Source organism: Coregonus clupeaformis, chromosome 8 (genome assembly GCF_020615455.1).
Source record: "Coregonus clupeaformis isolate EN_2021a chromosome 8, ASM2061545v1, whole genome shotgun sequence".
Taxonomy (NCBI): Eukaryota; Metazoa; Chordata; class Actinopteri; order Salmoniformes; family Salmonidae; genus Coregonus; species Coregonus clupeaformis.
The window spans coordinates 22636929-22709017 of record NC_059199.1 but is presented as its reverse complement, the minus strand read 5'-3'; the positions used below and the strand labels follow the sequence as shown (position 1 = coordinate 22709017).

The window sequence follows — 72089 nt, the reverse complement described above, 5'->3', positions numbered from 1 at the left end:
CACACCAGGGTCCAGACAGGGCTTGGTACCTCGTGGGAGGAAGGAGAGGGGAAGCAGCGCGCCGAGGTCCAGACCAGACCAGGGGCGCAACAGGGAGGCGGAGAGTAAGTGGTCGTCACGCCCTGAGCCGGATCCGCCTCCGAGGCGGAATGCCCACCCGGCCCCTACCCTGTTATGTTTATGTTGTGTGGTCGGAGTCCACACCTTTGGGGGGGGGGGTGGTACTGTCACGCCCTGACTCTGGGGACTCGTATTTGTTGAGTCAGGGTGTGTATTTTCTGTGGGGTATGTTCTATGTTGCATTTTCTATGTTTAGATCTAGATCATGTAGATCTATGTTGGCCGGTGTGGTTCCCAATCAGAGGCAGCCGTAGCTTGTTGTCTCTGATTGGGGACCATACTTAGGTAGCCTATTGGCACTAGTGGGTTGTGGGATCTTGTTCCGTGTTAGGTATGTTTGTTTTGTGTACCTTGGACTTCACGTTTCGTTTGTTGTTTTGTCATTGTGTTTATTCGGAAAAATAAACATGTACGCATATCACGCTGTGCCTTGGTCCGTCCCGTCTGTAAACGATCGTGACAGGAACTAGGAACCTCAGAGTTAAAATGAACGTAAATGATTTGTGTAGAGCTTCCTATTGGTTGATTTTGCTACTTCTCAAGTTGGAAACTCGGGATCATCTTTCAACAGTGAGTTAGTCGAAAATGTCAGCGTTTCCTAGTTCCGACTAGCACGTGAACACAGCTTTATGTCGTAAATACCAGTTACATGCATTCACATGCTTTGAACTCGTTGAGAAATGCAGATTGGCTAATGGCAAACAAGCTGCGTCAACCATAAACTAAAAGTACAGCTATCATGCTTGTAAAAAATATTATAGTCTTCAAAAATCATATTAATAGATTGCTTTTTATTAGGAATGTTTTGTTGTTGTATTTAACTGCTGATGCTGTTATCAAGGTAATTTCCTTAGTAGGTGACGTCAGAGGTCGGCATGTGGGAGAAGTCAGAGCTCAGTGATGATAGATGAGTTTCCTACTAGTAATTACCAGTTGGAGGGGCATTCAAGTGGATTTTTCCCTGTCGTATGTGGTAAATACCAACTTCCCACTTGGTTAAGAATGCAGGGTAAGGGCTCGTTTCTCTGCTCAGATGTTGCCTGCCAGATCTTACAACACCTGGATAGGTATTTTACTTATCAGCTAACCACATCATATGTTATAGCAATATGGTGACCGACTGAACAGTCGATGACGTGGGATTGGTTGATGCAACGTCTGAGCAGGGGAACGCAACCCTATTGTGGCAGGAATCAACTCTGAGACATCTAACATTTCCGAGTTCATGGATCATCACATCAAACCGATGGTTGAGAATCTCCCATTTCATGTCAAAGACACTAGTCACATGATATCATTGGTGGAGGGCCTGGGAAAGTGCCAGAGGGCACCCTATTGGTCACTTTTGATGTGGATAGCTTGTACACCATCATCGCATACACAGGTCTACAAGCGCTACAACACTTCCTCCAGCAGAGAGACCCTACCCTTGCGCCATCCAATTAATGAATCCTGCGATTCACTGAACTGATATTTCGTACTTCGTTTTTGAGTCCGACTTTGTTCTCCAAATTAGGGGTGTGGCCATGGGCTCCTCCTTCACCGCCAACTATGCTAATCTATATGTGGGACAATTTGAGGAAGAGCTCATTTACAAAACAGAGACACCCCTTCCTGTCAAAAATCCTCCTATGGAAGATGTACATCGATGATGGGCATTTCTGACGCCTTCCAGATCTTACAACGCCTGGATAGGTATTTGACGTATCAGCTAACCACATCATATGTTATAGCAATCTGTCAGTTGATGACATAGTCGATGACGTGGCACGCAACCATTGCTTGATGCACACAACGTCTTAGCAGGGGAACGCAACCAATATCTTTGTCCTCTGGGGAGGAAGTCAACAGGAGTTAAATTAGTTCCACACTCTGCTAAATGAGATCTCTGAATATCTCAAATTCACCATGCAGACTGATGAGAGACAAATACGCTTTCTGGACTTATGAATCACTAAAGAGAATGACGCATTGCACACCAACTTGTACACAAAGCCCACAAACCCCAACACCCTGCTTGTGCAGACAGTATGCACCCCCTCCCACTCAAGAATGGTTTACCATATAGCCAGTTGTGTAGGGTTAAACTAATCTGTGGCCAACAGTCTGATTTTGATACCAAGGCTAGACAGACACATTCAAAATGAGAGGCTACAAGGACACAACTCTTGCTGATGCAATAGTGAAAATATCCCAAAGACTAAGAGAGGAACTTCTCAAAACTAAGCCAAAAAAGAAAAACTGAGAAAATTAAAGCTATCCTGAAAAAGCACTGGTACAGTGAGGGAAAAAAGTATTTGATCCCCTGCTGATTTTGTACGTTTCCTACTGACAAAGAAATGATCAGTCTATAATTTTAATGGTAGGTTTAATTGAACAGTGAGAGACAGAATAACAACAAAAAAATCCAGAAAAATGCATGTCAAAAATTGTACACATTGATTTGCATTTTAATTAGGGAAATAAGTATTTGACCCCCTCTCAATCAGAAAGATTTCTGGCTCCCAGGTGTCTTTTATACAGGTAACGAGCTGAGATTAGGAGCACACTCTTAAAGGGAGTGCTCCTAATCTCAGCTTGTTACCTGTATAAAAGACACCTGTCCACAGAAGCAATCAATCAATCAGATTCCAAACTCTCCACCATGGCCAAGACCAAAGAGTTCTCCAAGGATGTCAGGGACAAGATTGTAGACCTACACAAGGCTGGAATGGGCTACAAGACCATCACCAAGCAGCTTGGTGAGAAGGTGTCAACAGTTGGTGCGATTATTCGCAAATGGAAGAAACACAAAAGAACTGTCAATCTCCCTCGGCCTGGGGCTCCATGCAAGATCTCACCTCGTGGAGTTGCAATGATCATGAGAACGGTGAGGAATCAGCCCAGAACTACACGGGAGGATCTTGTCAATGATCTCAAGGCAGCTGGGACCATAGTCACCAAGAAAAAAATTGGTAACACACTACGCCGCGAAGGACTGAAATCCTGCAGCACCCGCAAGGTCCCCCTGCTCAAGAAAGCACATATACAGGGCCGTCTGAAGTTTGCTAATGAACATCTGAATGATTCAGAGGAGAACTGGGTGAAAGTGTTGTGGTCAGATGAGACCAAAATCGAGCTCTTTGGCATCAACTCAACTCGCCGTGTTTGGAGGAGGAGGAATGCTGCCCATGACCCCAAGAACACCATTCCCACCGTCAAACATGGAGGTGGAAACATTATGCTTTGGGGGTGTTTTTCTGCTAAGGGGCAGGACAACTTTACCGCATCAAAGGGACGATGGACGGGGCCATGTACCATCAAATCTTGGGTGAGAACCTCCTTCCCTCAGCCAGGGCATTGAAAATGGGTCGTGGATGGGTATTCTAGCATGACAATGACCCAAAACACACGGCCAAGGCAACAAAGGAGTGGCTCAAGAAGAAGCACATTAAGGTCCTGGAGTGGCCTAGCCAGTCTCCAGACCTAATTCCATAGAAAATCTGTGGAGGGAGCTGAAGGTTCGAGTTGCCAAACGTCAGCCTCAAAACCTTAATGACTTGGAGAAGATCTGCAAAGAGGAGTAGAACAAAATCCCTCCTGAGATGTGTGCAAACTTGGTGGCCAATACAAGAAACGTCTGACCTCTGTGATTGCCAACAAGGGTTTTGCCACCAAGTACTAAGTCATGTTTTGCAGAGGGGTTAAATACTTATTTCCCTCATTAAAATGCAAATCAATTTATAACATTTTTGACATGCGTTTTTCTGGTTTTTGTTGTTGTTATTCTGTCTCTCACTGTTCAAATAAACCTACCATTAAAATTATAGACTGATCATGTCTTTGTCAGTGGGCAAACGTACAAAATCAGCAGGGGATCAAATACTTTTTTCCCTCACTGTATATTCTGCAATCAGACCAAAAAATTGCGCACTTTTTCCAGGAACCCCCCTTGGTGGTGTACAAACGTGGTGACATCATTGGGGCCAGCCTAGTGAGATCAGACCTTCCCCCTGAGCCCACTCAGACACTCTTGGCACCCATTCCAAATTGAAATGACAAATGTGGTTCATGCGCACAATGCAATTGCGCCACAAAAACATCCTTCTTCAGACACCCACATACAGGCTGTAAAATCCCTGTTAGGTGTGACATCTCATGGAAGACAAAGGGTGTTATCTATCTTATGACCTGTTCGTGCCGGAAAGCTTACATTAGGCAAACGAAAAGACAACTAAAACAACCAATAGCTGAACACCACAGCTCAATCAGGTGTAAGAACACTGACTACCCAGTAGCAGCCCACTTTGTTGAAGCTAACCATCCCATCTCCTCCCTCAAATACATAGGTATTGAGCATGTTACTATACCAAAAAGAGGATGTAACATCAAGACCCTTCTACTACAGAGGAAGGCTTACTGGATCTCCTACAACAACAAAAAAGATTTTTATTCATAATGACTTCAACTCAATGAACATATTTGCCCACAGCTAATTAACTTACACTGCATATCATGTTTCCCATGTTGATGATGCATTTAGTTTGAACCACAAGAATATATGAAATGATATAATGAAACAAAGATTAAATTAAACTAAATGTAACAATAATGATTGATGATAATAACGTAATATATTATACTATATCTAATAAGATTATGTAAATAATTGCCCCATGTATTCAACGTCTTGACATGCTGTAAAGTATCGTTTTTTAACAGTTCCACTTCATCCTTTATTACCTTAACTACTATGACACACCCCTCACTGTGTTCATTGGCTGCACTAATTGCACAGTTTGTCTACATATGCCGGGTTCACGTGCCAGTCGGACTAGGAACTAGGGAATTCTGAAATTTCCGACTTGCTAACTCAGAGGTGTCAAACTCATTCCATGGAGGGCCTAGTGTCTGCTGGGTTTTCCTTTCAATTAAGACCTAGACAAGGTGAGTGGAGTTCCTTACTAATTAGTGACCTTAATTCATCAATCAAGTATAAGGGAGGAGTGAAAACCTGCAGACACTCGGCCCTCCGTGGAAAGAGTTTGACACGTGTGTTAAGTGGTTGAACGCGTCACTTGTATGACTAGTTAGCAAGTTGGACATTTCAAAGTTTTCTAGTTCCGGCTAGCACGTGAACCCGGTAATAACCTGGTTCAAACATTTACCATGTAACCCTGAGGAAGGCGCTGAGTGCCGAAACGTAGGTTGTGAATTCAATCGTTTGGAGCATATTTAGAGTGTGTGATTTTCTTAATTTTTATATGCTTAAAAATACCCCCCAAAAGAAAAAAGTAGACCCAACCCATAGAGCTAGATAGAGGACTCTAGTGTCCAAAAGCTTGTGTTAACATGGCAGCGCCATTGAGAACTTGTATCATTTTGAAGTAGTCAACTGGGTGGGACTACTGAGGTATATATGAACTGTAGACAGCGTCCAATATGGACGCCGGTTGTTTTCAATGTAATCTACTCACGGTTGCATAGGCCTACGCCATTTCGTAGGGTTTGCCATCTTTCTAGATCCGGTTTTACTGGGATTACTACGTCTGCGCACTAGCACTCAGTGCACACGGAGCAGCAAAGATATCATTGCGTCATCCAAAATCATGACAGACATTGGATGAATATAAAATGTTAATATCTTTGGCTGTGAGTGATGGAAAAAATCGGCCTCTGCTACAAATATTTTAATAATTAAATGGATGTTTTGTGCACAAAGGTGATGACTAAAGTGTCTTATTAAGAATTTTCAAATCTGACTTCTCTATGGGGCCGTCTATGGGAATTGTAGTACCGAAGCAAGACTGTAGGGACAGTCAAAAGTGTGCTTCCCATAGAGATAGATAAAGGACTCATTTTTATATCTGTGCTATGATAGCATCTGTGACAGCATAGGCAGAGCTATTGAGGCTACAACCCATAGGAATCCCCACCTATTTGACTACTTTGACTACTTTAAAATGGCGGAAGCATGGTGGAAGCCCTCAACGGCACTGTCCATGCTAAAATGGCCTTTTAGCCACTAGAGGCCTCTGTCATTCTCTATGGTGCTTCCAGACTGGAACCCTGGCCCCTTGGGTGGGACTTCCTAATGGTTAAGGAAGGATCACATAATTCCATCTGGGTCATCATGAGGGATCAACCAGTTAATTATACTCGTGAGCAAACATTCCATAACTGCAGGTGGCAGTAAATCGACAACCTTGGCTTTATACCAGTTAAAACAACACCCTGCAGGTGGCAGTATGCACCCTTTCAGTTTGTTTACCAACTCATACAGTGCCTTCAGAAAGGACAGTATTTATACCCCTTGGCTTATTCCACATTTTGTTGTGTTACAGCCTGAATTCAAAATAGATTAAATATATGTTTTATACAGTGGGGAAAAAAAGTATTTAGTCAGCCACCAATTGTGCAAGTTCTCCCACTTAAACAGATGAGAGAGGCCTGTAATTTTCATCATAGGTACACGTCAACTATGACAGAGAAATTGAGAGAAAAAAAATCCAGAAAATCACATTGTAGTATTTTTTATGAATTTATTTGCAAATTATGGTGGAAAATAAGTATTTGGTCACCTACAAACAAGCAAGATTTCTGGCTCTCACAGACCTGTAACTTCTTCTTTAAGAGGCTCATCTGTCCTCCACTCGTTACCTGTAATAATGGCACCTGTTTTAACTTGTTATCAGTATAAAAGACACCTGTCCAAAACCTCAAACAGTCACACTCCAAACTCCACTATGGCCAAGACCAAAGAGCTGTCAAAGGACACCAGAAACAAAATTGTAGACCTGCACCAGGCTGGGAAGACTGAATATGTCATAGGTAAGCTGCTTGGTTTGAAGAAATCAACTGTGGGAGCAATTATTAGGAAATGGAAGACATACAAGACCACTGATAATCTCCCTCGATCTGGGGCTCCACGCAAGATCTCACCCCGTGGCGTCAAAATGATCACAAGAACGGTGAGCAACACACTACGCCGCCAGGGACTCAAATCCTGCAGTGCCAGACGTGTCCCCCTGCTTAAGCCAGTACATGTCCAGGCCCGTCTGAAGTTTGCTAGAGTGCATTTGGATGATCCAGAAGAGGATTGGGAGAATGTCATATGGTCAGATGAAACCAAAATAGAACTTTTTGGTAAAAACTCAAATCGTCGTGTTTGGAGGACAAAGAATGCTGAGTTGCATCCAAAGAACACCATACCTACTGTGAAGCATGGGGGTGGAAACATCATGCTTTGGGGCTGTTTCTCTGCAAAGGGACCAGGACGACTGATCCGTGTAAAGGAAAGAATGAATGGGGCCATGTATTGTGAGATTTTGAGTGAAAACCTCCTTCCATCAGCAAGGGCATTGAAGATGAAACGTGGCTGGGTCTTTCAGCATGACAATGATCCCAAACACACCACCCGGGCAACGAAGGAGTGGCTTCGTAATAAGCATTTCAAGGTCCTGGAGTGGCCTAGCCAGTCTCCAGATCTCAACCCCATAGAAAATCTTTGGAGGGAGTTGAAAGTCCGTGTTGCCCAGTGACAGCCCTAAAACATCACTGCTCCAGAGGAGATCTGCATGGCGGAATGGGCCAAAATACCAGCAACAGTGTGTGAAAACCTTGTGAAGACTTACAGAAAACGTTTGACCTGTGTCATTGCCAACAAAGGGTATATAACAAAGTATTAAGAAACTTTTGTTATTGACCAAATACTTATTTTCCACCATAATTTGCAAATATATTCATTAAAAATCCTACAATGTGATTTTCTGGAGAAAAAAAATCTCATTTTGTCTGTCATAGTTGACGTGTACCTATGATGAAAATTACAGGCCTCTCTCATCTTTTTAAGTGGGAGAACTTGCACAATTGGTGGCTGACTAAATACTTTTTTTCCCCACTGTACACAAAACCCTATAATGAAATTTATTGAGAATGAAATACTGAAATATTCACACCCCTGACTAAATACTTTGTAGAGGCACCTTTGTCAGTCTTTCTGGTTAAGTCTCTAAGAACTTTCCACACCTGGATTGTGCAACATTTTGCCCATTATTCTTTTCAAAATTCTTCAAGCTCTGTCAAATTTGTTGTCCATCAATACTAGACAATCATTTTCAGGACTTGCTATATATTTGGCCTTGTGTTTTAAGTTATTGTCCTGCTGAAAGGTGAATTCATCACCAAGTGTCTGGTGGAAAGCAGACTGAACCAATTTGTCCTCTAGGATTTTGCCTGTGCTTAGCTCCATTCTGTTTCTTTTTTATCCTGCAAGACTCCCCAGTCCTTAATGATTACAAGCATTACAAGCACCATAGCATGATGCAGCCACCACTATGCTTGAATAATATGGAGAGTGGTACTCAGTAATGTGTTGTATTGGATTTGCAGCAAACTGTTATTATTGTATTCAGGACAAAAACTAAATTGCTTTGCCACATTTTTTGCAGTATTACATGTTTTGGAATATTTTTATTCTGTACAGGCTTCCTAACCACAATGTTGTTGATCCATCCTCAGTTTTCTCCTCTGTAACTGTTTTAAAGTCACCATTGCCTCATGGTGAAATCCCTGAGCGGTTTCCTTCCTCTCCGGCAACTGGGTTAGGAAGGACTCCTGTATCTTTGTAGTGACTGGGTGTGTTGATACTCCATCCAAAGTGTAAATAACTTCACCATGCTCAAAGGGATATTAAGTGACTGCTTTTTATAATGGATACCCATCTACCAATACGTGCCCTTCTTTGCGAGGCATTGGAAAACCTCCCTGGTCTTTGTTGTTAATTCTATGTTTGAAATTCACTGCTCGACTGAGGGACCTTACAGATAATTGTATGTGTGGGGTACAGAGATGAGGTAGTCACTCAAAAATCATGTTAAACACTTATTGCGCACAGAGTGAGTCCATGCAACTCATTAAGCACATTTTTACTCCTGAACTTATTTAGGCTTGCTATAACAAAGGTGTTGAATACTTATTGACTCAAGACAATTCAGCTTTTAATGTTATGTGTAAAAAAATTGAAATACATAATTCCACTAATGGGGTACTGTGCGTAGGCCAGTGACAAAAAATCTAAATTGAATACATTTTCAATTCAGGGTGTAACACAACAAAATGTGGAAAAAGTCAAGGGGTGTGAATACTTTCTGAAGGCACTGTGGAAGTAGTAGAAGAAGAAAATGTACTACTTCAAAAAGGAGATGGCCTCAATGTGTCACGCCCTGACTCAGAGGACGCTTATATGTTGAGTCTGGGTGTGTATATTCATTGTTGTGTTGTTCTATGTTGTATTTTCTACGTTTAGATCTAGGATGTCTAGATCTATGTTGGCCGGTGTGGTTCCCAATTAGAGACAGCTGTCGCTCGTTGTCTCTGATTGGGGACCATACTTAGGCAGCCTATTGGCACTAGTGTGTTGTGGGATCTTGTTCCGTGTGAGGTATGTTGTTTGTCTACCTTGGACTTCACGTTTCGTTTCATTTGTTGTTTTGTCGTGGTGTTTATTCAGTATAAATAAACATGTATGCATATCACGCTGCGCCTTGGTCCGTCCCGTCTGTGAACGAGCGTGACAGAAGATCCCACCAAACGAGGATCAAGCAGCGTGCCCAGGAAGAGCGAATAGCCATGTCACAGGTGGGTAAATTGTGGTCATGGGAAGAGATATCCGCGGGGAAAGGGCCATGGGCGAAGGTAGATGCCCAGGCAGGAGAGGAGCAACGGCAACACGGAAGCTGGCCGAGGAGGAGGCCCGAGAAGCAGCCCCAAGTACAATTTTTGGGGGGGGCTAAATGGGTGGTCGGAGAGCAATAGAGAAGAGCCCCGACCACTGCACCCGGTTGGGTTTCAGATTGGCTCCCTACGACCTTGGGAAGAGGAGTGGGAACAGTATTACACTGAGGAGTCAGATGATGACGACGACGACGACGAGTGTCTGTTCCCTAACTCGTGGGAGCTCCCGGAGGAGTCCTCACGGGAAGAGGAGTGCTGACGACGGAGACCCGAGAGGCAACCCCAAGAAAACATTTTGGGGGGCCACACGGTGTGGACGACGAGGCAGCAGGAGGCAGCGACAGGGCGGATCTGCAGGTTAGGAAAGGAGGCCACCATGTTACAGGGGCTATTGGTTCAGAGGGAGCAGGAGTTATTCGGTCAGAGGGAGGAGCTACAGGAGGCTAAAAGGGAGAAGGAAGGTGTAGAGGCACGGCAAGAGGAGCTGGTTAGGCAGCAGAAGGAGCGGGGGTTTATAAAGGAACCCAGTCCCGCTCCTCGCACCAAGAAAGTGGTGCGTGTCGCCAGTCCGGTCCGGTCCGTTCCTGCTCCCCACACTAAGCCAGTGGTGCGTGTTCCCAGTACGGCCCGACCCGTTCCTGCTCCCCGCACTAAGCCAGTGGTGCGTGTTCTCAGTACGGTCCGGCCTGTTCCTGCTCCTCGCATCAAGCCAGTGGTGCGCGTCGCCAGCCCGGTCCGGCCTGTTCCTGTCCCTCGCACCAAGCCAGTGGTGCGCGTCGCCAGCCCGGTCCGGCCTGTTCCTGTCCTTCACACCAAGCCAGTGGTGCGCGTCGTCAGCCCGGCCCGGCCTGTTCCTGCCCCTCGCACCAAGCCAGTGGTGTGCGTCGCCAGCCCGGTCCGGCCTGTTCCTGCCCCTCGCAACAAGCCAGTGGTGCGTGTTCCTAGTCCGGTCCGGCCCGTGCCTGCTCCTCGCACCAGACTAGTGGTGCGGGTGTCCAGTCCGGCACGGCCCGTACCTGTTCCACCGGTGCCTGATCCAGCTCCGGTCAGCGGCTCCACTCCGGAGCCAGAGCAGTTCGCTCCACCGTCGTCGGGTCCAGCTCCAGTCAGCGGTTCCAGTCCAGACCCAGACGTCAGCCCCTCTCCAAGTTCGGGGTCTCCCACACCAGGGTCCAGACAGGGCTTGGTACTTCGTGGGAGGAAGGAGAGGGGAAGCAGCGCGCCGAGGTCCAGACCAGACCAGGGGCGCAACAGGGAGGCAGAAAATAGCCGGATCCGCCTCCGAGGCGGAATGCCCACCTGGCCCCTACCCTGTTATGTCTAGGGGGGGTACTGTCACGCCCTGACTCAGAGGACGCTTATATGTTGTGTCAGGGTGTGTATATTCATTGTTGTGTTGTTCTATGTTGTATTTTCTATGTTTAGATCTAGGATGTCTAGATCTATGTTGGCCGGTGTGGTTCCCAATCAGAGACAGCTGTCGCTCGTTGTCTCTGATTGGGGACCATACTTAGGCAGCCTATTGGCACTAGTGTGTTGTGGGATCTTGTTCCGTGTGAGGTATGTTGTTTGTCTACCTTGGACTTCACGTTTCGTTTCATTTGTTGTTTTGTCGTGGTGTTTATTCAGTATAAATAAACATATATGCATATCACGCTGCGCCTTGGTCCGTCCCGTCTGTGAACGAGCGTGACACAATGGCTCTGCCCATGATCTCATTAACCACATTTCCATCCACAGTTTTTATGCAAGTAAAGTCATACTGTATTAAAAATCACGAGAGCTGTGATGGAAACAGGAGGTTTTGGTACAATTTTATAAATGCTGACAGGTAATTTGTTTGTTCGACATGGTGGGATATTTTTGTGTCGGTAAAATTAATAATGCGAGGGCCTCCCGAGTGGCGCAGCGGTCTAAGGCACTGATCCGTGCTAGAGGTGTCACTATAGATCTGGGTTCGATCCCGGTCTGTGTCGCAGCCTGCCGCGTTCGTCTGGGTTAGGGGAGGGTTTGGCCGGATGGGATGTCCTTGTCCTATCGCGCTCTAGTGACTCCTTGTTTTACATTTACGTCATTTAGCAGACGCTCTTATCCAGAGCGACTTAAAATTGGTGCATTCACCCTATAACCAGTGGGATAACCACTTTACAATGTTTATTATTTTTATTTTTTAAGGGGTAGAAGGATTACTTTATCCTATCCCAGGTATTCCTTAAAGAGGTGGGGGTTTCAAATGTCTCCGGAAGGTGGTGAGTGACTCCGCTGTCCTGGCGTCGTGAGGGAGCTTGTTCCACCATTGGGGTGCCAGAGCAGCGAACAGTTTTGACTGGGCTGAGCGGGAACTATGCTTCCGCAGAGGAAGGGGAGCCAGCAGGCCAGAGGTGGATGAATGCAATGCCCTCGTTTGGGTGTAGGGACTGATCAGAGCCCGAAGGTACGGAGGTGCCGTTCCCCTCACAGCTCCATAGGCAAGCACCATGGTCTTGTAACAGATGCGAGCTTCAACTGGAAGCCAGTGGAGTGTGCGGAGGAGCGGGGTGACGTGAGAGAACTTGGGAAGGTTGAACACCAGACGGGCTGCGGCATTCTGGATGAGTTGTAGGGGTTTAATGGCACAGGCAGGGAGCCCAGCCAACAGCGAGTTGCAGTAATCCAGACGGGAGATGACAAGTGCCTGGATTAGGACCTGTGCCGCTTCCTGTGTAAGGCAGGGTTGTACTCTCCGAATGTTGTAGAGCATGAACCTGCAGGATCGGGTCACCGCCTTGATGTTAGCGGAGAACGACAGGGTATTGTCCAGGGTCACGCCAAGGCTCTTCGCACTCTGGGAGGAGGACACAACAGAGTGCCTTGTGGCAGCAGGGCGCATGTACGCTGGCTTCGGTCAGCAGCTGTGCGGTGTTTCCTCTGACACATTGGTGCGGCTGGCTTCCGGGTTAAGCGAGCAGTGTGTCAAGAAGCAGTGCGGCTTGGTGGGGTTGTGTTTCGGAGGACACATGGCTCTCGACCTTCGCCTCTCCTGAGTCCGCACGGGAGTTGCAGCGATGGGACAAGACTGTAACTACCAATTGGGGAGTACAAAATAATTATAATAATTAAATGCAAGAAATGGCAGTGGAAACGCCTTTATCCGAAAATATTTATGTAATAACCATCATATCAAAGTAAATTTGGAGTCACGCGATGATATGGTGTGTGTGGTCCAGTATGAAAAAAATGTTATAATGTATGCACCAACTGTAAAGTCGCTCTGGATAAGAGCGTCTGCTAAATGACTAAAATGTTAAAATGTAAATGTCCTCTCACTACGACTCGGGAAAGCATGTAGTTTAGGCTGCAGATGAAATAAATGATGATGAACTTCACAGTGTGGTGAAAGTGCACGGTGATGAGCTTGATACTACTTTCCAATAAATATCGAGGGTCTTATTATTGATGCTTGACTACCGTTTGACAAATAAAAATATACTCACTCTGATCCATATTAATCTCATCATGTAGACTAGCTAACATGCACAGCCTACCCGCACTGTATCTGTGAGCTGTTGGCTAGAGCGCATGTGAAAAGACCACATTTGCTATTTAATGCAACAGTTTTTGTGACAAAAGTAAATTTCATGTGCACTACGTCATCACACAGATTTTTATGCGCAACAAGTCAGTTTGGTGGTGTGACGTCACGAGAGGCTACACAGCTTTCAGCGGGATTGCTCAAGTAGTGCAAGGAGACCAGGTTCAACCAAAACAAGGATTTTATTAAAGGTCTTGGGAAACTAACGAAAGTATAACACAATTCTGTTCTCTGGTGGCTCTTAAGGGTTAACAGTTCAGGGATGTCTCTTCCACATCCAAAATCATAACTCTCCCTCGCTCAAATAACTTTTCCCCAGCCTTACTGTATTCCACGTTGCAGCTAGTGGCCAACCCAGCAAAACGTCCTTCCAAAATCCCACACGTATTTCCACAGGTGCATATATCCAAAGGTGAGTATTTCCCAAAGGTAAGTATCTCCAAATCCTTATATTCCTCATGGAAGTGGACGTGCAGCACTCTTGTCCTCCAGAGAGCCCAGGTTGGAGACTGTGTTACTTCACAACCCACACACCCTCAGCTCATCAGCTCCTCATTTGTTTCAGCTGCGTGGGAAGATTGGCCATAGAGGGGTGGAGTTCCCGACCATACCAGCAGATGGAGCCATAGCTGTCTGGGTTTGCAGCCATCTCAGGGGGATGTAACGTCCCTCCAGGACACAGCCTCTCGTGACATCACACATCCCCCTCCTCGGGACCCGGCGTCCTCGTCGGGGTAAAGGCAGCGAAGGCATCACGCCGGGAGAGGGCGTCCGCATTGCCGTGGTGCTTGCCAGCCTGCTCTCTCTTCAACTCCTCCACCTCTAGGACCAGGGACTCAGCCTCCTGTTGTCTCTCCTTGAGTTTCTTACTGACGCATCAGCCTTGGTTTTAGCAGAGTTTAGCTTCTGTTGAGCAGCTTTCAGTTCCTTCTCTCTCTCTGCCTCCGCATTCTTCATCTTGTTCTCAACACCTTGTACTTCTCCTCTGCCTTCTTCTGGACCTCCTTACTACTGCGCAGGGTCTCCTCACACTCCTCGATGGTCCTGCGCAGCCTCTCCAGCTCCTCCTGTTGCTTATGGAAGGAGCTCTGTTGGAGTTTAGCCTGGGGGATATCTAACTCTTCTGTCTTCATGTCTAACTGTTGCTTTAACAAACGATACCTCTCAGCGGTCCCCTTCAGACCAGACAGTTCTTTGTCCAGATTCTGTAGCTCCGTCTCTGTGTCGGTCTGGGCACCTGCCATCCCTATCAGAGCCCGGGCGGGAGTGAGTAATTCGGAGGATTGCACCAGAGCCTTCCCAGGATGAGTCTTGCCTCTCCGTTTCCGAGGTACTCGGGTTATCCTCTCCTGAGACTCTCTCCAGAGTGGGTAAAAGGCTGGGCAGTCTCGTCCAATTAGGACAGGGACGGGAGGGAATCAACCACCCCCGCCGTCGTGTGTATGGTTCCCGTGTGCTGGTCATTGTAAGTTCAGTAATGGGGGTATTCTCTGGTGTCCCCATGGACACAGGGAAACTGGGAGGACTTTCCCGGGGGTTAGACACGTTGGGCCCACCAAATCCTTACGCACCAGGGTGGCCCGGCTACAGAATCCAGTAAGGCCTCCACATCATGGTGATTCACAGTTACCGGGCAGGTGGGGGGTCGATCTGGGCCGCCATCTACGACTCCCAAGAGCGAGGCAAAGCGGTGTGTGGGTGCTGAGCTGGAGGACTCCGCAGTGGGCATAGGTTCCTCGGCTGGTTTCCCACACTGCCAGGAGATATGTCCCATCTCCCCACACCGGTAACACTGTCGAGTTTCCCCTCCTGGTGTACTCTTCTTGGACCCGCCTGGTTTCTGGCTCCCCCTGGAGCCGGGATAAGTCCTGACGTGGCTGGGTTCGAGACCTTGGGGTCCTTTGGACGGGTTCTTCCCATTTGTGGTGGGGCCGCACTCCTGGGGTCTTTTAGGAAGCATTCAGCATCTCCGCTGTGGCCTGGTACTTTTCCACAGCTTCCACGGTCAGATCAGCCGTGGTCAAGGCCTGTTGACTGATGAACCGTTTTGCCTCATAAGGCAGGGCGCGTGGTAACGATCCACCACAACGGCCTCCACCACCGCCGCTGCTGTATTCCTCTGCGGATCCAGCCATTTCCTTGCGAGTCGGACAAGTTCATGCATCTGCGCCCGAGGAGGTTGGTCTGGTTGGAAGGTCCAGCTGTGAAAGCGCTGGGCCATACCAAACTTTGTGAGTCCATATCTGCTGAGGATCTCAGACTTCAGGGCATCATAGTCAGTAACCTGGTCAGGGCCCAGGTCCCGGACAGCATTCAGCGATTCCCCAGTTAGGAGGGGGCTAACAGACCAACCCACTGTTGCTTGGGCCAGGCTTCCCTAGTGGCCGTGGCCTCAAATGCATGCAGGTATGCCTCAATGTCATCGGTAGCTCCCATCTTAGATATAAAGTCACTTGCCTTTATTGGGCGGGTATTTTGGACAACCATCTGTCTCTGCAACTGCAATTTCCTCTGCCTTCAGAAGGTTGGCTTTCTTTTGCTCCTCCAAGAGAGCCACGTTTGCTTGCATCTGGGCTTGCTGGCCAGCAACAAGGGCTTTCAATATGTCCTCCATTTCAGTCGGCGGGAGCCTACGGCCAACTTGGAAAACTGGGTGATCAAACCTTCGGTATCCTCCTCTGACATGCACTATTAACGCTTGAGCGTGCCCGTATTCTCCACCATCTGTGACGTCACGAGAGGCTACACAGCTTTCAGCGGGATTGCTCAAGTAGTGCAAGGAGACCAGGTTCAACCAAAACAAGGATTTTATTAAAGGTCTTGGGAAACTAACGAAAGTATAACACAATTCTGTTCTCTGGTGGCTCTTAAGGGTTAACAGTTCAGGGATGTCTCTTCCACATCCAAAATCATAACTCTCCCTCGCTCAAATAACTTTTCCCCAGCCTTACTGTATTCCACGTTGCAGCTAGTGGCCAACCCAGCAAAACGTCCTTCCAAAATCCCACACGTATTTCCACAGGTGCATATATCCAAAGGTGAGTATTTCCCAAAGGTAAGTATCTCCAAATCCTTATATTCCTCATGGAAGTGGACGTGCAGCACTCTTGTCCTCCAGAGAGCCCAGGTTGGAGACTGTGTTACTTCACAACCCACACACTCAGCTCATCAGCTCCTCATTTGTTTCAGCTGCGTGGGAAGATTGGCCATAGAGGGGTGGAGTTCCCGACCATACCAGCAGATGGAGCCATAGCTGTCTGGGTTTGCAGCCATCTCAGGGGGATGTAACGTCCCTCCAGGACACAGCCTCTCGTGACATCACAGTGGAAACACACCATTGGCGGGAAAATTCACATATTGTTTTTAAGCAGATTTTAGAATATTCGCATGAAGATATGTCACCAATTGGATGGAAACCTAGCTACAAACGCCATAATGGGACAGGTACAATAATATGGCGTCTATCTAAGTCTATGACCCAACCTTTACTGTCTATGGACCCAACCAAAGCCTGATGGTGCGTTCAAGAAAACTGGGAGTCGTAGGTAGGACATTTCCTAGTTGTCTTGAAAGCACCATGAGCTCAGCTACGAAAACCAAAACAGTGCATTGACATGAAATGAGTTACATCATCTGTTGTGTTTAGTCGTTTTCTGACGTTTTCTTTTTCTATCCAATTATGTTATTTGAAATAAATAATCTTTATGGGTGCAAACAAATTTGAAAATGGCTAAATAGGGAAGATTTTAGAATGTTCCTGTTTTTCAACTGGGTGGAAGCACTACCCATTAGTTAGTTTCTGTCTGGTAAATGGGGCATTATACATTTTTCCTCAACTATCTGGTAATACACTTTCTGACCACTTTGGGATGATTACTCTGGAAAATTTTTATTAAGAATATCATAATGACATCTCTTTATCAAACAGGGGACCAGTACGAAAAAGTATGAATATGTATGCACTCACTACTGTAAGTCGCTCTGGGTAAGAGCGTCTGCTAAATGACAAAAAAATTCTAATGTAAATGTAAAAATTATCTGACAACTGACAACCAATATTTTTATTCATGTATAATTATAGAAATACATTTATTGATAGACATTTTAAAGTGTTTCACAAAAAGTGTATGTTATCTTTTTGTCTGTTGTGATGCTGACAACATCCAGATCTCAACAACTACATTAAGTCTCTACAGTAAATAGCAGGTAACCAGCAGGTTACAAACAGGCACATTATATAGTAATATAAATTCCAGAAAATGTACAATGTCCTAGTTCCCTTCACTTAACGTTATGCATATATTGAAAGGCACAACCTTATAAAAACCTTATGAAACAAACACGGCGAGCCCATCCGGCCCCAGCACCCCTGGTAGACAGCAGATTGACTGACAGGTGCACCCCTGTAAAAATTGCACAACATAGGAAGATAAAAAGGACTTAGCATAAACTTCCTTCGCCCTTATATGTCATTCATTTCCTGAGGCATATGGTAAACCAGTGTTTCCCAAACCTATCTTCCAGTCCACTTCTTTGATGTATTCCAGAACTAGCACAGCTTATTCAAATGACCTAATCATCAAACACTTCATTAGCTGAATCAACATCGGTAATTCAGGAATACATCAAATAACTGGGCTGGCTGCAGGACCTCGAGGAAAGGTTGGGGAAACACTGGTCTAAACTAAACCATATGATCCTTCATCTATCACCCACTCAGAGGGCAGGGGTAGCTCTGCCCTAAGGTAATCAGACTCTTGGGGCTCCTCTAGAGGGCTTGCCCTCTGATTATCTGAAGGCACTGGGGGTGATGTTTCCACTTTCTGGGTGCGACAACCAAAGAGAATTCTCTGAAAGTTCAATTCTTTCACTCTTACAAGAATAACCATAGAAAACCCTCCTAAGAGTGCTACAAACTCTAACACTATTGCAACCACAAATGTCAATGTTGTTTACCAGCACTTTTCTTGAACAATGAGAGTGACAGCGTCTGGATTTCTCAGTTAAGTAAGTTTCATACATCCCCATGTGCTACAAAATCATGCATACAACTGTCAGGGCCGTGTAGAAATGGTGTGGTGTGGAATCAGGTGCAGAAGCAGATTGATAGTCCAATAATCTTTACTGGAAAGTGCGAGGCAATAATCCAAAAACAGCCAGAGGCAAAACGCACACAGGCGTAAAATACAAGCGCGCATAAACAGGCGCGCAAAACTCTTCTCAACCGAGAAGTAAGCAATACAGTAGAGGCGTACCAAACACAGGTACGAAATGACACCTAACACGAAACAATTACACACAACACTACACTAACAACAAGGAAACTAAATAGGGTGCTTAATTAGACATAACACAAGACAGGTGTGGCTAACAGACAAAACTAGTCAAACAGAAAACATAGAGCGGTGGCAGCTAGTACTCCGGAGACGACGACCGGCGAAACCTGCCCCGAACAAGGAGGAGGAGCTGCCTCGGCCGAAACCGTGACAGTACCCCCCCCTTGACGTGCGGCTCCAGCCGTGCGCCGACTCGGCCTCGGGGACGCTAGGAGGGCGCGGCGCCGGGCGCGTAGGGATGACCACGATGGAATTCGGTCATCAGGGACGGATCCAGAATATCCCTCCTCGGCACCCAGCACCGCTCCTCCCGGACCGTACCCCTCCCACTCCACGAGATATTGGAGACCCCCCATCCGGCGTCTGGAATCCAGGATGGTCCGAACAGTGTGCGCCGGAGCCCCTCGATCTCCAACGGGGGCGGAGGAGTCTCCTCAATCTCGAAGTCCTGGAGTGGACCAGCTACCACCGGCCTGAGGAGAGACACATGGAATGAGGGGTTAATATTCTTGTAATCAATAGGTAGTTCTAACCTGTAACACACCTCATTCAATCTCCTCAGGACTTTAAAAGGCCCCACAAACCGCCGACCCAGCTTCCGGCAGGGGCAGGCGGAGGGGTAGGTTTCTGGTTGAGAGCCAGACTCGATCTCCAGGTGCGTACACTGGCCCCTCACTGCGGCGTAGGTCGGGCGCTCGTCTTTTGTCGACGTATGGCACGCTGCAGATGGACATGAGCAGCGTTCCACGTCTCCTCCGAGCGCCCTACCCACTCATCCACAGCGGGGGCCTCGATCTGGCTCTCATGCCACGGTGCCAGAACCGGCTGATACCCTAAGACACACTGAAAAGGGGTTAGTCTAGTGGAGGAGTGGCGGAGAGAGTTCTGTGCCATCTCGGCCCAGGGCACATATCTCACCCACTCCTCCGGCCGGTCCTGACAATATGACCTCAGAAACCTACCCACATCCTGGTTGACTCTTTCGACCTGCCCATTGCTCTCCGGGTGGTAACCCGAGGTAAGGCTCACCGAGACCCCCCAAACGTTCCATAAATGCTCTCCAGACTCTGGAGGTAAACTGGGGGCCTCGATCAGACACTATATCCTCGGGTACCCCGTAATGCCGGAAGACGTGAGTAAATAGAGCCTCAGCGGTCTGTAGGGCAGTAGGAAGACCCGGCATGGGAAGGAGACGACAGGCCTTAGAGAACCGATCCACAACGACCAGGATGGTGGTATTCCCTGAGAGGAGGGAAGATCGGTAACAAAATCCACCGATAGATGAGACCAGGGTCGCTGTGGAACGGGCAGGGGCTGTAATTTACCCCTGGGCAAATGTCTGGGTGCCTTACACTGGGCACATATTGAGCAGGAGGAGACATAAACCCTCACATCCCTGGCTAATGTTGGCCACCAGTACTTCATACTAAGGCAGTGCACCGTCCCGCCAATACCCGGATGTCCAGAGAGGGCGACGTGTGAGCCCAATAAATCAACCGATCCCCGGACCTCGGCGGGACGTACGTCCGACCCACCGGACACTGTCGGAGGACTAGGGGTCGGTGCGTGCGCCCGCTCGATCTCCGCATCGACCTCCCACACCACCGGTGCCACCAGACACGACTCCGGTAGTATGGGAATGGACTCCACGCACCTCTCCTCCGCGTCATACCGGCGGGACAGAGCATCTGCCTTCCCGTTCTGGGACCCAGGGATGTAAGTGATCTTAAACACAAACCGGGCGAGAAACATAGTCCATCGAGCCTGGCGAGGATTTAGTCTCCTAGCGGCCCGAATATATTCCAGGTTACGGTGATCGGTCAGAATAAGGAAAGGGTGCTGAGCCCCCTCAAGCCAATGCCTCCACACCTTTAGGGCCTGGACTACGGCTAACAGCTCCCTGTCCCCTACGTCATAATTCCGCTCCGCCGGACTGAGGCTTCTTAGAATAAAAAGCACAGGGGGCGGAGCTTAGGTGGTGTACCCGAGCGTTGAGATAGAACGGCCCCAATACCAGCCTCGGACGCGTCTACCTCAACTTGAAACGGTAAAGTGGGATCCGGGTGCGCCAACACCGGAGCCGAGGTAAACAGGTCCTTCAGTCTCCCAAAAGCCCTGTCCACCTCAGCCCGACCACTGCAAGCGCACCGGACCCCCCTTCAGAAGAGACGTAATGGGAGCTGCCACCTGTCCAAAACCCCGGATAAACCTCCGGTAGTAATTCGCAAAACCCAAAAACCGCTGCACCTCTTTAACCGTCGTTGGGGTTTGCCAATTACGCACGGCGGACTCTCGGTCCACCTCCATTCTCACCCCTGAGCGCAGACAACTGGTAACCCAAAAAGGAAACTGACTCCTGGAAGAACAGGCATTTCTCAGCCTTGACATACAGGTCATGCTCCAACAGTCTCCTCAATACCCTGCGCACCAGGGCTACATGCTCGGCCCGAGTAGGGCTGTACACCAGAATATCATCGATGTACACCACCACTCCCTGCGCCTGCATGTCCCGGAAAATTTCATCTACAAACGATTGGAAGACTGATGGAGCATTCATTAACCCATATGGCATGACGAGATACCGTAATGGCCGGAGGTAGTACTAAATGCTGTCTTCCACTCATCGCCCTCCCTAATGCGCACCCAAATTATATGCGCTCCTGAGGTCCAATTTTGTGAAGAACCGTGCCGTGCAATGACTCCGTCATAGTCCCAATCAGCGGAAGTGGATAACTATATTTAATTGAGACCCGCGGTAGTCAATACACGGACGCAGACCTCCATCCTTCTTCTTCACAAAAAAAGAAGCTCGAGGGACGCGGGAGAAGTAGAGGTCCGTATGTATCCCTGTCTCAGAGACTCGGCAATGTAAGTTTCCATTGCCCTTTTCTCCTCCTGTGACAAAGGATACATGGCTCCGCGGAGCGCGGCTCCTGTCTGGAGGTCTATCGCACAATCCCCCTGTCTATGAGGTGGCAATCGTGCCGCTCGGGTTTTACTAAACACGAGTGCCAAATCCTCATACTCAGGAGGAATGTGCAGTGCGGACATCTGGTTCGGACTTTCCACCGAGGTCGCCCCTACGGAAACACCCAGACATAACCCCTCACACTGAGCAGACCACCCTTTAAGAGCCTTCTCTCGCCACGAAATAGTAGGATCATGGGTAGTCAACCAGGGAAGCCCCAGTACCACCGGATACGCAGGAGAGTCAATCAGATAGAGTTGAATCATCTCCTCATGACCCCCTGCGTCATCATCCTAAGTGGCGCTGTGAGCTCCCCAATCCACCCAGATCCTAACGGACGACTATCTAAGGCATGTACGGGGAAAGGCTTATCGACTGGAAGGAGGGGAATCCCTAACTTAACACAGAATTTACGATCTATAAAATTCCCAGCTGCACCTGAATCGACTAGCGCCTTATGCTGGGAACGAGGTGCAACCTGTGGAAAACAAACAGGTAATGTAAAGTGGACGACAGAAAGCTCTGGGTAAGTAGGGCGCCTACTCACCTGGGAGAACTCCCCACTGTATGGCCTGCCATCTCCCTCCTCAGGGAACCCTCCCCAGCACCTAGCCGCGGTGTGCCCTCCGCGGCCACACTTGGTGCAGGAGACTGCTCCCCCTCGGGTTCCTTCCTCTTTTCGTTCTAGCGCCAGCCCCTCCGAGCTCCATCGGACTCGGCTCGGAGGTGCTGGAGGGGGAATGGGAGGCCCCCATCTGGGACGCCCGCGGGTCGTGAGTAGGTTGTCCAGACGAATAGCCATGTCCACAAGCTGGTCAAAAGTTAAAGTAGCGTCCCTACACGCTAATCCCTGCGGACGTCCTCCCTAAGGCTACACCTAAACTGGTCTATGAGGGCCCTCTCATTCCACCCCGCGTCAGCCGCTAGAGTCCGGAACTCCAGTGCGAATTCTTGAGCGCTCCTCATCCCTGTCGGAGGTGGAATAGACGTTCCCCGCCGCTCTTCCCTCTGGTGGATGGTCAAAGACCGCACTGAAGCGCGGAGAACTCCGCATAGGTGACTGTGGCGGAGTCTATTCCCCCTCCATTCGGCGTTGGCCCACTCCAACGCCTTGCCGGTGAGACAGGAGATGAGGGCGGAAACGCTCTCGTATCCCGAGGGCGCCGGGTGTATAGTGGCCAGGTAGAGCTCCACTTGCAAAGGAAACCCTGACACCCGGCAGCGGAGCCGTCGTACGCCCTCGGGAGCGAGAGCCGAATCCCACTGGGTTCCGGTGGATGAGTAGGCAGGTTCTCTGGTGGTGATGGAGCGACTGGTGGGGCTGTGGGAACACCGCTGATCTCCCAGCGCCGAAGAGTGTCCATGACGCCCTCCAACGCGTGCCCGATCCGATTGATGCGATGTTCCTGTCCCTGGAGACGGTCCTCCACGCTGTCGACTTGTGCTCCTGCTGATTCCATCGAAGCGGTGTGTAATTCTGTCAGGGCCGTGTAGAAATGGTGTGGTGTGGAATCAGGTGCAGAAGCAGATTGATAGTCCAATAATCTTTACTGGAAAGTGCGAGGCAATAATCCAAAAACAGCCAGAGGCAAAACGCACACAGGCGTAAAATACAAGCGCGCATAAACAGGCGCGCAAAACTCTTCTCAACCGAGAAGTAAGCAATACAGTAGAGGCGTACCAAACACAGGTACGAAATGACACCTAACACGAAACAATTACACACAACACTACACTAACAACAAGGAAACTAAATAGGGTGCTTAATTAGACATAACACAAGACAGGTGTGGCTAACAGACAAAACTAGTCAAACAGAAAACATAGAGCGGTGGCAGCTAGTACTCCGGAGACGACGACCGGCGAAACCTGCCCGAACAAGGAGGAGGAGCTGCCTCGGCCGAAACCGTGACAACAACTTGGAACTACCAATCATGTTGTCTTTCCCAACTCATTCATTACTCGACTCCTTACCATCATTATTATCTCAGAGGTGAAAGGACTGGATAAGCTTTCACCTTATTTTTTAAATCTATTTTTAATTGTTTTTATTTAGGTAATAACGAAAGAGAGGGCACAACTAGGGGAGAGGCTTTTGGGACACACGGTAAGATGTCGACAAGAGAAAAAGGAAGAAAGTGGACTATGTTTTGAGTGAATATGGAATGGAACAGAACTTTTGGAAGAGCTTAAGGAGGAAATTGAATGTGACGAGAGTGAGGATGAATAAACTGTGGTGGCAGGTGAAGTGATGACTGCTGAGAAGAAGTTGAGTGTAGAGGGAAGCAGTGTGGTGAGGAAGGTTGGCGTCAAGTGCAAAAAGAGCGATACGTGCTCCAGTAGTTCATAGTTGGAACCTGTCGAGAGTGAGGATGAAGTACCTGCGGTGAGGACTGCTGTGTTCGGGCCTCGTCCCGAGGATGATAAGGATGATTCTGGCCCAATGGGAGTGAGATTTGTAGAGAATGGATCCTTGCATTTTGGCTGATCCATATGTGGTGGGGCGGCGCACAATTGGCCCAGCGTTGTCCAGGGTAGGGGAGGGAATGGCCGGCAGGGGATGTAGCTCAGTTGGTAGAGCATGGCGTTTGCAACGCCAGGGTTGTGGGTTCGATAAAATAATGTATGCGCTAACTGTAAGTCGCTCTGGATAAGAGCGTCTGCTAAATGACTAAAATGTAATGTAAAATGTGTAAGGTTGGGTGGAGAAGAGGTTGGGGACTGTTGAGTTGGTGAAGGTAACTTGGAGTGGACTTGTGATGATTTATTGTGTTTCCTCCGCCAAGAGGGAGCGGGCGCTCCGGATTATGCTATTAGGGACAAGAATTGTGACTTGCTTTGCTCTCCGGAACAGGGCGACGTTGAAAGGAGTGATAACGGGGGTGGCATTAAGTGTTGAGGAGGTGCAGTTGAAATTGAAGATTCCCGGTGTATGTGACGCCCGCCGTTTGGTGAGACGTAGATCCGGTGGAGAGCGTGGGGAAACGGAGAAGACATTGTCTGTCATGCTGAGTTTTGATGCAGAGTCTTTGCCAGATAAGGACAAGGTAGGAAGTGTCAGTTATCCCGTGAGAGCTTTTGTTCCCGAAAATACTGTGGTATTTTAGGTGTCAAGTTTATGGGCATGTTGCAGCAGTGTTTTGGAGGGAGATGCCTAGACGTGAGAAGTGTGCAGGAGGGCATGACATGAAGGAATGTATTATCGGTGGAGAACGTTATGTGTGTTAGTTGTGGGGGTGCCCTTGGGGCTGGAGATCTGAGGTGTCCAGTGAGAGAATGGCAGATTGAGGTTGCCAGGGTTAGAGTAGTACAGAAAGTGTTGTATGCCGAAGCAGTGAAGAGAGTGGTAGAGGAAGATGGGTACAGGGATCCTGTGAGGATTCCTGTGAATAGACAGAGACCAAGAGAGAGTGATGGGAAGAATATGTGCTTCAGTAAGGTGAGCATTTTAGCGTTTATTGACATGGTTGTCAATTGAATTGCAGAAATTGATCGAAAGTCACAGAAAACAGAGGTTGTGGTGGCAGCGGCAGAGAAGTACTTGGGATTGAGAGGATTTACTGCAGAACAGCTGCAGAGGGTATTGAGTGGTAGTGTTACGTCCTCTCAGACCGTTGGTCTGGAGTAGGATTAGATAGGGTTAAATAGTGGAATGGGGAGGTGGGTTTTTTAGAGAGGGCTAATAGTTGGAAGGGCAATTTTCCTTTTCCCCAATTTTGTATTACTGTAACAAATCATTTAATGTAGGTCATGAATGGCCTCACACACCAGTACAGTAGGTGGCGGTGTATGAACATACAAATTGGATGTGATCCGCCAATCAAATCTCAAAGAAGAAGAAGATGGGCACAACTAAAAGAAGGAAGCCATACACGCGCAAAGTATAAGGGAGTTATACTCCAGTCTAGTAGGTGGCGGTAATGCAACTTTTATTGGATGCCACCCGCCGTTAAACCTCATCAAAGAAGAAGAATTGAGACGCACCCAAGGACTCGTCTCAAGCTTTCAAGACGGGCAAGTTCTTCAGTGGGTAACGCCCAACTTCTACGTAACGAAGGAGGGAGTTGAGTTTTATTTCAAGATGGCGACGACCATAGACACCTGCAATGCCATACAGGCGACAAAGAAAAAACATCTCGGAATCCCCGAAGCAATATTTGTGGTGTGTAAAATATGAATTATATACATTGTGGCCATTATACTTTATGAACTAACACTCTCGAATGTATTTGCCGCTGTCCAGCCTCTAAACTAGCCTGTCACGAATGCTAGCTAGCTATGTTCATTCATATCCTTTTAGGGAAATGACGCCTAGAAAGTCCATTAGGCCTAGCTACCTACCTATCCAATTTGTCATGTCATCCAAATGCAATGAAACGACTTTCTTCAGCTAGCTATCTTGTATACTCACAATGGGTTTACTATATGGTGTGAATGACTCGTCTGAAAGCTAGCTAGTAAACTAGCTAGATTACCCGTTAGCGAACGTTATTTTGTGAATCGTTGTAGGAGGATGTCGAGTCGTTTATGACGCAACCAGGGAACGACACTGCAGACGCCGTCCTGAGAAAACTGGATGAGCAATACCAGAAATATAAATACATGGAGCTCAACCTGGCTCAGAAGAAACAAAGGTAACTAATATACAGCATAAGATGTTAACGGTAACTACTTTAGTCAAATGTCAAAACAGCAACATACTTGACGTGTGCTTCATTTCGTTTGCCTGACATGTTATTGTGGGCAGAGATTGCACGTGTTGGACTATTCCATTGGTTCCATTGTATCAAGTTTAGCTACTATTATTCCCAGACGAGAGGAATTTACCAATCTACAAACTCGTAAACTAGTGTGGTATTGTGTTGTCTTCTCTGGTGTTATGATTTACTCTATTTAGCTGGTAGGATGACCCTGAGTTTTTGATGGATAAATATGTAATAGTTCTGCTTCTATCGTGTTGTCATTCTTCTTCTATGGTGTTTCTATCTGCTGCACCCAGGTTGAAAAGCCAGATCCCACAGATCAAGCAGACTTTAGAAATCCTACTACACATGCAGAAGAAGAAGGTAAACAACATTCAGTGCACTCCTCTTATACACGTTTCATATACAGACAAAGATCCCACAAGTTTACCATGCCTGCTTTTTTAAAACCGACTTTTTGGTATATCTGAAAGGGGTAGGGGGTAAAAACATGGCCAATTAAAAGCCACCTAAAGACCTAATCATGATTCCTGCATTTTCACAGACCCTGTAACCAAAATACCGGTATCGGGTCTGTAAATGGTTCTCTGATTTTTTGCAGGTAAATTCATTTCCGTTTCCGTTGTTTGACACCTCCCTAATTTGTAATGCAAACACCCCCCATGGTTTAACACCCCCTACCCCTCCCAATTTGCCAGTTTCCCACTGATATGTATAAAAGTGGTAAATAAGGTGCTGTTTGAAAGGGGGTCATATAAACATTACCTTATATCTTTACAGGTAATATACCACATATTCTGTCTGAAATGGGTATTACAGTGATTACATTCTTGCAGGACAATTTGATCACTATAAGCGGTTGATCACTAACTGCATTCACAATCAGCAGAGTGCACCATATGTGGTGTTGAGTTACTTTGTTTTCTCCCCATATCCTTCATCCTATAGGAAACCACAGACCCTATGGAGACACACTTCCTATTGGCTGACAACGTTTACTGCAAGGCGTCAGTCCCACCCACCGACAAAGTCTGCCTGTGGCTAGGCGTGAGTACTACTACATGTCATGTGTACCTAGTAACATTGTTTGGTCTCATCCGATCACTTGTTCCCTATTTATGGAGCCCACTCCTTATCCCTGAGGTTAGCCCAATATTAGACCTCTGATTATTACTTAATTAATGAGACCAGGTCTAAGGGCATTCCATGGCGACAGCGTGTGATTTAATTAATGGTCCAATAACTGTACCTGCTTGCAGCATGTGTCCCGCTCCGAAGCTACATCCATAAAATGGTGGACTGTTTCAATTGGAGAATTGCCGTTTGCATCGCTGAGCAGTGAACAAGAAACTATTAAATCCACCTTTAAGATGCTACCCTGCCCAAATCAAAATCTAATATGGATGTCAATGTTTTCTTCTGGCTTTGCGCGCACACGTTTCCTCTCCTTCCCATCTGGGGTAGCATGGTACCCATATTGCGAGGCTGATTAGCTAGACAAACAGGTGTGCGCGCGAAGTAAGGAAAACATATAGAGATGGGAGGGCCAGAAAAGTAATGTTATGCAAAGATTTGGTGAAGTGGTGAAAGAGGATCATGGCAGTGATGTGTTATGTGCAATGGTTGTGAGGCGCTATTAGGGTGGGGCAATGTCTGGAATGACACATAATCCCATCAACCTGTCCAACATTGTTGATATAAGATTTTATCGTCCATTTTTTTTTTTTTTTACCCGGGGCAGTCGGAGGAGAGCGTTGCTGCGTTGGCTAGCAGAGATCTGTGGCATTGTGTTGTGTGACAAAACTGCAGTGGCCTGTTATTGTCCCCAGCACAAGGTGGACCTGTGTAATGTTCATGCTGTTTAATCAGCTTCTTGATATGCCACACTTGTCAGGTGGATGAATTATCTTGGCAAAGGAGAAATGCTCACTAACAGGGATGTAAACAAATTTGTGCACAACATTTTAGCGAAATAAGCTTTTTGTGCATATGGAACATTTCTGGGATCATTTATTTCAGCTCATGAAACATGGGACCAACACTTTACAGGTTGCGTCAATATTTTTGTTCAGTATAATTTGGAAATAATGCACAAAAACTATTTCCCATTGTATTAGTTATTGCATTTTCTCCCCAGTCCCTAAACATATTTGCTCCACAAAAGAAGCAGCGATAACAGAAATATAGTCGGGCAGTTGCAAAGGGTTATTAGCAATTGCAGGTGGACAAACAGCTGACCCGCGCACCACTACTGTACACACATCAATACACACATCAATACACAAAAAGCAAAGCACAATCATGGAAAACAAACACATTCTTCAGTAAAAAGGTCCTCAATCAGCCTATTGGAGTCAGGGATCGTCAACTACAGTCAAACTTTTGCCCCCGCCCCAGCTAACACCCCTGACTCCAATAATCAACTAATCATGATCTTCAGTTTAGAATGCGATTACACTGAACAAAAATATAAACGCAACATGTAAAGTGTTGGTCCCATTTTCATTTTTGAGCAGTAGCATTTATTTATTTATATACAGTACCAGTCAAAAGTTTGGACACACCTACTCATTCAAGGGTTTTATTAAGATTTTTACTATTTTCTACATTGTAGAATAATAGTGAAGACATTAAAACTATGAAATAACACATGGAAACATTGTAGTAACCAAAAAAGTGTTAAACAATCTAAAATATATTTTAGATTCTTCAGTGTAGCCACCCTTTCCCTTGATGACGGCTTTGCACGCTCTTGGCATTCTCTCAACCAGCTTCATGAGGAAGGCTTTTCCAACAGTCTTGGAGTTCCCACATATGCTGAGCACATGTTGGCTTCTTTTCCTTCACTCTGCATCCCAAACCATCTCATTTGGGTTGAGGTCGGGTGATTGTGGAGGCCAGGTCATCTGATCACTCTCCTTCTTGGTCAAATTGCCCATACACAGCCTGGAGGTGTGTTTTCGGTCATTGTCCTGTTGAAAAACAAGTGATCGGCCCACTAACCGCAAACCAGATGGGATGGCGTATCGCTGCACAATGCTGTGGTAGCCATGCTGGTTAAGTGTGCCTTGAATTCTAAATAAATCACAGACAGTGTCACCAGCAAAGCACCATCACACCACCTCCTCCATGCTCCAGTCCCCTAACCCTACCACCCCTCCCCTAATTGGAGTAAACTAATGGACAACAACACTTAGGCTTCTACTTCCAGCTTATACATACTCTAAAAAAAATTACGGACACAATATATTTTACAATAGATATCTTTTGTTTGTTTTTAGTCCCATCCTTCAGCTACCATCAACCCCTCCCATCTATCTCTGAAGACCATCCAGTTCGATTTCTATTTTGCCATATATTTTGAACTGTGCTGTTTCACAAAAGTTCAGAACCTTTCTATTCTCATATTTTCTACAGATTGTAAATTTAAAGATAACCTTTTTTGCGAAGAGTATTATAATATTATTGATCAATTGACTATGACTTTTCAAATCACCCAGTAGTGCTGTCTGCAGAGTTAGCGCCAACTAAATGTTGCACTTCTTCAACCATTCCTGGACCTGCGACCAAAGAAAAGCTACATATGGACACTACCAAAACAAATTATCTAATAATTTGCAGCAAAATCTGTACAGCTGGGATGGTTGTATCCCCCATATATATATATATATATATATATATATATATATCATTCTATTGGTTGCAAGAATCCAGCGATGTTTTGCGTATCAGTTCATAAACCATGTGCCATGGAATCGGTATATCAAAAATCTCTTCCCAGCTATTTTGCAATCTACGGTGCCTTTGGAAAGTATTCAGACCCCTTGATTTTTCCCACATTTTGAACATTACAGTCTTATTCTAAAATTGATTCAATATATTTTTTTTTATCAGCAATCTACACACAATACCCCATAATGACAAAGCGAAAACAGGTTTTTAGAATTTTAAGCTAATTTATAAAAAATAGAAAACATACCTTATTTACATACGTATTCAGACTCTTTGCTATGAGACTCAAAATTGAGCTCAGGTGCATCCTGTTTCCATTGATCATCCTTGAGATGTTTCTACAACTTGATTGGAGACCACCTGTGGTAAATTCAAGTGATTGGACATGATTTGGAAAGGCACACACCTGTCTATATAAGGTCCCACAGTTGACAGTGCATGTCAGAGCAAAAACCAAGCCATGAGCTCTGAGAAAGGATTGTGTCGAGGCACAGGTCTGGGGACGGGTACCAAAACATTTCTGCAGCATCATGCTGTGGGGATGTTTTTCAGCGGCAGGGACTGGGAGACTAGTCAGGATCGAGGGAAAGATGAACGGAGCAAAGTACAGAGAGATCCTTGATGAAAACCTGCTCCAGAACGCTCAGGACCTCAGACTGGGGCGAAGGTTCACCTTCCAACAGGACAACGACCCTAAGTACACAGCCAAGACAACACAGGAGTGGCTTCGGGACTAGTCTCTGAATGTCCTTGAGTGGCCCAGCTAGAGCCTGGACTTGAACCCGATCGAACTACTCTGGAGAGACCTGAAAATAGCTGTGCAGCGACGCTCCCTGTCCAACCTGACAGAGCTTGAGAGGATCTGCAGAGAAGAATGGGAGAAACTCCCCAAATACAGGTGTGCCAAGCTTGTAGCGTCATACCCAAGAAGACTTGAGGCTGTAATCGTTGCCAAAGGTGCTTCAACAAAGTAATGAGTAAAGGGTCTGAATACTTATATAAATGTGATATTTCGGGGGGTTTTCAATTCGTACATTTTGAGTTTAACCACAATATTTGTTGTATTATCTGTTCTGTCTTTTCTGGTGGATTAAACAGAAATTGCAACCAACTTTCTATGGCTTGTTTTAAAAATAGTGATATTTTGGAGATTATTTCATTTTCAAATAACCGAGTGAGAGGTTGTAATCTGAATAAAGGGGGAAAAGGCCATTCTTGAACATGGGGTGAGACATTCTTACTAATCTGCTGGAGAACCATTTTGGATTTAAGTATATATTTTGTATGACTGACGCCTTTAGTGAGAGGTCTAATGCTTTAATATTGAATAATTTCTGCCCTGCGAATTCATATTAATTATAGAAATAGGCCCGTTTAGTTTGGTCTGGCTTGCCGTTCCAAATACAATTGAATCATTTTTGCTCATATAATAATAAAAAAAGACAGGTCGCTATGTGTAGGCAAGACCATAAGCAAATGGGTCTACTGGAATATAACTAAAGAGTTAATTAGGGTGATTTTTCCACAAATAGACATGCATTTTTTCCTTTTCCTGATAGCAAAATCGTATCTATATTTGCTAACTTTCTTTATAAATGTATTGTACTGAGATCATTTATTTATTTTGGTATATGTATACCGAGTATTTCCACATCACCGTCAGACAATTTTATTGGTAAACTACACGTAATGTAAAAGTTGTATTTTTAGTGATCCAATACGTTATATAGTACACTTTATCATAATTTGGTTGTAATCCAGAGAGGTTAGAAAAAGTATGTAGGTCCTCTATGAGTCTGTGGAGGGATGAATCATCAGCGTACAGTGACACCTTTGTTTTTAAGCCCTTGATTTCTAACCCCTTGATTGTTGTTGGATCTGATTTTAATAGCTAACATTTTGTTGGCATTATTTACTATTTTACACCTAGGGTTAATACACATAACTGTAAGTCATTTTATAAAAGATTCTCCAAAATTGAAATATTCCAGGCATTTACAGTGAGGGAAAAAAGTATTTGATCCCCTGCTGATTTTGTACGTTTGCCCACTGACAAAGACATGATCAGTCTATAATTTTAATGGTAGGTTTATTTGAACAGTGAGAGACAGAATAACAACAACAAAATCCAGAAAAACGCATGTCAAAAATATTATAAATTGATTTGCATTTTAATGAGGGAAATAAGTATTTGACCCCTCTGCAAAACATGACTTAGTACTTGGTGGCAAAACCCTTATTGGCAATCACAGAGGTCAGACGTTTCTTGTAGTTGGCCACCAGGTTTGCACACATCTCAGGAGGGATTTTGGTCCCACTCCTCTTTGCAGATCTTCTCCAAGTCATTAAGGTTTCGAGCCTGACGTTTGGCAACTCAAACCTTCAGCTCCCTCCACAAATGTTCTATGGGATTAAGGTCTGGAGACTGGCTAGGCCACTCCAGGACCTTAATGTGCTTCTTCTTGAGCCACTCCTTTGTTGCTTTGGCCATGTGTTTTGGGTCATTGTCATGCTGGAATACCCATCCAAGACCAATTTTCAATGCCCTGGCTGAGGGAAGGAGGTTCTCACCCAAGATTTGACGGTACATGGCCCCGTCCATCGTCCCTTTGATGCGGTGAAGTTGTCCGGTCCCCTTAGCAGAAAAACACCCCCAAAGCATAATGTTTCCACCTCCATGTTTGACGGTGGGGATGGTGTTCTTGGGGTCATAGGCAGCATTCCTCCTCCAAACACGGCGAGTTGAGTTGATGCCAAAGAGCTCGATTTTGGTCTCATCTGACCACAACACTTTCACCCAGTTCTCCTCTGAATCATTCAGATGTTCATTGGCAAACTTCAGACGGGCATGTATATGTGCTTTCTTGAGCAGGGGGACATTGCGGGCGCTGCAGGATTTCAGTCCTTGACAGTGTACTGTGTTACCAATTGTTTTCCTTGTGACTATGGTCCCAGCTGCCTTGAGATCATTGACAAGATCCTCCCGTGTAGTTCTGGGCTGATTCCTCACCGTTCTCATGATCATTGCAACTCCACGAGGTGAGATCTTGCATGGAGCCCCAGACCGAGGGAGATTGACATTTATTTTGTGTTTCTTCCATTTGCGAATAATCGCACCAACTGTTGTCACCTTCTCACCAAGCTGCTTGGCGATGGTCTTGTAGCCCATTCCAGCCTTGTGTAGGTCTACAATCTTGTCCCTGACATCTTTGGAGAGCTCTTTGGTCTTGGCCATGGTGGAGAATTTGGAATCTGATTGTTTGATTGCTTCTGTGGACAGGTGTATTTTATACAGGTAACAAGCTTAGATTAGGAGCACTCCCTTTAAGAGTGTGCTCCTAATCTAAGCTTGTTACCTGTATAAAATACACCTGGGAGCCAGAAATCTTTCTGATTGAGAGGGGGTCAAATACTTATTTCCCTCATTAAAATGCAAATCAATTTATAACATTTTCGACATGCGTTTTTCTGGATTTTTATGTTGTTATTCTGTCTCTCACTGTTCAAATAAACCTACCATTAAAATTATAGACTGATCATTTCTTTGTCAGTGGGCAAACATACAAAATCAGCAGGGGATCAAATACTTTTTTCCCTCACTGTATATATAAATTCCAGTCGCACTTTATCAAAAGCCTTTTCAAAGTCCGCTATGAATACCAGGCCTGGTTTCCCAGATTTTTCATAGTGTTCTATTGTTTCCAGTACTTGTCTTATATTATCTCCAATGTATCTTCCATGTAGAAAACCTGTCTGATAAGGATGAATAATATCCGCCAATACCTTTGTAATTCTATGCATTTTGCTAGATTATTTGATGTGTAAGTGGCCTCCAATTTTTTATATGGACTGGATCTTTATATTTACCACTTGGATCCTGTTTCAGTAATAATGAAAACAAACCTTCTTGTTCAGTATCTGATAATCTACAATTTTTGTAGGAGTGGTTAAAACATGCTAATAACGGTCCTCTGACTATATCAAAAAAGGTTTGGTATACCTCCACTGGTAATGCCATCCAACCCTGGAGTTTTCCCGGACTTAAAGGCTTTAATTGCATCAAGACGTTCCTCCTCTGTAATTTGGCCTTCACATGAGTCTTTCTGTACAGTTGTTAATTTTACATTATTCATAGAAAAACAATCCATACATTTGTCTTCGGTTAGTGGAGATGGAGGAGACTGAAACGAAAACATGCTTAAAGTACTTTGCTTTCTCTTTCAAAATATCGTTTGGTAAAACATGGGTGACTCCATCATTTGCAACAAGTTTCAGTAATTTCTTTTTGGTACCATTTCTATGTTGAAGATTTTATACTATATTACACTTGATCTTTCTTGAATAAGTTCCTCCATTCCTTTTAGTATTTCTTCTAACTTATTCTGTGCCTCTATGGTACAGTTTCTATTGCTGTCTATCTGTACTATTAGTCCTTCTAGTTCCTTTGTTAATATGGACTCTTTTGACCTAAATTGCTTTTGTTTTGAGTACTGAATTGCATGGCCTCTAAAGGTGTCCCATACAATAAGGGGGATCTGCTGTACCTATGTTATGTCGGGATAAAGCCCATTATAAATTATTCTGGCCTAGTTAACTTGTTTTTATCATCCAATAGGCTTTGATCAAATGTCCGATATCCTCGCCCACGTGGAAATTCTGTAAGAGTAATATACACTGCTCAAAAAAATAAAGGGAACACTTAAACAACACATCCTAGATCTGAATGAATGAAATAATCTTATTAAATACTTTTTTCTTTACATAGTTGAATGTGCTGACAACAAAATCACACAAAAATGATCAATGGAAATCTAATTTATCAACCCATGGAGGTCTGGATTTGGAGTCACCCTCAAAATTAAAGTGGAAAACCACACTACAGGCTGATCCAACTTTGATGTAATGTCCTTAAAACAAGTCAAAATGAGGCTCAGTAGTGTGTGTGGCCTCCACGTGCCTGTATGACCTCCCTACAACGCCTGGGCATGTTCCTGATGAGGTGGCGGATGGTCTCCTGAAGGATCTCCTCCCAGACCTGGACTAAAGCATCCGCCAACTCCTGGACAGTCTGTGGTGCAACATGGCGTTGGTGGATGGAGCGAGACATGATGTCCCAGATGTGCTCAATTGGATTCAGGTCTGGGGAACGGGCGGGCCAGTCCATAGCATCAATGCCTTCCTCTTGCAGGAACTGCTGACACACTCCAGCCACATGAGGTCTAGCATGGTCTTTCATTAGGAGGAACCCAGGGCCAACCGCACCAGCATATGGTCTCACAAGGGGTCTGACAATCTCATCTCGGTACCTAATGGCAGTCAGGCTACCTCTGGCGAGCACATGGAGGGCTGTGCGGCCCCCCCAAAGAAATGCCACCCCACACCATGACTGACCCACCGCCAAACCGGTCATGCTGGAGGATGTTGCAGGCAGCAGAACGTTCTCCACGGCGTCTCCAGACTCTGTCACGTCTGTCACGTGCTCAGTGTGAACCTGCTTTCTTCTGTGAAGAGCACAGGGCACCAGTGGCGAATTTGCCAATCTTGGTGTTCTCTGGCAAATGCCAAACGTCCTGCACGGTGTTGGGCTGTAAGCACAACCCCCACCTGTGGACGTCGGGCCCTCACATCCTCATGGAGTCTGTTTCTGACCGTTTGAGCAGACACATGCACATTTGTGGCCTGCTGGAGGTCATTTTGCAGGGCTCTGGCAGTGCTCCTCCTGCTCCTCCTTGCACAAAGGCGGAGGTAGCGGTCCTGCTGCTGGAATGTTGCCCTCCTACGGCCTCCTCCTTGTCTCCTGATGTACTGGCCTGTCTCCTGGTAGCGCCTCCATGCTCTGGACACTACGCTGACAGACACAGCAAACCTTCTTGCCACAGCTCGCATTGATGTGCCATCCTGGATGAGCTGCACTACCTGAGCCACTTGTGTGGGTTGTAGACTCCGTCTCATGCTACCACTAGAGTGAAAGCACCGCCAGCATTCGAAAGTGACCAAAACATCAGCCAGGAAGCATAGGAACTGAGAAGTGGTCTGTGGTCACCACCTGCAGAACCACATCTTTATTGGGGGTGTCTTGCTAATTGCCTATAATTTCCACCTGTTGTCTATTCCATTTGCACAACAGCATGTGACATTTATTGTCAATCAGTGTTTAATTAATTTATGATTAAACAGCATGATCATTACACAGGTGCACCTCGTGCTGGGGACAATAAAAGGCCTCTCTAAAATATGCAGTTTTGTCACACAACACAATGCCACAGATGTCTCAAGTTGAGGGAGTGTGCAATTGGCATGCTGACTGCAGGAATGTCCACCAGAGCTGCTGCCAGAGAATTTAATTTTCATTTCTCTACCATAAGGCGCCTCCAACGTCGTTTTAGAGAATTTGGCAGTATGTCCAACAGGCCCCTCAACTGCAGACCACGTGTATGGCGTTGTGTGGGTGAGCGGTTTGCTGATGTCAACATTGTGAACAGAGTGCCCCATGGTGGGGTTATGGTATGGGCAGGCATAAGCTACGGACAACGAACACAATTGCTTTTCTCGATGGCAATTTGAATGCACAGAAATACTGTGGCGAGATTCTAAGGTCAATTTTTTTTAAGGTATCTGTGACCAACAGATGCTTATCTGTATTCCCAGTCATGTGAAATCCATAGATTAGGGCCTAATTAATTTATTTCAATTGACTGATTTCCTAATGAACTGTAACTCAGTAAAATCTTTGAAATTGTTGCATGTTGCATTTATATTGTTGTTCAGTATAGTTTAATCAGCTGTGTATGCTAGCTGGGGAAAAAGTGTGACACCATTCCGGCCCCAGAGGGCTGGAATTGCTCATCCCTGCTCTAAAGGCATAAATTCATCCAATTTTAGAAATCCTTGGAGATTATTTTACAAGTAAAGTGCCAAAAAACTAAAAGCAGATTTACCTAACTCAGTAGAGATCTCCAGAGTTAGCCATCCCTGAGACCGGGTCTGCTATCTCGTACGTCTGTAAGTAAACAATTAAGTAAGGTACGGCCAAAGTTTATGCAGGAAGCCCAGTCTCTGCAGTCTACTGTAATATCAACCTCCCTCTCTCTCCTCTTCTAGGCCAATGTGATGTTGGAGGACGACATAGAATGAAAGCACTATTGAAGTCTACTGTTATGTTGTTCACTTACTTTGACTTCTCAATTTCCTCTCCTCCCTTGCTTCCCTCCATCCCCTCTCCTCTCCCAGGCCAAAGTGATGTTGGAGTACGACATCGACGAGGCCCAGACTCTGCTCGAGAAGAATCTGGCAACCGCATCACGCAACCTGGACTCCCTGGAAGAAGACCTGGACTTCCTCCGAGACCAGTTTACCACCACTGAAGTCAGTATCCTTACGCCTAAATATAGGCCCAGGGACTAGTGTTTAACAGGCCTGGAGGTTGGAGAAAAAGCTGTGATGATACAATGTTGTTTGAATCAGGGATGGGTAACTCTGGACATGTATTCATAAAGTGTCTTAGAGTAGGAGTGCTGCTCTAGGATCAGGTGCCCCACCCCCGTCCATTCATTATAATCTAAAAGGCAAAACAGATCCTAGATCAACACTTCTATTCTGAGAGGCTATAAGGTTATAAGCCCAGGTCTTTGGGAGCTGAATTATCTGCTGGTTTTACCATTAGGACAGTTTTATGGTCTGGTAGGGCTGAGTGATTGATGCAGGTGTTTGACAGGTGACAGCTGTGGCAGACATTTGTGTCAAAGCAGGGAAAGCAAGTCTGTGTTCAGTAGGCACGAACCAGGAGAAAACAACACATTGAAACTGATGAGGTACATACTTAACTTTGACAATTTGATCTTGTTCAAACTGTTGGGGTAAGTACTGTTGTTTTGATAGACTGGTGAAGACAGTGTTCCGTGCTCAAACAACTAAATTAGAGGTGCTTTCTAAGTAGATGCCGCATGGCATGCAAACACAAGGCGTGGTACTCTCCTTATGAAAATACTAGACAAAACGTATCTTTCATAGACTGAGATGTGTATCATCCTTAACCCATTGCCCCTCTCAGACATGGCACGAGTCTATAACTGGGACGTGAAGAGAAGGAGCAAGGACAACCTCCTCAAATCGGTTGAGAAGTCTTAAGAAAGAGGCCCCCCCATAACAACTATCTTCTCCCCATAGAAACCCGCCCCGGCAACCCGCCCCAACTCCATGTCTATGTTCACATCTCTAGTCTCTACAGTACAAGGTTGCATCCCAAATGACATTCTATTCCCTATATAGTGCACTACTTTTGACATCAAAAGTAGGGCACTGTATAGGGGATATGATGCCATTTGGGACTCAGCCCAAGCTTTATTCTATTGATTTGTTACTTTTAAAAATTATTTTTTCAAGTAAAGAAAGACAAAACAAAAGTTACCACGGCAGTTTTTTTGTATCATTTTATTACGATTATTAAGCCCTCATATTTTTTGACCGCCTGCGACTCTAGGTTTTCACTGTCCTCCACTTTCTCCTCCTCTCACTGTTCCCAAACAGTGAGAGTACCTTATTGTTCAAAACTGTTATTGATGTTGGTCTTCACTGTGTACTAGTTTGGGAACTTGGTTTGCTTTCGTAACACCCCGCGTTACTACCCATAATCCTCGCTGAGCAGGAAATAAGAGAGAGGAGGAGAAGCATCTCACAGTCAAACCTTCTTCTGATGTGTTTGCATGAGAATGTGAGACAGCAAAATGGTGCACTCCGGATTAAGAATGTTCAGACGTTTGTTCCATGCCCCCTCTTTCCTCTCCTCTGTTCTGTCCCTTACTCCTATTTCCTGAATGAGTCTGAAATGGCACCCTATTCTCTATATAGTGCACTACTTTTGACCAAAAGCCTACAGGCCTTGGTCAAAAATAGTGCACTATATATAGGGAATAGGGTGCCATTTCAGACAACTTCTCAGCGTTCTTGTCTGTTTTTCATTATTTTCTCTTCCTCCTTTCTTGTTTGCTCCTCTTTCTGGCCTCTTCCTCAATGTATTTATTTGTCACGTTGTATCCATTAAGACACTTGAGTGATAAAAAGAAATGACAAAAAAATAAACTTTACATGGTGGTTCTGTGTTTTTTGTGTGTGTGTGGGTGACATGAAACATGCTACAGTGCAGTAGAAGGTGGGTTGAGCGTGCTCAGACATTTTATACTAACTTCACCTCTCACAGACGGGGTGGTATTCTGGCAAAAGGTACAACTTAATTTGGCTCTAAATTCCAGCATTTTAGATTTGAGATCAAATGTTTGATATGAGGCGACGGTACAGAATGCAACCTTTTATTTGAGGGTATTTTCATACATATCTATTTTACAGTTTAGAAATTAATGCACTTTATGTATCCATTTGAAGGTGTCAAATCACATTTTATTTGTCACATACACGTGTTTAGCAGATGTCATAAGTATTTGGACAAATTCAAGTGTCGTATTTAGTCCCATATTCCTAGCACGCAATGACTACGTCAAGCTTGTCACTACAAACTTGTTTGGATGCATTTGCAGTTTGTGCCCAATATAAATTAATGGTAAATGTATTGTCATTTTGTAGTCACTTTTGTAAATAAGAATATAATGTTTCTGAACACTCCTACATTAATGTGGATGCTACCATCATTATGGATAATCATGAATGAATTATGAATAATGATGAGTGAGAAAGTTACATATGCACAAAGATCATGCCCCCAAAACATGCTAACCTCTCACCATTACCAATAAAAGGGAAGGTTAGCATTTCTGGTGGGGTATGATATTTGTCTTATGCCTATAACTTTCTCACTCGTCATTATTCACGGCTCATTCATGATTATATGTAATTATTGTAGCATCCATATTAATGTGGAAGTGTTCAGAAACATATATTCTTTACAATAAAATGTACTACAAAATGACTACATTATTTACAATTAATTCCTATTGGGCACAACATAATCTGAAACAACCTAAACAAATTGCAAATGCGTCCAACAAGTTTGTAGAGTCACAAGCTGGATGTAGTCATTGCGTGCTAGAAATATTGGACCAAATACAAAAATGTTGACTAAATTAAATACACACTATAAGTGAATTTGTCCAAATAGTGCTTTCATTTCTAAACGGTAAAACATGTATGAAAATACCCTTCAGATAAAAGGTGAGACTGTACAGTCACTTCATATAAAACATTTGATCTCAAATGTATAGAGCCAAATGAAAAATATTTAGCTTCACTGTCTAAATAAATACGTAGGGGAGTGTAACTCAAAGTCCTTCTGACTAGGGTTGCAAAAATCTGTTAACTTTCCCCAAATTCCCAGGACTTCCAGAAATCGTGGTTGGAGGTTTCTGGATTTCCTGCTTCTTCCCTCCTGATTCTGGAAGTCTTCCAACCAGGATTTCTGGAAAACTAGGGGATTTGGGGAAAGTTACCTGATTTTTTTGCAACCCTACTCCTGACTTCATAGCCTGGAAAGGCTCTTTTGATTTTGTCGGCACTATGCTTTTTTACTGATTGATTCTCATCTGTGTCTTTCTCACTCAAACACCCACATTGACAGCCACACACAGCACTCCAGCACCGCCCCCTTTCAATACAACTGTTGGATTTTCAAATCAGTCCCCCAGGAAAAAAAGATGTATATTTGAATGAATATTGCACTAACAACAGACTCCTGTCCAGACCAGTGTGTGAGCCAGGCTAAGAGGGGGGTAGATGTGCCAAGATATTCCTGTGCAGTAATATGATTTTTCACCCCAACATTTCAGGTAGTTATATACCTGAAGTGGTCTGATGTTCATATGTATTCCACAACAACCGTTTATGAGGGTCCCACAATAATATACACTACCGTTCAAAAGTTTGGGGTCCCTTAGAAATGTCAATTTTTTGTCCATTAAAATAACATCAAATTGATCAGAAATACAGTGTAGACATTGTTAATGTTGTAAATGGCTATTGTAGCTGGAAACTGCTGATTTTTGATGGAATATCTACATAGGCGTACAGAGGCCCATTATCAGCAACCATCAGTCCTGTGTTCCAATGGCATGTTGTGTTTGCTAATCCAAGTTTATCATTTTAAAAGGCTAATTGATCATTAGAAAATCCTTGCTGAAAACTGTTGTGCTGATTATGGTCCTCTGTAGCTCAACTGGTAGAGCACGGCGCTTGAAATGCCAGGGTAGTGGGTTCGATCCCCGGGACCACCCATACACAAAAATGTATGCACGCATGACTGTAAGTCGCTTTGGATAAAAGTGTCTGCTAAATGGCATATTATATTATATTATAAAGAAGCAATAAAACTGGAATTCTTGAGACTAGTTGAGTATCTGGAGCATCAGCAATTGTGGGTTCGATTACAGACTCAAAATGGCCAGAAACAAATAAGTTTCTTCTGAAACTCGTCAGTCTATTCTTGTTCTGAGAAATGAAGGCTATTCCATGCGAGAAATTGCCAAGAAACTGAAGATCTCGTACAATGCTGTGTACTACTCCCTTCACAGAACAGCGCAAACTGGTTCTAACCAGAATAGAAAGAGGAGTGGGAGGCCCCGGTGCACAACTGAGCAAGAGGACAAATACATTAGTGTCTAGTTTGAGAAACAGACGCCTCACAGGTCCTCAACTGGCAGCTTCATTAAATAGTACCCGCAAAACACCAGTCTCAACGTCAACAGTGAAGAGGCGACTCTGGGATGCTGACCTTCTAGGCAGAGTTGCAAAGAAAAAGCCATATCTCAGACTGGACAATAAAAAGAAAAGATTAAGATGGGCAAAAGAACACAGACACTGGACAGAGGAAGATTGGAAAGAAGTGTTATGGACAAACAAATCGAAGTTTGAGGTGTTCGGATCACAAAGAAGAACATTTGTGAGATGCAGACCAAATGAAAAGATGCTGGAGGAGTGCTTGATGCCATCTGTCAAGCATGGTGGAGGCAATGTGATGGTCTGGGGGTGCTTTGGTGGCGGTAAAGTGGGAGATTTGTAAGGGTAAAAGGGATCTTGAAGAAGGAAGGCTATCACTCCATTTTGCAACGCCATGCCATACCCTGTGGATGGCGCTTGATTGGAGCCAATTTCCTCTTACAACAGGACAATGACCCACAGCTCCAAACTATGCAAGAACTATTTAGGGAAGAAGCAGTCAGCTGGTATTCTGTCTATAATGGAGTGGCCAGCACAGTCACTGGATCTCAACCCTATTGAGCTGTTGTGGGAGCAGCTTGACCGTATGGTACGTAAGAAGTGCCCATCAAGCCAATCCAACTTGTGGGAGGAAAGTTTGAAGGACACAATTATTATTTCAATGAAAAATCATTATTTCTAACCTCGTCAATGACTACATTTCCTATTCATTTTGCTCTATTTCCTATTCAAACTCATTTCATGTATGTTTTCATGGAAAACAAGGACATTTCTAAGTGACCCCAAACTTTTGAACGGTAGTGTACATGTGAAATATGATGGTCTTGGTCCCAAATTAACTGGGGTTCAGTAATCTGACAAATCTTTGGTATTTGGGATGAACTGTCCCTATGAGTTAACCCAAGCGATCTGAACTGTAGCCTTTGTGCCCAAAGGAATGAATAGGATTAGGAAAGTAGAATGTGACACAGGCAGACAAATTCTGATATTTTTTCCACTAATCGGCATTTTGACTAATCAGATCAGCTCTTTTGTCAATAAAAGATAGGAATTGGGCTGCCTGTGTAAATGCAGCTTTAGAGAGTTTGGCCTGATCTAGCTGTTAACATTAGAACCCTCAATTACCTAGTTTATACATATTTCTAATTATGAATGTATCCAGTGTCTAACGATTTAATCACTCTAGGTGGTACTAACTGATGCTCCACAGATACAAGCTGGTTGACACTGTCAGTTGGTCCCTTTTGCTTTGAATTCCCATCTTGTGGTTGGTTTCTGGCACTGCAACCAATAGCCTAATGACAAAGTCAAGGGAGATTCTCAATTGGAGAAAAGTCTGTCCTCTCCTCGACTCCTCCGTCCTCCTCTCCTCCATTTCCCGGAAAACCGAAAAGTGGTTAGAGTGGTTGAGGGGAGTCAATTCGTTAGTAGGTGAACCGAGGAGTGTCCTCCTCACCTCGATAGCCTGCTCTCGCGAAGGATACTGAAGTGCATCCTCCATGGAAGAGTTTGGAAATCTGCCACACACATTTAAAAACTATACGCTTACTTTGGTCATCCCCAAAGCCAACACCACCTTTGGCCGCCATTCCTTCCAGTTCTCTGCTGCTAATGACTGGAACGAACTGCACAAATCTCTGAAGCTGGAGACTCTTATCTCCCTCACTAACTTTAAGCATCAGTTGTCAGAGCACCTTACCGATCACTGCACCTGTACACAGCCCATCTGTAATTAGCCCATCCAACTACCTCATCCCCATATTGTTATTTACATTGTTATTTATTTTATCTATCACTCCAGTGTTAATACTAAATTGTAATTATTTTGCACTATGGCCTATTTATTGCCTTACCTCCATAACTTACTACATTTGCACACACTGTATATAGTTTTTCTATTGTGTTTTTGACTGTACGTTTTGTTTATCCCATATGTAACTCTGTGTTGTTGTTTTTATTGCACTGCTTTGCTTTATCTTGGCCAGGTCGCAGTTGTAAATGAGAACTTGTTCTCAACTGGCTTACCTGGTTAAATAAAGGTGAAATAAAAAAATGCCATTTAGCAGACGTTTTTATCCAAAGCGACTTAGTCATGCGTGCATACATTTTACATATGGGTGGTCACAGGAATCAAACCCACTACCCTGGCGTTACAATCTCCATGCTCTACCAACTGAGCTTCTTATCCTATTATTAATAACATGTCTTGCACAACTAGCTAAATTCGTTTTTATCACTTTAAACATTCATTTTGGGATTCCACCCCTGTAAAGGTAATTTGCCTGATGACGAGACCATGACCAGTGTAGAAGGAGAGTCTAATTTCATACAAGCGCATTTGTTTTCACATTTTCTCTCTTCCGCTCCTCGATTACCTTTGACCTTTTTCAAAAGCAGGTGAGGGGAGGACCGAGTCGAGCAATCCAGTTGAGATTCCCCCCAAGACTAGCGACATCGTTTTACCCAAACAACAAGAGCCTACATCGTTAGACACAGAGCAGAACCGGGTGTTTTACCAGTCACATTTTATTAATTGTTTTAGTGCATTTCAAGTTGTTTTGATAGATAAGTAGTGGCACAGAAAGTCCCATAGCCATTGTTGAATTGAAGGAACAGTAGTTATATGGCATTGTACAGCTTGGAGATAGAGAGGAAGAGACTTTGTCAAAGATGATGTACAGTAGTAGAATGAAGAAGAGAAGATTCATCCTGGGTCGTATTCAGTAGTACACAACGTAGCAAAACATTTTGCAGCGGAAAATGTGTTTTTATTAGGTAGTTAGGTAGTCTCTGTTTTCTTCCGTTTGGTGTCTAGTGAATACGACCCTGGTAGTGCTGTACATTGATTAACGTATGTTTGTGTGTTATTAAGATGATGAGCAACTGCTAGCTTGGTATCCAACTGATTTCACTATGTTTCACTGTTGTTTCACTTTATTCAGTCTGGTTTTACCAGGCTAAGCACTTGCTGCAAAGTCCTACTATCCTCTGACTTGGCCTAGGAGCTGTACATGCTGTAGGCCTACATGAGGTTGTTTTTTTACAGACTAGATAGAAGCTGCCTCTAACCACTGATACAGGACCGGATATTTGTCATTAGCCTACTGGTAAAGGTTAGTGCTCGGGGTTAGGGTTATCTGATCCTAGATATGTGGTTAGGGGAACCTTCTACCTAGAGAGTGTCTTATTAGATGATGAGGACCAACTGATCCAAACTCCTGAAACCCTCTGATTTGGTATAATGGAGCTATAAGCATTGGAGATTTAAAGTGTGTGGAGATTGGTGAAGCCACTGTAGTTCAATTATCAGCACTGGTTATGAGATCAGTTTTCAGCTCTGATCAGTTTTCAGCTCTGGGTGAAACATCATGATGTCCAAGATTCCATTCTAGAACCAGAATGTCCAAGCAAGTGGAAGACGCAATGGAATCGAAAGATGTCCATTCTTGATCTACGCCGAAAAAAGAATGAAACGTCACACTCAATGGGATATCGCTTGTCTAGGCCCTGCAATATGTCCCCTTTATTGTAATAAATGATTGAGAACATTTTCCATCCTCTCCTCCTTGTCAGCGATAAACTTTTAGATGAAAATGCACTTGTACACTGTCAAACCTGCCTTTCCCTAAAATGTTAAATTCACATTAAATGGTGCTACCGCAACTCTCTTTGGAAAAAGTGGATTATAGCAGTTCATCCTTTCAGTTATTATTACTCAGAGTAGAGAAGAAAGTTTTGGATTCTGATTATCTGATAGCAGGAAGTAGCTTGTAGCGCTGATGACAAAGTGATTGACCTTGAACACAGTTGCTACAAAACATCTTGAACGAAAAATAATATGTAGGACACCCTTTGTTTCAAAGCAGCAAGTTTTGTCCCTCCTCCACCTATTGTGCCAAAGCATTTCATTTCTCAGTTACCAAACCAGAAATGTTGTTGTTACATCCAGTGCATCCAACTAAAGTATGACTTTCAACACAACAGTATGGTCATTCATCATAACGTTATCGAAACAAAATGTGATTATTTCTGGAATGAATGTCCTTATTTCTATACTGATTGATATTGAGATATTGAATGCATGTCTGTTGCCATACATGTTGTACTGTAACATTAATATGTGTTATTTATATGCCTGCAGATGTGGAATTATGGGTAATGTAGTGTTTTTAGGGTGCGTTCTCCCAGCTTCCTGTCTCTCCACTGTTACCATGGTTTCCTCAGCTAGATTCTGGAATCACTCAGGGATAGGCTAGTCTCAAAGGGGACAGTTAAATGTACAGGTAACGTCAGCCTCAGGTGTGCCCAATATCTTATAGTCCACTTTTACTGGGTTGTATTCATTAGTGCACACCATAGCAAAACGTTTTGCAACAAAAACAATTGTATCTTCTCCCTCCCCATTTCAGTGCATTTTCTTCCGCTTGGTGTCTAGTGAATACGTCCCTGGAGTCCCTTTGTCCACTTGTACAGTCAGATAGGTAGTCAAACAGTCTTTCCCTTACATTCAGTCCCTTTCCAAAGTGTCCATAAGGTCCAATATGGCATTGGTTAAGGGAGAAGGGCGAGGATTGGAGTGGGAGTTAGATGATGGGAGAAGTAGGTATAGAACCACAGAGTTTGAGTTTGGTACCAGACTTAATTTCCCAAAAGTGGAAAGGAAGAGACTCTGAGACCCTCCTCCTCAGTCTCCTTTGAACAACTGAATCAGATAGAAAGCCATATTGGCCCAACAAACCTAAAGGGATGAGTGATGCCTTCTGGTCGTATCAATTGTGTTATTGGATTGCATAGTGGAAGAGAAGAGATAGGGGTAGCAAGTGACTAGAGAGATTAAATAGATCTGGGTGCAGTTCAAGAAAATTACCTAAAGCAGGGATGGGCCACGTTTTTTTTAGGAACTCAGTCGGGGATAGTAGAATACACGGTGCAGTTTTGAAGTGTGGTTATGCATCATTAGTTTTCTCTTACGTCAGTCACTGATAGTCACTCAATTAGCCATGTCAGCTAACAATTATTTTATTAAATGTTTTACTTGTAGTAATCATGGCCGAATACCGACCGGGCATGCAGGGCATATGCCCAGGGGCCTTGACCTCCAGGGGGGCCCAATTGATTTTGTTAGTCACTCTCACTCATATATCATATTAACATGGCATAAGTCATGGCAGAATGTATAGAATTGCAGGAAATGTGTTTTTAAAATGTATCTCCACTTCATGGCAAAACTGATAGAATTGCAGGAAACTTGCTGTAAAACTGCTAATTCTTCTCTTTGCCACATGGCAAAATGAGTAGAATTGCTTGACATTTTTTATAAAATTGCACACTTTTCCCCTCCGCCCCATGGCAAAATGGTGAAATTAACTTTTTAAAAAATAAAAATTCTCTCCGCCGTCTAGACGGGGGCCAGTAATTTTTTTTAAACCAGCGAGCTGGGGGGGATGCCAACCAAATCTCGCTTAACGCCCCCAAAAGGCTAGGGACGGCCCTAGCTACTGGTATAATGCATTTTGTTAAGAGAGTTAAGTAGTTTAACTGCACAAATAGATTGATTGTACAAATCAGAGGCAGGTGTGGGTATGGATGTGGGTACACAGACCCGCGAGCCACTGCGGCCCCTCATGATGAGTTCAGATTTTTTGTGACCCCCACCCCCATCAAAGTTGCCCATCCCTGACCTAAAGGGAAACCAGTTATTAACCAGGTATTTGCAGGGATGGATCCATCATCCATCCAGATAGCAGATCACTCTGGAAAGTGGACACCTTTGAGGACCAAGGAGGACCTAAGTGAAACCAGGCAGGGATCTAGTTGTGGGTAGGAACCCTCCATCCAGATGCAGATCAGCAGAGGCAAATGGCTAAACTAGAGAGCTGAAATGGATCTGGGTGCAAGTTCAGGAGGACCTAAGGGAAACCAGACTCGAGTCAGGGATCTAGTTGGATCTAGAAGATCCCTACAGATCAGCAGAGGCAGCGTCGGTCGCTCTTGGTGACCTCCTCGGAGGAGTGGACCATGTTGGGGACGAAGCCGCTCTTCACCCCCTCCCAGCCCTCCTGGATAGTGATGTCACCACTCCTCACCTAGGGCGAAGATACCAAGGTTAGGAGGGACAATATTGTATTCACATGCTAGCCTGGTCCCAGATCTGTTTGTGCAATCATATCAACTCCTTGTCACTCATTGTCATGTTTGCCATGGCAAGGAGTTGACATGATGGCACAAACAGATCTGGGACCAGGCTATTCACATGCAGAACATTTCGATAATAAACAAATTCATGGGACCAGCTGTTGCCATTGCTAAGATAGCCAAAGATTCTACATTCGATTTTCATTCTTGACTCAAACGTTGTATCTTCAACCTATAGCTCCTCACCAGCTGAAAGATGTCCCTGGTCAGCTCTGTGAAGGCGTGCTCCACATTTATGGCGTCGCGGGCCGAAGTTTCTACGTAACGCATCCCGTAGGCGCCGGCGAGTTTCTCAGCCTCCTGACGAGTTACCTGGAGATAGAGGTAAACATGCGATTTTATTGTCTGTTTATATGGAGATGTGTTTGTGCATTACTTATAATATCATTAGGGAATTTCTTTCAATGCTCAATCAAACACACACCCACACACACACACTCATCCCACCTACCCCCCTCCACACATACACGTAAACTACTGCAATCTGATAGGCTACCTGGCGCTGGGGCTCCAGGTCACACTTGTGGCCGACCAATAGGAACACAATGCTGTGTGGTTGGACGTGGCTCCGGGCCTCCTCTAGCCAATCATGAACGTTCTGGAAGGAGCGACGGTTTGTGATGTCAAACAGGAGGAGCCCGCCCACCGAGTTACGATAGTAGGCTCTGGTGATGGACCTGGAAGAGGGGAGGAGAGAGGGATGAGAGGGTGTGTATGTTAGGAGGAGATGAGAAAGGGAATAAGGAGAGGAAGGAGAGGAAGGAGGGGAGAGAATTGAGAGAGCGTTAGAAGGAGAAGGAAGAGGGGATATATACAGTGTTAGAATAGAAGAGAGAGAGAGAGAGAGAGAGAGAGAGAGAGAGAGAGAGAGAGAGAGAGAGAGAGAGAGAGAGAGAGAGAGAGATAAAAATAGATATGTGTTGGGAGGCTAGACAAAAGTAGCAAGCAACAGATGTGAAAGTGAGAAAGGGGAGGAGAGAGTGGGTAGTGAGGGAGAGAGAAAGTTTGGCAAAAGAGAGGGAGAGAATGTGAGAGAAGGAATGAGGGAGAAGAGGAAGGGGGAAAGAAGTGAGAGGAGGGATATGACAGACGTGAGGTGTGGGTGATGAGGATAGAGAGAGGCAGGGAGGGAGTGAGGGAGGGAGGTGCAATGAAAGAATGGAAGAAGAGGAGGACATAGAAAGAGAGGATGAAGATAGGAGGACGGTGGTAAAATACATATTCAAATGAAAGAAAGACCCAGTTGAAATGAATCACAGACAAAAGAGCAGGGAATGATGAGGATTATGATGGAACGCTGACCAAGCAAGGGTGTGTGACAAAACAATGGTGTGTGTATGTGTGTGTGTGTATGTGTTCAAAGGCTGTTAACTATTTCAATATGTAAAATAAATGTTTATCTATAAAAAGGGACTCCTGCATACTTGTTTTTCACTTTTTAGAAACTAAACTATTTATAAGCTTATCCTAACTGTGTCATTGATGTTCCAAAGTGTCAATATTGATGTAGGCTAACCTTTGTACCTTATTCACTGTTTCAATAAAGCACCGTTGAATAGTCAAACAACAATAGCAGTAGTGGTATGACAAAAACTGTATCTTTCAGTTTAGACCTTGGTGCAAATGCAATTTTGGTATATCCTATCCTTTGATATAATTTTAAATCCTTTGATCAACAATTCTGAATGATAGCCTAATAGAGGGCTCTGAATATAAATAATGTTTCCTACATTTCATGGTTTGGCCAGCTGGACAAGAAGCATCCTTGATAAATAAGAGCAAGCAAGCAAGCATGATGGATCATACCGAAAGCACAGTTTATGCATAAGACCCCCATACCTGAAGCGCTCCTGTCCCGCGGTATCCCAGATCTGTAGCTTGATGCGTTTCCCCGGCTCGATCTCCACCAGGCGAGAGAAGAAATCCACGCCGACCGTCGGGTCACTCACCTGGGTGAACCTTCCCTCCGTGAACCGCCGGATCAGGCACGATTTCCCCACGGTCGAGTCCCCAATGACGATGAGTCGGAACTGGTACAGCCATATCGCCTCCATGGTGACTGCTGTCTAGCTTCTGTTGGGGGAGTCGTGGTCTAATGGAACACACGCACAGCACGCACACGGTGAGACACAGGCACATGCACACACGCAGAGACACACACACGCAGCGCAAAAAGAGTCAGTTAACCCATAACAACAGTGCTTTCAGAGGCTAGATAGCCTCGGGCGCCCTGGTGAAAGCCTGTGAGAGAGACTTCGCAGACAGAGAGGGGCAGCTACAACGGAGATTTCAATTGGTCACTGCCCCCCCAAAGCACGGTAGCTTGGCTTCTCAGCAGAGCGCAGCCCCTGAATGATAACGAGGCCTTTGGATAGAGCACAACACCGCTACTCTTTGTAGCTCTTTGTGCCCTTGTTTTGTGTCTACATTCCCTTTGGTGACAAGAAAAAAGGCTACACTTCTCTTCTGGATTTGACTATGGCTTTGATCTAGGCCTAAGCCCTCCCGCGGTGTTACAATGTCTATTATATTCCACATGTTTAATTACAAGCATGTGACTATTGGAAATCCGCTTTGGCCAACTTTCAAGTCACTTGATTGATTGTGGCAACTATTTGATAGCCTATGTTTTACGTTAGGCTATGAAAAAAGCCCATTTGAAGTTCCCTTTAGGAAAAATTAAGTTATTCCATTCTATTTGTAGCCAGTGGCACGTAGGTCAGTTTACATACTCTATTCTATAATCTATTATTTTCTATTCTATTCCATATTCTATAGAACTATGCTTATTTAAAACCCTACGATGCAAGGATTTATTATGGTATTGCATTATATGCACAGGCCTGGTTATCCAGTCATCAGACTGCCTCCAGTGCCATCTAGGCCCACCGCCACTACCTCACTCCGGCTGGCCGGGAATTACACAGTCAGCTTGGTATGCAACCACTACCGTGGACAGACATATCCCCTAAATAATACCTATAATATCCACCCCCATAGCTGTTGCCTGAGACCGGATATAGGCTTCAGCTAGGGTCTCCGGAGCATTGACATGGACAGTAGCCTAGGCTAGATTGTAACCTATTACAGTAACTACTGGTCATCATAATGGCTATTGTATTGTATGCCGTGGATATTTCACATAAGGTGCTTTTGGATAAACAAAAAATATGTTTAATTGCATGGACAGTCTATTGTACAGAAGCCATTACTGTAAAGGGCTAATGGAGGGATATAGGTGAGATATTTCACATCAGGTGCTTTTGGATTAATATCAAATGTTTTATTCCAGATCCCATACCAAGGTCAATGAATAGGCCCCTCTATTTTGCCTTATGGCAGGATCATTGATTATTTGAGTCTTATAGGCATCATTTCACCTGATCTGTCAGTCATGGGAAATGGAATAGAGAACAGTAGAATATAATCTACACCATTATTTGATGCAGAAACGCTTTAGACAACATTACTTCGGTCGCTCTCACAATAGGCTTTCAAGACCAAGTAGTGCCACTTTATCCACTTAATTCAAAGCCTTTTCTTATTTCTCTCATCATTATCCTCAAAATAAGAAGGCCTTATATAGTTCACAATTGCTAGAAAGGCCTATTGCCTAAGAGAAAACGAAATGGTTTCATCTTACGTGGTTTGGTTGCGCCGCTCAGAACTCGATTGCTGCAGGTTCCATTGCATTGAGAAGCTCGCCTTCTCTATCGTAGAACAAACGCCAAAAGAACGTCTCACAGCAACGCATGAACAGCAGTTTACAATTCCCCAGCGGATATATACCAACCGGTATTCGTTGCGATGTCTTTATAACGGTCTATTAATGACTACCTAGAAAAATCCCCAGCACGCTTTACTCCCCAAAATGCTATTATTTGTGATTGATAGCATGGGTCTACACTGTTGTTTAAAATCACACAACTTTAAAATGTGATAGGCCTATGGCTAAATTCTGAGGGTTAGTTTTGTTTTCACTCCTCTCCTTATCTCGTTTTGTGTTTTTGAAGGCAGCTAAAGGAAATAAATGCTGCTGCTGATGAAATGGCAGTGCGAGCAGCACCATCACAGACCCTGACTCATTCCACCTCCCAGCCAGCATCAGCACCACTACTACCGTAAATATCAATATCGACGCGCACAAACACTTTCTCCGCATATCTAGAAAAAAAAACACAGCGACACAAAACGGTGTTATAAAACGATTAGAGCAATGACATGTAGATCAATGTCATTGTTCTTAAGTCGTTTTGTAAAATATAATTAATTTGACCTATTGGCTACCATTTCTGGTAGGCTATTGAAATAACCTCTAACCAATAGGCTATTATAGCCTCTCCATCATCATTAGTAAGCTAAAAGGCAAAAGTATAGATAGGGCCACTGACACTAAATATTAAATATTATACCCTATATACTGCCTACCAGACATTAAACATATTTTGGACTTTAACTGATATAACGGTTTATAATCGTGCGCGTAAAATTGACAATATTGTATGCGGGTAAAGGGACACTATGTTTGTTTACCAACGGCTGCTTGACAGTGCGCTGGTCCGGATACAGTGTATCAAATACACTGGTATATGTAGTTCGTTTCGTTTCCCCCGACAGCAAAGTGGAGGACAGACAGTACAGTGAACTATTGACTTATTGTATGTACACAACTTTATCAGTAAGCTAAAGGGGTGTGGTTGCCTAATCTCCTAACAGCTGACGGGCAGAAGGAGAAGCTTCATGCACAGATGAATGGCAACGGCTTCCAGACGAGATGTGCGCGCACACACACCGTAGGCTGTTTGACCTCAGTTGACAGTTTGTGGATTACTTTGCGCTGACTACGCTTTTTAGAAGTTCTCCTTTTTTGTGCTGGATGGAATGAAGGTTGGGTAGGCGAAAGAAAGAGAGAGAAATTATGAACGTTTAGTAAGAGAGAAGGGTCACCAAAAGGATACATTGCATGAAGTGGACTCTGATATAAGGACGTGTATGGAATAGACCAATTGCAAGAGAGGAAGAACATTTTGCAATATTTTTGTGCATGCACATTTTGAATAAAAGAGAGAGAGAAGTTCATCTTATTTTCTGTCTTTATCAATTCATTAATATTGTTTTCTCTAGCTACTACGAGTTGGAGAACAATTTACCTTTGGCATACAGGCAACTTCACGTAACGGGAAAAGAGAGTTGCTGAAAAGTGGACCCATATGAAATAGAAAACTGAAAAAAGAGGACACTGACTTTTGTAGTATTATTTTCTACATGTAATTTTCAATGTATTTTTTCTATGTGAACAACTAAGTTGTAGCCTACATTTTTATATCAAGCCATAACCCAACCATGCAGCACGAACGCTTGCTGAAGGTTCTAGTCATCGGTGACCTGGGGGTCGGGAAGACATCCATAATAAAGCGTTATGTCCATCAGATATTCTCCCAACATTACAGAGCCACCATCGGAGTCGACTTCGCCCTCAAAGTCCTCAATTGGGATCACAAGACGATCGTGCGACTGCAGCTGTGGGACATCGCAGGTTGGTAAACTAATTACAAGCTACTTCGACAGTTCGCCTACCTTTAGTTTTATAACTGTTCTATTTTATTTGACATACAATTCTAAAATATGGCTACAATATGTCACGCACATGGTATGGTGTCTGTAATAGTGGAACATCGCCGCTTGGTAAACTGATTACGCGTAGAATACGTCGTAGACCTATTATCTATGCTACATTTACTTTATAACTCCTTTATTTTGTTTGAGAATGGAACTTTAACAATAGGTAGTTGACACACACACAAACACGTCACGCACTCAATCGGTAGCAAATTGTGCCCATAATGCTCACACACACACACACACACACACACACACACACACACACACACACACACACACACACACACACACACACACACACACACACACACACAGAGAGAGAGAGAGAGAGACAGACACGCACACACGTACACACACCTTTTGTAATAGTAGTAGCCTAACCGACCTATTCTTGAGCCTCTCTATAATTGACATGACCTGATAATTGACATATTATTGACATGAACTGATAAGGTCCTGACATGCACTGTGCTATAAAACAGTGTAACAGTGTGTTTGTGTATGTGTGCGTGCCTAAGTGCCTGCCTGTGTATGCATTCATGTATGTGCATGCGTGCGTCTGTGTGTGTGTGCGTGAGTGCATATGTGTGTGTATGTGTGTGGACTTTAGCCCGTCAGTCAATGCACATGCACTAGACATCTTAAGGCTCGCACACATTGCACCGAATGTGGATCTAGCGTTTGTCTGCCGATCGTTCAGCGCGCTGTAGACTACATTTTTCACTATTCTACATGTAAAATAGGTGCGCACTCGGTTCGCAAATTACATTCAGAAGTGCAAAGTACTCTCGGCCAGCAAAGCTATCGGTGTGTCTGAGCCCTTATGGTGCTGTATCTCTAAACTGTGTCAGCAGACTTTTCCTCCTTATCATCTAAACCATAGATAATGACACCATCACACCATGTCTAGAAGCCCCTTACAGCCAAATAATAATTCATAATAGATCATGTATTTTTTACATATACATATATTTCATATCAATATTAATATAATCCAACCTTTTCTCATAATAGTAGAAACAAGTGTCATTAATCACCCACTGACTGGTTCATAATAATGGACTATTCCATTCTGACAGAGTCCCCATGCATTGTTTCACATGATATGATTGCAAACGTGACATTCATTGAAATGAAGCTGCAGCAATGAGGCGCTTTCAGAGCAGAGAAAAGAAAAAGAAACAAGGAAGATTTATGTGTAGCCCATATCACGGCTCAGGCTAAGACCCAGATGCAGACACAGGAGACGGATAGTACGAGTCTCAGAGTTTATTACTGAACAAGGGGCAGGCAAAAGGTAAGTCAAGGCAGGCAACGAGTAATAATCCAAATTAGAGTCAGGCAGGTACAGGACGGCAGGCAGGGTCAGGACAGGCAGAAAGGTCAGAACTGGGAAGTATAGGAAAAACGAAAACTAGAGCACTGGAAACACGGGAACATGCTGGTAGGACTTGACGGGACAAGCCGAACTGGCAACAGACAAACACAAAATGCAGGTATAAATACACAGGGGATAATGGGGGGAAATGGGAGACACCTGGTGGGGGGTGGAGACAAGCACAAAGACAGGTGAAACAGAACAGGGTGTGACAGCCCATGTATCTGATGCTGTCTGGCCAAAAAGAGAATGGCATGTCATACTCTTTTTGGCCAGACACAGCATCAGATACAGCGGCTTGCGAAAGTATTCACCCCCCTTGGCATTTTTCCTATTTTGTTGCCCTACAACCTGGAATTAAAATGGATTTTTGGGGGGTTTGTATCATTTGATTTACACAACATGCCTACCTACCACTTTGAAGATGCAATTTTTTTATTTATTGTGAACAAACAAGAAATAAGACCAAAAAAAAAGAACTTGAGCGTGCATAACTATTCACCCCCCCAAAGTCAATACTTTGTAGAGCCACCTTTTGCAGCAATTACAGCTGCAAGTCTCTTGGGGTATGTCTCTATAAGCTTGGCACATCTAGCCACTGGGATTTTTGCCCATTCTTCAAGGCAAAACTGCTCCAGCTCCTTCAAGTTGGATGGGTTCCGCTGGTGTACAGCAATCTTGAAGTCATACCACAGATTCTCAATTGGATTGAGGTCTGGGCTTTGACAAGACATTTAAATGTTTCCCCTTAAACCACTCAAGTGTTGCTTTAGCAGTATGCTTAGGGTCATTGTCCTGCTGGAAGGTGAACCTCCGTCCCAGTCTCAAATCTCTGGAAGACTGAAACAGGTTTCCCTCAAGAATTTCCCTGTATTTAGCACCATCCATCATTCCTTCAATTCTGACCAGTTTCCCAGTCCCTGCCGATTAAAAACATCCCCACAGCATGATGCTGCCACCACCATGCTTCATGGTGTTCTCGGGGTGATGAGAGGTGTTGGGTTTGCGTCAGACATAGCGTTTTCCTTGATGGCCTAAAAGTTCAATTTTGGTCTCATCTGACCAGAGTACCTTCTTCCATATGTTTGGGAAGTCTCCCACATGGCTTTTGGCGAACACCAAACATGTTTGCTTATTTGTTTCTTAAGCAATGGCTTTTTTCTGGCCACTCTTTCGTAAAGCCTAGCTCTTTGGCGTGTACTGCTTAAAGTGGTCCTATGGACAGATACTCCAATCTCCGCTGTGGAGCTTTGCAGCTCCTTCAGGGTTATCTTTGGTCTCTTTGTTGCGTCTCTGATTATTGCCCTCCTTGCCTGGTCCGTGAGTTTTGGTGGGCGGCCCTCTCTTGGCAGGTTTGTTGTGGTGCCATAATCTTTCCATTTTTTAATAATGGATTTAATGGTGGGATGTTCAAAGTTTCTGATATTTTTTTAATAACCCAACCCTGTACTTCTCCACAACTTTGTCCCTGACCTGTTTGGAGAGCTCCTTGGTCTTCATGGTGCCGCATGCTTGGTGGTGCCCCTTGCTTAGTGGTGTTGCAGACTCTGGGGCCTTTCAGAACAGGTGTATATATACTGAGATCATGTGACAGATTATGTGACACTTAGAGTGCACACAGGTGGACTTTATTAAACTAATTATGTGACTTCTGAAGGTAATTGGTTGCACCAGATCTTATTTAGGGGCTTCATAGCAAAGGGGGTGAAAACATATTCACACACCACTTTTCCCTTATTTACTTTTTAGAATTCTTTGAAACAAGTTATTTTTTAAATTTCAATTCACCAATTTAGACTATTTTGTGTATGTCCATTACATGAAATAAAAATAAAAATCAATTTAAATTACAGGTTGTATTGGAACAAAATTGGAAAAATGTCAAGGGGGATGAATACTTTTGCAAGGCACTGTACATGGGCTACAAACAGTATATAGTAAGACAGAAGGGTGCTGTTTCGCTTATTCAAATGCTTTCTCCGGTGAGATAGTTTCAGCCACTTGCGAATTGAAGGAAAGTTGGTGGGTGCACAGTGCACTGTTCAGATACTGGAATTATTTTGGATCAACGTGCGAAGGATGGGACAAGACGAACTGGCAACAGACAAACAGAAAACGCAGGTATAAATACACAGGGGATAATGGGGGGAAATGGGAGGCACCTGGTTGGGGGTGGAGACAAGCACAAAGACAGGTGAAACAGATCAGGGTGTGACAGTACCCCCCCGCCTGTCGCCGATTCCTGGATGTGGTCTTCAGAAGAGCGGCCCGGGCTCGCTTCCAGGTACAGCGACAGCGGCGGACGAACCTACTTTTTGAAGTGATTTGCTTGACAATCAGATGAAAACATCATGACTGGTTGTGCTCATGGCACAGTAAAATGAAATACATTTTTACAGTTAAATTAAAGGCCTCTGCATGAGGCCTCCAAATCACTAAGTCCGCCCCTGCCAGCCATATACAGTATTCAAAGATTGCTGATCTAGGATCAGGTTCAACCCTATCCATTGAGTCTTATTAATTTACACAATGCATGTAGGCAGTGGAAAGACAGAGATATACATTGTAGGAGAACATAGCAGGAAAGCCAGTGTGATGGTATTTACACAATGCATACTGACTATTGGCAGCAACAACCAGTGCCATTTCCAACTGTATTCTGTACGGTATGTGTTGCCGTTAGAAAGTCCCTGTTCTCTTTCTCTCTCTGTCCCTCTCTCTCTCTCTCTGTCTCTCTGTCTCTCTCTGTTCCTCTCTCTCTCTCTCTCTGTCCCTCTCTCTCTGAATGTTATGGTGAAATGAATTTTTCCCAGCTGTCTCAGAGTCTTTTCAAACCAGTGTGTGTGTATGTGTGTGTGCGTGTGTGCATGCTTGCCTGTGTGTGTGTGTCTTCTAAAATAGTGTATGACCCGTGTTTGTTTATCAGCTGTTTCATGGTTATTCACCGGTATATTACAGTCATGTGAGAGAGGTTAACTTTCAGGAGAAATGCCATTTATACATCAAAACACACGCACGCACACACACACACACAAACATATACATATACACACACACGCTTAACATTTCTCAACACATTGGAGTATAGCTTTGCTTCTTACATCACTTTATTGAGAAATATTCAATCATTGTTGTTATGTTGTTGATTTAGATGTTATTGTTTTAGATGTTGTTGTTGATGCTGTTGTTGTTATATCATTGTTGTTGTGTTTCCCCAGGCCAGGAGCGCTATGGCAACATGACGCGGGTGTACTATCGCGAGGCTGTAGGAGCGTTGGTGATCTTTGACATGACACGGGCCTCTACCTTCCAGGCTGTCCTCAAGTGGAAGGGAGACCTCGACTCCAAGGTAAGAGACACATTATTATTTGAACATGCTTATAACTAGTCATAATGAATTATACATGCAGGTTCTACTATACAGCGAGGAGGCAGTGAGTGCCTGTACCCCGAGTGGCTCAACTATTACTATCCTCCTTCAAATAAAACATCTCCACCGTTGCTTACATTTCATAAAGACCTTTTTTTTTTTTTTTTTTTACATTTGTAAAGATCCTTCTCTCTCTCCTCACATCCATCTCACCTCTACCTCCCATTTTCTCTATATTTCCTTGTCCTTACTTCTTTCTCCCCCATTTCTCTCTCCAACCCCCCTCTCTCTCCCCCACCCCACCCCCCTCCCAGGTTGCACTGGGGAACGGGAGGCCGGTTCCGGCCGTCTTATTGGGTAATAAATGTGACCAGCTGAGTACAGGTCTCTGTTCCAAACTGCCCAAACTGGAGAACTTCACTAGAGACCACGGCTTTGTAGGGTGGTACGAGACCTCCGCCAAGGTGAGTGGTGTGTGAGTGTGTGTGTGTGAGAGAGAGAGAGAGAGCAAGACCATGGTTTCGTAGGGTGGTAAGAGGTCAAGGGTCACGACATGGGGTCGCGGCATAGAGAGGGATGGGTCTCTATTGTTGCTGTATGTAGTGTATATCAGGGGATGTATGCTTTGTGTTAGGAGACGTTGTGTGTGTTAGCAGACAATGTTTTGTGTGTATGAGGCTTAACAGAGTTGGTTTCTGGAATGTAAAAAGCATCATTATACCTACTTACTGCTCTACCTACTTACTGCTAGCTGAGTGAGGGATTGTGTCTGTGCATATAAATACTATTTTTTCCCTCCCATTCTCTTGCTCTCTTTCTCTCGCTCACCCCCTCTCTATCTCTCATGTTATCTCTCTCTCTCACACACACACACACACACACACACACACACACACACACACAACACACACACACACACACACACACACACACACACCTCTCTCTCTTTGCCCTTCCCTTCTCTCCCCCTCTCTCCCATCTCCCTCCCCCTCTCAGGACAACACCAACATTGATGCGGCCATCATGTGTTTGGTAGAGAGCATCATGGCTGTAGAAGAGGAGAGGCCGCCAGGTGGAGATCCTAGAGACCCTAGTGTCCTGGTCTTACCACGCTTTGACTACAATATGAAAGACAGGACCGGGATGGCTGGACTGTCTGGGTGCGATGGGTGTAAAAAGAGACCTCTGCCTGGCCGAAGGGAGATGGGGGATATCTGAGGGATGAGAGAAGGGGAGAAGGAGTGGAGGAGAGAGGATAGGGAGCTTGCTAGTTGTGATGGGTGTAATAAGTTAACTCTACCGGGCCAGAGGGACATGGGTGATATCTGAAGGGGTAATGGAGGAAGAGAGAAGGACAGTGGCTTTTGACTGCAACAAACTCTCTATCCTAGGATGGAAGGGGACTGAGGGGGAGAGATGGAGGGAGACATGAGAAGTAGTAGGGGGATAGAGAGACACACAGAGAGAGAGGGGGATGGGAAAGATAGTGAGTGAGTGTGAAAGAGAGAGAGAGAGAGATAGCAGCATGATACATTAGATATGGATGGACTGCTACAGAGGGCCATGTGAACTGAGCTGAGCCTGGATGACATGAGAGATCTAATCAAATCGCAGTGGAAGATAGACGCAGCCACATCGGCAAGGAAACAGCTGGGATGTTATCAATAGTGTTACTGTTGCATCACACTCATCACGAAGGCTGCTTTCGTAAATTCACTCTGGCCATCTACTCCGATTTCAGAGCAGTCTCGTCTGAGTGTGCCAGAGCGCAGAATAACTGGTGAATTTACGAACGTGCAACACTCGTTGAATAAGACCGGTGTCAATAAACGTCGGCAAAAAAACGTGACTAAATTGTTGCCAGCAGCACAGTTACAGTCACTAATGCTCTAGATAACATGAACACCAATGGCCAATGGTGACCTAACCAGCTTTGCTAGGGCGAGTAAAATGGTCAGTGAGGTGTTTTCTCATTTGTGTCTGGAAGTAGCTAGCGAGCTAGCCAACTTTAGCCAGTTAGCTTGGGTGCTTCATTGCTGTTGCGAGGTCAGAATACTCGGATCAACCCTTCTCCTCGGCTAGAGCGTCCAGTGTGCGCTCTGAACGCTCCGAGAGCAAAAACGCTCTGAATTTACAAACGACCCAATGCGTACTCTGACACACTGGAGGCAATTTATGAACACAAAAGTTGAAGGCATCTTCTGTTTATATGTGTGCTTGTGTGTTTAGTTATAACCCTCAACATTAGACTTCTGCCTCTACACAGCTTTGTAAAGTATAATTAATGTTCAACAAGTGTTTTTAACAGGAAGCTATGGCCAGGTCACACCAGAATGATGCTAAAGCTTACTGTATGCTTCCCAGTCAAAACAGTTTGGACATACAGTGGGGAAAAAAAGTATTTAGTCAGCCACCAATTGTGCAAGTTCTCCCACTTAAAAATATGAGAGAGGCCTGTCATTTTCATCATAGGTACACGTCAACTATGACAGACAAAATGAGAAAAACTATTTCCAGAAAATCACATTGTAGGATTTTTAATGAATTTATTTGCAAATTATGGTGGAAAATAAGTATTTGGTCAATAACAAAAGTTTCTCAATACTTTGTTATATACCCTTTGTTGGCAATGACACAGGTCAAATGTTTTCTGTAAGTCTTCACAAGGTTTTCACATACTGTTGCTGGTATTTTGGCCCATTCCTCCATGCAGATCTCCTCTAGAGCAGTGATGTTTTGGGGCTGTCGCTGGGCAACACAGACTTTCAACTCCCTCCAAAGATTTTCTATGGGGTTGAGATCTGGAGACTGGCTAGGCCACTCCAGGACCTTGAAATGCTTCTTACGAAGCCACTCCTTGGTTGCCCGGGCGGTGTGTTTGGGATCATTGTCATGCTGAAAGACCCAGCCACGTTTCATCTTCAATGCCCTTGCTGATGGAAGGAGGTTTTCACTCAAAATCTCATGATACATGGCCCCATTCATTATTTCCTTTACACGGATCAGTCGTCCTGGTCCCTTTGCAGAAAAACAGCCCCAAAGCATGATGTTTCCACCCCCATGCTTCACAGTAGGTATGGTGTTCTTTGGATGCAACTCAGCATTCTTTGTCCTCCAAACACGACGAGTTGAGTTTTTACCAAAAAGTTGACCATATGACATTCTCCCAATCCTCTTCTGGATCATCCAAATGCACTCTAGCAAACTTCAGACGGGCCTGGACATGTACTGGCTTAAGCAGGGGGACACGTCTGGCACTGCAGGATTTGAGTCCCTGGCGGCGTAGTGTGTGACTGATGGTAGGCTTTGTTACTTTGGTCCCAGCTCTCTGCAGGTCATTCACTAGGTCCCCCCGTGTGGTTCTGGGATTTTTGCTCACCGTTCTTGTGATCATTTTGACCCCACGGGGTGAGATCTTGCATGGAGCACCAGATCGAGGGAGATTATCAGTGGTCTTGTATGTCTTCCATTTCCTAATAATTGCTCCCACAGTTGATTTTTTCAAACCAAGCTGCTTACCTATTGCAGATTCAGTCTTCCCAGCCTGGTGCAGGTCCACAATTTTGTTTCTGGTGTCCTTTGACAGCTCTTTGGTCTTGGCCATAGTGGAGTTTGGAGTGTGACTGTTTGAGGTTGTGGACAGGTGTCTTTTATACTGATAACAAGTTCAAACAGGTGCCATTAATACAGGTAACGAGTGGAGGACAGAGGAGCCTCTTAAAGAAGAAGTTACAGGTCTGTGAGAGCCAGAAATCTTGCTTGTTTGTAGGTGACCAAATACTTATTTTCCACCATAATTTGCAAATAAATTCATAAAAAATCCTTCAATGTGATTTTCTGGATTTTTTTTCCTCAATTTGTCTGTCATAGTTGACGTGTCCCTATGATGAAAATGACAGGCCTCTCTCATCTTTTTCTCAAGTGGGAGAACTTGCACAATTGGTGGCTGACTAAATACTTTTTTTCCCCACTGTACACTGAGTATACCAAACATTTGGAACACCTTCCTAATATTGAGTTGCACCCCCTTTTGCCCTCAGAACAGCCTCAAATCATCAGGGCATGGACTCTACAAGGTGTCGAAAGCGTTCCACAGGGATGCTGGCCCATGTTGACTCCAGTGCTTCCCACAGTTGTGTCAAGTTGGTTGGATGTCCTTTGGGTGGTGGACCACTCTTGATACACACAGGGAACTGTTGAGCGTGAAAAACCCAGCAGCGTTGCCGTTCTTGACACAAACTGGTGCACCTAGCACTTACTACCATACCCCTGTTCAAAGGCACTTAAATCTTTTGTCTTACCCATTCACCCTCTGAATGGCACACATACACAATCCATGTCTCAATTATCTCAAGGCTTAAAAATCCTTCTTTAATCTGTCTCCTCCCCTTCATCTACACTGATTGAAGTGGATTTAACAAGTGACATCAATAAGGGATCATAGCTTTCACTTGGATTCACCTGGTCAGTCTATGTCATGGAAAGAGCAGGTGTTCTTAATGTTTTGTATACTCAGTGAATATTATGACAACATTTTGTGGCGTTTTTGTTCGTTTTGGTGTTTGGCAGGTTTTTTTCCGGCGTCTACGCCCCTTTGTCTGTGATTGGTCAACAGTAGGGATTCCTCAATGAAGTGTTTGTTGTCAATCAACGACAGATTACTAGTTTTCATGCAAATTATTTCACTTGAGAAAAAGTGCACCAAATATTTTAGTTAGATGTAAAGTTGCGTGACTAAGACCTTGGCAAAAACGTAAACATTCATGACAGATTTCTTGATTTATCTTAAATTGATTTTGACTATTTTGAGGAAGTGTTACAGTATGTTGTTGTTACGGTGTCTCAAGAGGGACAAACAGTAATATTTTGAAGCTAATGTCTTTTTAAGGGAGACGTTCGCTTCGCCTAGCTGAGTTCTGCTAGGAGCAAACCAACCTAGCATGCAGACACCTTTAGTCTGTGATAATGAAATCGGGAGGCTGAGAGGTGTAAGTTAGTCTGTGTCTCAAATTGCACCCTATTAAGCAGTAGTGATGTGGATTTTTTAAAAATACAGTTACAGTCTTAAATACAGTCGCAATACTATTTTGGACAATATTATATAGATACTTTAATTGACTCCAAGTATGGATTTTTTATTAATTTTTACTAGGTAGCGTTAGCTAATGTTAGTCAGCTGTACCTGCGCCAAAATTACGGTATTTTTATCCTATAGCTTTTTCTCCATCTTCTTTCTAAATAGTGAGACATGTTTTCAGCACTTTTACTTCCATGACTGATCAAAACAAATGTTCGTATGCTCTCTCTTGCCTCTCTGCAGCAGACATACTGTATGGTGAGTAATATGCTTAGAACATCAAATTGCAATAAAATCGCAGTATCAAATCGCAATACATATAGAATAGTGAGAATCGCAATACATACCATATCGGCACCTAAGTATCATGATAATATCGTATTGTGAGGTCCCTGGCAATTCCCAGCCCTATTCAGTTGTGCAGTATGTAGGGAATGGGGTGCCATTTGAGACGTAACCTTAGTTAGTGCATGTGACTTCAGAAAGTATTCACACCCCTTGACTTTTCCCACATTTTGTTGTGTTACAGCCTGAATTTAAAATGTATTACATTTAGATTTTGTGTCACTGGCTTACAAACAATACCCCATAATGTCAAAGTGGAATTATGCTTTTACAATTTTTTACAAATTAATAAAAATGAAAAGCTGAAATGTCTTAAGTCAATAAGTATTCAACCCCTTTGTTATGGCATGCCTAAAAAGTTCAGGAGTAAAAATGTGCTTAACAAGTCACATAATAAGTTTGATGGACTCACTCTGTGTGCAATAATAGTGTTTTAACATGATTTTTTTTATGAATACCTCATCTCTGTACCCCACACATACAATTATCTGTAAGATCCCTCAGTCGAGCAGTGAATTTCAAACACAGATTCAACCACAAAGACCAGGAAGGTTTTCCAATGCCTCACAAAGAAGGGCACCTATTGTTAGATGGGTAAAAATAAAGAAAGCAGATGTTGAATATCCCTTTGAGCATGGTGAAGTTATTAATTACACTTTGGATGGTGTATCAATACACCCAGTCACTAAAAGATACAGGCATCTTTCCTGACTCAGTTGCCGGAGAGGAAGGAAACCACTCAGGGATTTCACCATGAGGCCAATAGTGACTTTAAAACAGTCACAGAGTTTAATGGCTTTAATAAGAGAAAACTGAGGATGGATCAACAACATTGTAGTTATACTCCACAATACTAACCTAAATGACAGAGTGAAAAGAAGGAAGCCTGTACAGAATAAAAACTTCCAAAACATGCATCCTGTTTGCGATAAGGCACTAAAGTAAAAATGTGGCAAAGAAATTAACATTATGTCCTGAATACATAAAAAAGCGTTATGTTTGGGGCAAATCCAACACAACACATCACTGAGTACCACTCTTCATATTTTCAAGCACTGTGGTGGCTGCATCATGTTATGGGTATGCTTGTCATCGGCAAGGACTAGGGAGATTTTAAGGATGAAAAGAAACGGAATAGAGCTAAGCACAGGCAAAATCCTAGAGGAAAACCTGGTTCTGTCTGTTTTTCAACAAACAATGGGAAACAAATTCACCTTTCAGCAAGGCCAAATATACACTGGAGTTGCTTACCAAGACGACATTGAATGTTACAGCTTTGACTTAAATCGGCTTGAAAATCTGTGGCAAGACATGAAAATGGCTGTCTAGAAATGATCAACAACCAACTTGACAGAGCTTGAATAATTTTTTAAAGAATAATGTGCAAATATTGTACAATCCAGGTGTGAAAAGCTCTCAGAGACTTACCCAGAAAGACTCACAGCTGTAACTGCTGCCAAAGGTTATTCTATTGCCTCATGGGTGTGAATACTTATGTCATTGAGATATTTCTGTATTTCATTTTCAATAAATTTGCTACAATTTCTAGAAACATGTTTTCACTTTGTCATTATGGGGTAATGTGTGTAGATAGGTAAGCAAAATACTCATTTGAATCCATTTTGAATTCAGGCTGTTAGACAACAAAATGTGGAATAAGTCAAGGGGTATGAATACTTTCTGATGGCACATATGACAAAGGTAATGATGACTTTGTATCAATAAACAACACTTTTTGCTAAGCAGGACTTCTGTTATGAGTAGCTTTTTAACAACAGTGGCCAGTTTATAAGTTACACCACCCTGTTCACAAAAATGGTTCACTCCTACAGACAGTGAGTCAGGTGGATGTGGCTTGCTATATAAAGCAGGCAGACAGGCATCGAGGCATTCAGTTACATTTACATTGAATTTACATTTACGTCATTTAGCAGACGCTCTTATCCAGAGCGACTTACAAATTGGTGCATTCACCTTATAGCCAGTGGGATAACCACTTTACAATATTATTATTCTTTTATTTTTATTTTGGGTGGGGTAAGGGGGGGTAGAAGGATTACTTTATCCTATCCCAGGTATTCCTTAAAGAGGTGGGGTTTCAAGTGTCTCCGGAAGGTGGTGAGTGACTCCGCTGTCCTGGCGTTGTGAGGGAGCTGTCATGATTTAACTGGATTTGAACCCAAATGCAGACAACTACACCAAGCCAGAGAAGGTTTAACAGGTTTATTTACAATGTTCAATTAGTCCAGGTTTCCAATAATAGGGGAAGAGCAAGTCCAGGTTACAGGGAGGGTAACAGATCCAGGTCAGGGCAGGTGTGGTACCGTAATGTCCTAGTGTCCGTGGTGAGTCCAAAAGGGAGGTCCGGTAGTGGAAAGCAGGATGGTGGTGGCAGGAGTGAAGCGGAGGCAGGAGTCAGGTTCCAATAATCTGTGGCACAGGAGAAAAGTAAATAGAACAGGCCAAAAACACAAAGAGCGAAAACAAACAGGTTGAGTCAACAGCGAGACTAACATGGTCGTCTTGACTATGATCTGACGATGAGTGACAAGTTTGACCGGGTCTTAAAGGCTGAGGTGATTATGGTGAATGAGCTGCAGCTGGAACCCTGACTCCCGCACACCAGACTTCACTCCTGCAATCAAGGACAGACAGAGGGGAGGGGGAGAGCAGAGAGAGAGCTACCTAGCAGCAGTAGGCCTAACAGTACCCCCCCCTCTACGGACGCCACCTGGCGGCCGACAGGGTTTATCAGGATGTAACCTATGAAACTCACGGACCAGAGCAGGATCCACAATGAAGCTCCTGGGCACCCAGGAACGTTCCTCAGGACCATAACCCTCCCAATCCACCAGGTACTGGAAACCACGACCCCGGTGGCGAACATCCAGAAGTCGCCGGACAGTGTAGACCGGACCCCCACCCACGATCCTGGGCGGAGGAGGGGGACGAGAGGGCGGGCACAGAGGGCTAACCGACACAGGCTTAATCTGGGAAACATGAAAGGTGGAATGAACCCGTAGGGAGGCAGGAAGCTGTAGCTTAACCGCGCAGGGGTTAACAATAGACAGTATCTTGAACGGTCCTATAAAACGAGGCGCCATCTTCTTAGACTCCACTTTCAATGGAAGGTCACGTGACTTAAGCCATACCTCTTGACCAGGAGAGTAACCGGGAGCCTGGGACCGGTGACGGTTGGCTTGCCTCTGCATGTACGCCGAAGCTCGGGACAGAGCTACCCTGGCCTTCCTCCAGACCTTGAAGCAGCGGCGCATGTGGGACTGCACCGAGGGCACCGCCAGTTCCCTCTCTTGAGAAGGGAACAGGGGAGGTTGATAACCCAGAGCACACAGAAAGGGAGACAAACCAGAGGAAGCGTTAGTCAAGGTGTTATGAGCATATTCCACCCAGGGGAGCATGGAGCTCCATGACCCAGGGTTAGACCCTGTGACACAGCGGAGAGCGGTCTCCATCTCCTGGTTCGCTCTCTCGGCTTGCCCGTTGGTCTGGGGGTGATATCCAGAGGACAGGCTGGATGTGATGCCCAAAGCTTTACAGAAAGCTTTCCATACCTGGGAGACAAACTGGGGACCCCTGTCAGAGACAATATCCGTGGGTAGACCATGAGAGCGGAACACATGTTCAACCAAAATATCAGCCGTCTCTCTGGCAGTGGGCAGTTTAGGTAGGGCCAAAAAATGAGCAAACTTAGAAAAACGATCAATCACAGTAAGAATGACAGTCTTTCCAGACGAGGGGGGAAGTCCAGTGACAAAATCCATAGCAATGTGCGACCAGGGCCGGCTGGGTATAGGTAGAGGTCGTAGATGACCAGCGCTGGCCTGGGTGGAGTTCTTACTTCATGCACATACCGTACAAGCAGCAATGAAGGCTCGAGTGTCCGCCTCCATCGTGGGCCACCAGAACTTCCGTCGCACAAAGTCAAGGGTCCGCGAAACTCCAGGGTGACAGGTAAGGGGAGACGAGAGAGCCCACTGAAGTACCTGGGAGCGAGCAGACTCAGGGACAAACAACCGGTTAGGAGGACCCCTCCCAGGGTCAGCTTGATGATGTTGAGCCTGTCTAACAATCCCTTCGATGTCACATGTGATGGCCGCAATACTGCAGGTAGGAGGCAAGATGGGTTCAGGGTTACTACCAGTATCAACAGCCGAATGAACACGAGACAGGGCGTCAGGCTTGACGTTGCGTGACCCAGGACGGTAAGACAGAGAAAAATTGAATCTCCCAAAAAATAGTGCCCACCTGGCTTGACGGGGGTTGAGATGCTTCGCTGACTGGATGTAAGCCAGATTCTTATGATCCGTCCAAACGATTAAGGGTTGTTCCGCCCCCTCCAACCAATGTCGCCACTCCTCGAGAGCCAGCTTAACGGCGAGCAGTTCACGATTGCCAACATCATAATTCCTCTATGCCTGAGAAAGTTTCCTTGAAAGAAAAGCACAGGGATGCAGTTTGTTATCTTCAGGAGAACGTTGTGACAACACCGCACCTACCCCAGTGTCGGATGCATCCACCTCCACGACAAACTGGCGGTCGGGGTCCGGCTGCATCAGAATGGGAGCCGAGGCGAAGCGATGTTTCAGTTCTTCGAACGCTGATTCGGCCCCTTCATTCCAAGCGAACGGTCGTGAGATGGAGGTGAGAGCGGTGAGTGGCGCCGCAATGCGGCTGTAGTCCTTGATGAACCTCCTGTAGAAGTTCCCAAACCCCAGGAATCGTTGAAGTTGTTTGCGGGTGGAGGGGGCTGGCCAGTCCGTGACAGCAGAGATCTTAGCTGGGTCCATCCGCAACTCCCCCTGAGCTATGATGTAACCCAAAAAAGAGGTCTCAGACACATGAAATTCACATTTCTCCATCTTCACAAACAGTTTGTTCTCCAACAACCTTTGCAACACCTGGCGCACATGCAGTTCATGTTCCTGGGAGGACTCTGAGAAAATCAAGATATCATCCAGATAGACAAAAACAAACCGATTCAACATGTCCCGAAGGACATCATTGACTAGTGCCTGAAAAACAGCAGGGGCATTGGACAACCCAAAAGGCATAACTAGATACTCAAAATGTCCCAAGGGTGTGTTGAAGGCAGTCTTCCATTCATCACCTTTACGAATGCGCACCAGGTGATACGCATTTCGTAGATCCAGTTTGGTAAAGATAGTTGCACCATGAAGGAGGGGAAAAGCAGAATTAATTAATGGCAGAGAATATTTGTTCTTAATGGTGATGTTGTTAAGTCCACGGAAATCAATACAGGGTCTGAGGGTCTTATCCTTCTTAGCAACAAAAAAGAATCCTGCTCCTACAGGTGACGAGGAAGGACGAATAATACCTGCCGCCAAGGAGTCCCGAATGTAGTTCTCCATAGCCTTCGTCTCCGGGTGGGAGAGATTGTACAGGCGACTGCTGGGGAGCGGGGCTCCTGGCTGGAGGTCAATGGCGCAGTCGTAAGGCCGGTGAGGAGGAAGAGAAGTAGCTCTGTGTTTGCAGAAAACGGATGCCAGGTCATGATACACGTCAGGGACAGCAGAAAGATCCATGGACTCCAGTGGAGGTTGAGGCACAGTGCTGGCAGGGGTCTGAGCAGAACACAAACAATTCACATGACAAAATGTGCTCCATGAAACAATTCTACCTGTCACCCAATCAATGTGTGGATTGTGTCTTATGAGCCAGGGGATACCAAGGACCAGGGGGGTCTGTGGGCAGTCGATTATATGGAATTGAATGTTCTCCTGATGATTACCCGACACTCTGAGACAAACAGGAACAGTCTGATGAGTAATACGGGTCAACAATTGTCCATTTAGACCCTTAGCCTGCAGCGGACAGTCCATAGGAACAGTCTCCAAATCCATTTGTTGAGCCCACTCTCTATCCAAAAAGCTTTCATCGGCACCAGAGTCAACCAGCGCACTAACAGAGAAATTCTGGGACTGCCACTGGAGGGATGCCTGGAGCAGAATGCGGGGAGAAGAGGAAGAATCCGCTGCTCGGCTCACCAAAACTTCTCCCAATAATGATGAGCCGGCCCTTTTCCCGGACCGAACTGGGCAGGAAGGAACGAAATGACCAGCTTCTCCACAATACAGGCAGACCCGAGCCTGAATACGACGTGCACGCTCCTCTGAGGACAACCGTGCACGACCCACCTCCATGGCTTCGGGTTCAGTGCTCCTCGTATCGACTCGGGAAGACACGGCTTTCTCCGTAGGGAAGATGCGGGGAGGAGTTTGTTGACGACAGACAGGTTGCTTGGAACTAACACTCCTCTCCCGGCGGCGCTCCCGAATCCGATTATCCAACCTGATGGTGAGTGAAATAAGATTATCCAGCGTAGGCGATTCATCATATGACACCAATTCATATTTTAAAGTCTCAGACAAAGCATTGATGAACACTCCTTGTAATGCCTCGTCATTCCAACCACTCACTGCCGCTAAAGTCCGAAACTCCACTGCCATCTCCGCCACACTGCGAGCCCCCTGCCGAAGAGAAAACAACCGTTTCGCAGCCTCCTTGCCCCGTACGGGAAGGTCAAAAAACTTCCTCATCTCAGTGGTGAAGGCAACGTAAGCGTTGCAAATGTTCGACTGACTCTCCCAGACCGCGGATCCCCAGGCACGAGCGGAACCACTAGTAGAGTTGATAAGGTAGGCAATACGGGCTCTTTGAGGCGTAGGTGAGGGGCTGTTGTTCAAACACTAACGAGCATTGAGTCAAAAAATCGCCACAGGTTCCCATGTTCCCGTCATAGCGCTCTGGAGCAGGAACAAAAGGCTCTCTGATCTGGGCTGAAGGGGTAGGAAAAACAGGTGGAGCAGGAGAAGGAGCAGTTTGTATGCCATGCCCGAGGGGTGCATTATTAACTTGGGTAGTAAGGGCAGACACTTGATTGGTGAGTAATTGAACCTGATTAAGCAGCACCTGACTGTTCTCAGCAATAGTCTTAAACGGGTATCATGTTGGCCAAGTAAAATGCCCTGATTGGCTATGGCAGTCCGAATTTGAGTGCACTCTGGGGTGGTATCCGAGCTACTGTCTGCTGGGTTCATGTTGGTCAGATCATACAGTCATGATTTAACTGGATTTGAACCCAAATGCAGACAACTACACCAAGCCAGAGAAGGTTTAACAGGTTTATTTACAATGTTCAATTAGTCCAGGTTTCCAATAATAGGGGAAGAGCAAGTCCAGGTTACAGGGAGGGTAACAGATCCAGGTCAGGGCAGGTGTGGTACCGTAATGTCCTAGTGTCCGTGGTGAGTCCAAAAGGGAGGTCCGGTAGTGGAAAGCAGGATGGTGGTGGCAGGAGTGAAGCGGAGGCAGGAGTCAGGTTCCAATAATCTGTGAGACAGGAGAAAAGTAAATAGAACAGGCCAAAAACACAAAGAGCGAAAACAAACAGGTTGAGTCAACAGCGAGACTAACATGGTCGTCTTGACTATGATCTGACGATGAGTGACAAGTTTGACCGGGTCTTAAAGGCTGAGGTGATTATGGTGAATGAGCTGCAGCTGGAACCCTGACTCCCGCACACCAGACTTCACTCCTGCAATCAAGGACAGACAGAGGGGAGGGGGAGAGCAGAGAGAGAGCTACCTAGCAGCAGTAGGCCTAACAGGAGCTTGTTCCACCATTGGGGTGCCAGAGCAGCAAACAGTTTTGACTGGGCTGAGCGGGAACTGTGCTTCCGCAGAGGTAGGGGGGCCAGCAGGCCAGAGGTGGATGAACGCAATGCCCTCGTTTGGGTGTAGGGACTGATCAGAGCCTGAAGGTACGGAGGTGCCGTTCCCCTCACAGCTCCGTAGGCAAGCACCATGGTCTTGTAGCAGATGCAAGCTTCAACTGGAAGCCAGTGGAGTGTGCGGAGGAGCGGGGTGACGTGAGAGAACTTGGGAAGGTTGAACACCAGACGGGCTGCGGCATTCTGGATGAGTTGTAGGGGCTTAATGGCACAGGCAGGGAGCCCAGCCAACAGCGAGTTGCAGTAATCCAGACGGGAGATGACAAGTGCCTGGATTAGGACCTGTGCCGTTTCCTGTGTAAGGCAGGGTCGTACTCTCCGAATGTTGTAGAGCATGAACCTACAGGATCGGGTCACTGCCTTGATGTTAGCGGAGAACGACAGGGTGTTGTCCAGGGTCACGCCAAGGCTCTTCGCACTCTGGGAGGAGGACACAACGGAGTTGTCAACCGTGATGGCGAGATCATGGAACGGGCAGTCCTTCCCCGGGAGGAAGAGCAGCTCTGTCTTGCCGAGGTTCAGCTTGAGA

At 45.0% G+C, this 72089-nt stretch overlaps 3 protein-coding genes across 3 annotated transcripts; 2 read left to right on the top strand and 1 right to left on the bottom strand.

Annotated features, from left to right (window-relative positions):
• The first annotated feature begins 25664 nt into the window (after positions 1 to 25664).
• Positions 25665 to 39234, top strand: vbp1 (von Hippel-Lindau binding protein 1). Its single transcript, XM_041882632.1, has 6 exons — positions 25665 to 25871; positions 26219 to 26343; positions 26709 to 26775; positions 27361 to 27459; positions 37375 to 37513; positions 38195 to 39234. The coding sequence occupies exons 1-6, from the start codon at positions 25791 to 25793 to the stop codon at positions 38269 to 38271; spliced, it is 588 nt and encodes a 195-aa protein (XP_041738566.1). The 5' UTR covers positions 25665 to 25790; the 3' UTR covers positions 38272 to 39234.
• Positions 39235 to 46805: 7571 nt separating this feature from the next.
• LOC121571264 (ras-related protein Rab-39B) lies at positions 46806 to 52098 on the bottom strand. Its single transcript, XM_041882631.1, has 5 exons — positions 51641 to 52098; positions 49837 to 50089; positions 48494 to 48674; positions 48184 to 48309; positions 46806 to 47888 (listed from the first exon to the last, which is right to left on the bottom strand). The coding sequence occupies exons 2-5, from the start codon at positions 50049 to 50051 to the stop codon at positions 47769 to 47771; spliced, it is 642 nt and encodes a 213-aa protein (XP_041738565.1). The 5' UTR covers positions 50052 to 50089; positions 51641 to 52098; the 3' UTR covers positions 46806 to 47768.
• A 661-nt stretch (positions 52099 to 52759) lies between these two features.
• Positions 52760 to 60791, top strand: LOC121572732 (ras-related protein Rab-38-like). The gene is made up of 4 exons (XM_041884754.1): positions 52760 to 53533; positions 58216 to 58346; positions 58682 to 58831; positions 59364 to 60791. Exons 1-4 carry the CDS (start codon positions 53341 to 53343, stop codon positions 59583 to 59585), a joined length of 696 nt encoding a protein of 231 aa, XP_041740688.1. The 5' UTR covers positions 52760 to 53340; the 3' UTR covers positions 59586 to 60791.
• The last annotated feature ends 11298 nt before the right edge of the window (positions 60792 to 72089 follow it).

Bases quoted from the DNA above. Each gene is read 5' to 3' on its own strand.
- LOC121572732 (XM_041884754.1), top strand. From the start codon at position 53,341: ATGCAGCACGAACGCTTGCTGAAGGTTCTAGTCATCGGTGACCTGGGG. The intron at 58,347-58,681 runs GTAAGAGACACA...CCCCCCTCCCAG, and splicing joins AGGGAGACCTCGACTCCAAG to GTTGCACTGGGGAACGGGAG. The intron at 58,832-59,363 runs GTGAGTGGTGTG...TCCCCCTCTCAG, and splicing joins GGTACGAGACCTCCGCCAAG to GACAACACCAACATTGATGC.
- LOC121571264 (XM_041882631.1), bottom strand. From the start codon at position 50,051: ATGGAGGCGATATGGCTGTACCAGTTCCGACTCATCGTCATTGGGGAC. The intron at 48,310-48,493 runs GTAGCCTATCAG...CTCTATCTCCAG, and splicing joins ACCTGGAGCCCCAGCGCCAG to GTAACTCGTCAGGAGGCTGA. The intron at 47,889-48,183 runs GTGAGGAGCTAT...TCTTCGCCCTAG, and splicing joins CCAGGGACATCTTTCAGCTG to GTGAGGAGTGGTGACATCAC.
- vbp1 (XM_041882632.1), top strand. From the start codon at position 25,791: ATGGCGACGACCATAGACACCTGCAATGCCATACAGGCGACAAAGAAA. The intron at 25,872-26,218 runs GTGTGTAAAATA...GAATCGTTGTAG, and splicing joins TCCCCGAAGCAATATTTGTG to GAGGATGTCGAGTCGTTTAT. The intron at 37,514-38,194 runs GTATCCTTACGC...TGCCCCTCTCAG, and splicing joins GTTTACCACCACTGAAGTCA to ACATGGCACGAGTCTATAAC.